Genomic DNA, 62,412 nt, shown 5'->3' on the forward strand with positions numbered 1-62,412 from the left:
CACACACACGCACCACCGCGTCTCTTCACACACACACGCACCTCCGCGTCTCTTCACACACACACACACCTCCGTCTCTTCACACACACACACACCACCGCGTCTCTTCACACACACTCACACACACCACCGCGTCTCTTCACACACACACACACACCACCGCGTCTCTTCACACACGCACACACACACACACCACCGCGTCTCTTCACACACACACACACCACCGCGTCTCTTCACACACACTCACACACACCACCGCGTCTCTTCACACACACACACACACACCGCGTCTCTTCACACACGCACCTCTGTGTCTCTTCACACACACACACACCACCGCGTCTCTTCACACACACACACACACACACACACACCTCCGTGTCTCTTCACACACACACCTCCGTGTCTCTTCACACACACACCTCCGTGTCTCTTCACACACACACGCACCTCCGTGTCTCTTCACACACACACACGCACCTCCGTGTCTCTTCACACACACACACACACACGCACCTCCGCGTCTCTTCACACACACACACGCACCTCCGCGTCTCTTCACACACACACCACCGCGTCTCTTCACACACACACCACCGCGTCTCTTCACACACACACACACCACCGCGTCTCTTCACACACACACACACCACCGCGTCTCTTCACACACACACACACCACCGCGTCTCTTCACACACACACACACCACCGCGTCTCTTCACACACACACACACCACCGTCTCTTCACACACACACACACCACCGCGTCTCTTCACACACACACACACCACCGCGTCTCTTCACACACACACACACACCACCGCGTCTTCACACACACACACACCTCTGCATCTCTTCACACACACACACCTCCGTGTCTCTTCACACACACGCACCTCCGTGTCTCTTCACACACACACACGCACCTCCGTGTCTCTTCACACACACACACACACGCACCTCCGCGTCTCTTCACACACACACACACACGCACCTCCGCGTCTCTTCACACACACACCACCGCGTCTCTTCACACACACACACACCGCGACTCTTCACACACACACACACCTCCGCGTCTCTTCACACACACACACACCACCGCGTCTATTCACACACACACACACCACCGCGTCTCTTCACACACACACACACCACCGCGTCTCTTAATACACACACACACACACCTCCGCGTCTCTTCACACACACACACACCTCCGCGTCTCTTCACACACACACACACCACCGCGTCTCTTCACACACACACACACACCACCGCGTCTCTTCACACACACACACACCTCTGCATCTCTTCACACACACACACACCACCGCGTCTCTTCACACACACACACACACACACACACCTCCGCGTCTCTTCACACACACTCACACACACCACCGCGTCTCTTCACACACACTCACACACACCTCCGCGTCTCTTCACACACACTCACACACCACCGCGTCTCTTCACACACACTCACACACACCACCGCGTCTCTTCACACACACACGCACCACCGCGTCTCTTCACACACGCACCTCCGCGTCTCTTCACACACACACACACCACCGCGTCTCTTCGCACACGCACCACCGCGTCTCTTCGCACACGCACTCCGCGTCTCTTCGCACACGCACCACCGCGTCTCTTCACACACACACACACACCACCGCGTCTCTTCACACACACACACACCACCGCGTCTCTTCACACACACACACACCACCGCGTCTCTTCACACACACACACACCACCGCGTCTCTTCACACACACACACACACCACCGCGTCTCTTCACACACACACACACACACACCACCGCGTCTCTTCACACACACACACACGCACCACCGTGTCTCTTCACACACACACGCACCTCCGCGTCTCTTCACACGCACCTCCGCGTCTCTTCACACACACACACCACCGCGTCTCTGTAAATCTCCTGTAGAGTGTTAATGTACAGTTGAAGTCGGAAGTTTACATACACTTCATTAAAACTTGTTTTTCAACAACTCCACAAATTTCTTGTTAACAAACTATAGTTTTGGCAAGTCGGTGAGGACATCTACTTTGAACATGACAAGTCATTTTCCAACAATTGTTTAGACAGATTGTTTCACTGTATCACAGTGGGTCAGAAGTTGACATACACTAAGTTGACTGTGCCTTTAAACAGCTTTGAAAATTCCAGAAAATGATGTCATGGCTTAAGAAGCTTCTGATATGCTAATTGACATAATTTGAGTCAATTGGAGATGTACCTTTGGATGTATTACAAGTCCTACCTTCAAACTCAGTGCCTCTTTGCTTGACATTATGAGAAAATCTAAATAAATCAGCCAAGACCTCAGAACAAAATTGTAGACCTCCACAAGTCTGGTTCATCCCTGGGAGCAATTTCCAAACGCCTGAAGGTACAACGTTCATCTGTACAAACAAGAGTATGCAAGTATAAACACCATGGGACCACCAGCCATCATACCGCTCAGGAAGGAGATGCGTTCTGTCTCCTAGAGATAAATGTATTTTGGTGCGAAAAGTGCAAATCAATCCCAGAACAGCAGCAAAGGACCTTGTGAAGATGCTGGCCGCTCAGCGAGAAAGAAGCCACTGCTCCAAAACCGCCATAAAAAAGCCAGACTGCGGTTTGCAACTGCACATGGGGACAAAGATTGTACTTTTCAAATCAAATGTATTTATATAGCCCTTCTTACATCAGCTGATATCTCAGTGTTGTACAGAAACCCAGCCTAAAACCCCAAACCGCAAGAAATGCAAGTGTAGAAGCACGGTGGCTAGGGAAAAACTCCCCAGTAAGGCCAAAACCTAGGAAGAAACCTAGAGAGGAACCAGGCTATGAGGGGTGGCCAGTCCTCTTCTGGCTGTGCCGGGTGGAGATTATAACAGAACATGGCCAAGATGTTCAAATGTTCATAAATGACCAGCAGGGTCAAATAATAATAATCACAGTAGTTGTCGAGGGTGCAGCAAGTCAGCACCTTAGGAGTAAATGTCAGTTGGCTTTTCATAGCCGATCATTAAGAGTATCTCTACCGCTCCTGCTGTCTCTAGAGAGTTGAAAACAGCAGGTCTGGGACAGGTAGCACGTCCGGTGAACAGGTCAGGGTTCCATAGCTGCAGGCAGAACAGTTGAAACTGGAGCAGCAGCACGGCCAGGTGGGCTGGGGACAGCAAGGAGTCATCATGCCAGGTAGTCCTGAGGCATGGTCCTAGGGCTCAGGTCCTCCGAGAGAGAAAGAGAGAATTGGAGAGAGCATACTTAAATTCACACAGGACACCGGATAAGACCGGAGAAGTACTCCAGATATAACAAACTGACCCTAGCCCCCCGACACATGAACTACTGCAGCATAAATACTAGAGGCTGAGACAGGAGGGGTCAGGAGACACTGTGGCCCCATTCGATGATACCCCAATACAGGGCCAAATAGGCGGGATATAACCCCACACACTTTGCCAAAGCACAACCCCCACACCACTAGAGGGATATCTTCAACCACCAACTTACCATCCTGAGACAAGGCCGAGAATAGCCCACTAAGATCTCCGCCACGGAACAACCCAAAGGGGGGTGCCAACCAAGACAGGAAGATCACGTCAGTGACTCAATCCACTCAAGTGACGCACCCTTCCTAGGGACGGCATGGAAGAGCACCAGTAAGCCAGGGACTCAGCCCCTGTAATAGGGTTAGAGGCAGAGAATCCCAGTGAAGAGAGGGGAACCGGCCAGGAAGAGACAGCAAGAGCGGTTCGTTGCTCCAGAGCCTTTCTGTTCACCTTCACACTCCTAGGCCAGACTACACTCAATCATATGACCTACTAAAGAGATGAGTCTTCAGTAAAGACTTTTCCTCTGGTCTCATGAAACAAAAATAAAACCGTTTGGCCATAATGATCATCGTTATGTTTAAAGGAAAAGGGGGAGGCTTGCAAGCAGAACACCACCATCCCAACCGTGAAGCACAGGGGTGGCAGCATCATGTTGTGGGGGTTCTTTGCTGCAGGTGGGTCTGGTGCACTTCACCAAATGGATGGCATCATGAGGAAAGAAAATTATGTGGATATATTGAAGCAACATCTCAAGACATCAATCAGGAAGTTAAAGCTTGGTCGCAAATGGGTCTTCCAAATGGACAATGACCCCAAGCATACTTCCAAAGTTGTGGCAAAATGGCTTCAGGACAACAAAGTCAAGGTATTGGAGTGGCCATCACAAAGCCCTGACTTCAATCCGATAGAAAATTTGTGGGCAGAACTGAAAAAGCGTGTGTGAGCAAGGAGGCCTACGAACCTGACTCAGTTACACCAGCTCTGTCAGGAGGAATGGGCCAAAATTCACCCAACTTATTGTGGGAAGCTTGTGGAAGGATACCCTAAACGTTTGACCCAAGTAAAACAATTTTAAGGCAATGCTACCAAATACTAATTGAGTGTATGTAAACTTCTGACCCACTGGGAATGTGATGAGAGAAATACAAGCTGAAATAAATCATTCTCTCTACTATTATTCTGACATTTCACATTCTTTAAATAATGTGGTGAACCTAACTGACCTAAAACAGGACATTTTTACTAGGATTTAAACTGAGTTTAAATGTATTTGGCTAAGGTGTATGTAAACTTCCGACTTCAACTGTATGTCAATGTGTCATTCTCCACCACTTGAGCCACATCTGACAAATCTGTTTCCTTTGCTTGGTGATCATGTTAAAGTCCAGTGATCTCTCCTCCACAGAGACTCAGACAGCCTGCTTCATGTGGTTGAGCACAGCAGGAGGAGGACGGACAGTGAGGCTACCGCCGGCAGTGTAGGCAGCTGCTCTACTATACCACCGGTCAGTACACACACTCTCTTACATGATTAAACACGCATACACTGACACGGTCACTCACACTCAATCCTTCCACTAATGTATGTATTGTTGTTGTAGGAGGTGGTTCGTGCAAAGGTGCGGAGACAGCTTAGTAAGCAGCAGAAAGCAGCTCTGAGGAGACGACTGATAAAGGGAGAATCTAACCTGGTCACTGCAGAGAGGAGAGAGAATCAGAGTAACATCAAATCTAGTCTGGAGACTGATGGCTTCTGGGGCTGAGAGGGACGTACGTAATGGAGTGCGAGTCAAATGTGTGTGAGTACCTGGTCACGACAGAACATGATGAGAACATGAACCACATTGGCAATGAGAGGAAAGGGGCCCTGTTGGAAGAAGGCCTCTCTCCCAGTGACGAGCCCCCAGCGTTGGGTCATGTTTTGTATCTACTGCAGTGTGAATACTTTCAATAAAGATAACTTTAATATGATGACAATGAGTCCAGGTGTGTTCACAGTGTACAGAACATTAGGAACACCTAACTAACAATGAGTTGCACCCCTTTTTGCCCTCAGAACAGCCTCAATTTGTTGGGGCATGAAAGCGTTCCATATTGATGCTGGCCCATGTTGACTCCAATGCTTCCCACAGTTGTCAAGTTGGCTGGATGTCCTTTGGGTGGTGGACCGTTCTTGATACACAGTGGAAACTGTTGAGCATGAAAACCCAGCAGCGTTGCAGTTCTTGACACACTCAAACCTTGCGCCCGGCACCTACTACTATACCCCATTCAACGGCACTTAAATATTTTCACCCTCTGAATGGCACACATGCGCAGTCCATGTCTCAGTTGTCTCAAAGCTTAAAAATCCTTCTTTAATCTGTCTCCTCCCCTTCATCTGCACTGATTTGAAGTAGATTTAACAAGTGACATCAATAAGGGATCATAGCTTTCACCTGTATTCACCTGGTCAGTCTGTTGAATCGGTGGCCATATTGCTTAAATCCTCCAGATTGCTGGTCCTGTTATTAGTATTAGCCTATACACTGACTATACCAAACATTAGGAACACCTTCCTAATATTGAGACGATGGCCATATTGCTTAAATCCTCCAGATTGCTGGTCCTGTTATTAGTATTAGCCTATACACTGACTATACCAAACATTAGGAACACCTTCCTAATATTGAGACGGTGGCCATATTGCTTCTATCCTCCAAACAAATATTGATTTGTAGACACAAATGGCTGGTAAAAGTAATGGATTGCCTAGAGACTGCTTTTCCAAGTGCTCAAGGTGCTTTACCTTGTGAAGAGTGTACTTGTGTCATTCACTGCAGAAGTCTTCAGAATGGTGTGTGTCAGTGGTTGTCTTTTTGCAGTTCTCTCTGGCTGTGGAATGCAGTTGTGTGTGTGTGTGTGTGGGGGGGGGGGCTGATTACTTGTGCTAAACTCTACTCGAATGCTCACACATTCACCCCATAGACCGTAGGGCCAGACACACACACTCATGTGAACAGAACATACACACTTGGAAGACACATACATCCACCCTCTCAAGATCCAATGAGCTCTACAAGGCCAGGCAACACAAATACACACAAATGCACACACAACCTGAAAATGGTCTTGGGGACTGAGAATCCACTCTATGATAGTGACTTCATGAATCTGTAAGAGACTGATGTAGTGGCTGAGCAATCTGAATACAGTGTCTGAATGGCGCTCTGGCCCTGGATGTACAAGAGACTGAAGCATGGCTCCATCCTGCCTGCCCACTCACACACACACTCTGAGGATGCGGGTCAGTTGGTGTTTGGCTGGGGGGTTATGGATTTAGATGGGGTTTATTAATATTGGTTGGTCTAATGGCACATTTTACTATAAGAAGCCAGAGCACATTTGATGGACACAAAGACCCAGTCAGAGATGTGAGACTGTTCTGTCCATTAGGATCCCTGCTGCCAACGGCCCTGGTACGTTCAGGGTGTGACCCAGACCATGTGTGGCTGTGAGAAGTAGAGGGGCTATACAGTGACTCCCTATAGAGCCTTATATTCTCTGTCTGACCACTGGGATTAGGCAGCTGCCGAGGAGAGGGGAGGGGGCTGCATACCAACATCAGGCCTCAGTGTGTGCGTGTGAGGGGGGCTAATTAGCAGGGCTCGTGACAAAGGTGGAGCACTTCAGAGGAGAACCTCTGGGAAGGGCTTCACATGAGAGGGAGAGGGGAGGAGGAGGAGAGAAAAGCGCTGTTCTTGGGAAGTGCAGTCTTTGTTCTATTTCATTTCAAAATTCTTGAGTGGAGTTGTGTCTCGAGGAGTTTCCCACTGCTTGCTGCTTTGTCCATGGAGCGTGGTTTGAACTAGCTTTAGCGTGTGTGAGTGTGTGTTTTAGCTGGACTAAGTGTGTGTGTTTTAGCTGGACTAAGTGTGTGTGTTTTAGCCAGACTAAGTGTGTGTGTGAGAGAGAGTCAGTCCTGTGTGTGAACTGGACTGAGTGTGCCGGAAGACTGAGGTTGAATAGGATGAGCTATGTTTGGGATTCTCCATACGATATCATGATATCACACCTTCTGTCCCCAAGTGACTTCGGTACCAGCCTCAAGGACTGTGAGTAACTATTCATACACACAGAGACACACACATCATTCTCAGACGTCTGGGCTTGAGCATGTAACTGATGTCACCTGTAGTTGAGTCAGTGTGATGGTCACACTCAGACCATGCTTTCCGTGTTGCATAAGGCTGTTTAATACAGGAATTTCTATACATTTTATATAGGCATCATTGCATTTCGTCACTCAAGCAGACATAGGGCCAGAGAAATCTCAATTGAATTGCTTTTTATCACTGGAATAATGTAAGTTTGGGAAAGCATAGTTGAAAAGGCTGATTGAGTAGATGCTTGTTAACCCAGACAGAACGGTCATCTCTGCATTGATTAAGAGCGAGAGATCTACAGTCCATTCCAACAGTATCCACTTCATACCCTTATTAAGTCAGATAGAGGTTCTGTATAGTAGCATTGTGGTGCTGAGTCTAGCTGACTTCCTATTGTATTGTTCTGGGCTCTCGATTCGTTATTGAAACTCTAAATCACCCTGACCTCATCACCTGAACCCAGTTGTGTAAAGTACTTAGGTAGTACTTTAAGTATTTTTTACTTAAGTAGTTTTTGGGGTATCTGTACTTTACTATTTCTATTTTTGACAAAATCTCTGTGCATCCATACTGCCTCTGATCTGGCGGACTTATTAAACACAAATGCTTCATTTTTAAATGATTTGCGTGATGTAGTGTGCCCCAAGCTATCCGTAAAAAGAAATTGTGCTGTCTGGTTTGCATAATACACTGTAAGCACTTTGAAATTATTTATACTTTTACTTTTGATACTTCAGTATATATTTTGCAATTACAATTGCTTTTGATACTTAAGTATATTTATAACCAAATATTTTAGACTTTTACTCAAGTAATATTTTACTGGGTGACTTTCACTTTTACTTTAACCACAGACTGACTCCTTATCCCTCTTCACACCTCATTGTGTTTTTACCACAGCCACTGGACATCTCTGAAACGCTCTGTCATCCTGACAGGTGGCTTGTTCTAAAGCCCGGAACAATCTTTTAGATTTCTTTTGATGTGACAATCATCAGGTCTATATGTGGACTTTGATTATTTCCACATACTTACTCATGCTCTAAATGGTCATTACCCATACGTGTATACAACATTAGCACATATGCCAGAAACATGGCAGAAACAGCTGAAGGGGTCCGACAACCAATCAGAGAACTCGGTGAAGGGCTCTGTCAGCCAATGAAAGGACTCGGTGAAGGGCTCTGTCGGCCAATCAGAGGGCTTGATGCTGTATGAGTCTGCCCCCTCCCCAGGACCCTCTTACATCTGCTACGTCACTCTGCCTGGAGGAAGCTGCTTTGGAAACTATTTGGTAACTGCCATCATAACCATCATGATCACAGTTACCTAACCCACCTCAACCATTACCATTCATCTAACATGATCTAGTTCCACTGTGGTGGAAAGCTAGGGTTGTTGAGGGAAGGGGTGAGGGGGGTGTTGGTGGCAGGGGGTGGTAGAGGTTAGGGTTTGGGCAGGGGTAGGAGTGGAACGAATTGCAAAAATCACTGAAGCTGGAGTCTTATATCTCCCCCTCTAACTTTTAAGCATCAGCCGTCAGAGTAGCTTACCGATCACTGTACCTGTACACAGCCAATCTGTAAATAGCACACCCAACTACCTCATCCCCATATTATTACTTACCCTCTTGCTTTTTTGCACCCCAGGTATCTCTACTTGCACATCACTCCAGTGTTAATGCTAAATTGTAATTATTTGGCCTTTTTATTGCCTATCTCCCTACTCTTCTACATTCTCACACACTACATAGATTGTTCTATTGTGTTATTGACTGTATGTTTGTTTATGTGTAACTCTGTTGTTTTTGTCGCACTGCTTTGTTTTATCTTGGCCAGGTCGCAGTTGTAAATGAGAACTTGTTCTCAACTGGCCAACTGGTTGAATAAAGGTGAAATAAAAATGGAAACAGGATGCACCTGAGGTCAATTTTGAGTAAAGGGTCTGAATACTTATGTAAATGTATTTCTGGTTTTTATTTTTAATAAATTAGCAAACATTTCTACACACCTGTTTTCACTTTGGCATTATGAGGTATTGTATGTAGATTGATTAGGACAAAATGTAATTTACAACATTTTAGAATAAGGCTGTAATGTGACAAAATGTGGAAAAAGTAAATCTGAATATTTTCCAAATGCACTGTATAATAATGATAGGAATAGATTGTATTCATGAAGTTTCTCACACCCAATGTGTTAAAAAACAACAGAGAATAAGAGCACAATATCACACATTCACACAGTGTGTAAGGACAGGAGCCTTAATGACGTACTAACACGTATTACGGAGCTGGGTCACCGGGAGAGGTTTGAGAAGTGGCTGTTTGAGGTGAACTGATGGAATCACTCTCCTCACCAAGCCTACCCACCACTCTGACCCCACCTTCATCACTACTATAGCTCTCCTCACGGCACTAGCTCACATGGCCATGTCCACCCACCACTCTGACCCCACCTTCATCACTACTATAGCTCTCCTCACGGCACTAGCTCACATGGCCATGTCCACCCACCACTCTGACCCCACCTTCATCACTACTATAGCTCTCCTCACGGCACTAGCTCACATGGCCATGTCTACCCACCACTCTGAGCCCACCTTCATCACTACTATAGCTCTCCTCACGGCACTAGCTCACATGGCCATGTCTACCCACCACTCTGACCCCACCTTCATCACTACTATAGCTCTCCTCGCCAAGCCTACCCACCACTCTGACCCCACCTTCATCACTACTATAGCTCTCCTCACGGCACTAGCTCACATGGCCATGTCTACCCACCACTCTGAGCCCACCTTCATCACTACTATAGCTCTCCTCACGGCACTAGCTCACATGGCCATGTCTACCCACCACTCTGACCCCACCTTCATCACTACTATAGCTCTCCTCGCCAAGCCTACCCACCACTCTGACCCCACCTTCATCACTACTATAGCTCTCCTCACGGCACTAGCTCACATGGCCATGTCTACCCACCACTCTGAGCCCACCTTCATCACTACTATAGCTCACGGCACTAGCTCACATGGCCACTAGCTCACATGGCCATGTTCACATGGCCATGTACCCACCACTCTGAGCCCACCTTCATCACTACTATAGCTCTCCTCACGGCACTAGTTCACATGGCCATGTCTACCCACCACTCTGAGCCCACCTTCATCACTACTATAGCTCTCCTCACGGCACTAGTTCACATGGCCATGTCCACCCACCACTCTGACCCCACCTTCATCACTACTATAGCTCTCCTCACGGCACTAGCTCACATGGCCATGTCTACCCACCACTCTGAGCCCACCTTCATCACTACTATAGCTCTCCTCACGGCACTAGCTCACATGGCCATGTCCACCCACCACTCTGACCCCATCTTCATCACTACTATAGCTCTCCTCACGGCACTAGCTCACATGGCCATGTCCACCCACCACTGAGCCCACCTTCATCACTACTATAGCTCTCCTCACGGCACTAGCTCACATGGCCATGTCCACCCACCACTCTGACCCCACCTTCATCACTACTTAGCTCTCCTCACGGCACTAGCTCACATGGCCATGTCCACCCACCATGGCCATGTCTACCCACCACTCTGAGCCCACCTTCATCACTACTATAGATGGCCTAGTTCCATGGCCTTCACCATGACCCCACCTTCATACTATAGCTCTCCTCACGGCACTAGCTCACATGGCCATGTCACCCACCACTCTGACCCCACCTTCATCACTACTATAGCTCTCCTCACGGCACTACTCACATGGCCATATACCCACCACTCTGACCCCATCTTCATCACTACTATAGCTCTCCTCACGGCACTAGCTCACATGGCCATGTCCACCCACCACTCTGAGCCCACCTTCATCACTACTATACCTTCAGCTCACATGGCCATGTCCACCCACCACTCTGAGCCCACCTTCATCACTACTATAGCTCTCCTCACGGCACTAGCTCACATGGCCATGTCTACCCACCACTCTGACCCCACCTTCATCACTACTATAGCTCTCCTCACGGCACTAGCTCACATGGCCATGTCTACCCACCACTCTGAGCCCACCTTCATCACTACTATAGCTCTCCTCATGGCACTAGTTCACATGGCCATGTCCACCCACCACTCTGACCCCACCTTCATCACCTTCTACTACTAGCTCTCCTCACGGCACTAGCTCACATGGCCATGTCTACCCACCACTCTGAGCCCACCTTCATCACTACTATAGCTCTCCTCACGGCACCTCACATGGCCATGTCTGACCCCACCTTCATCACTACTATAGCTCTCCTCACGGCACTAGCTCACATGGCCATGTCACCCACCACTCTGACCCCACCTTCATCACTACTATAGCTCTCCTCATGTCTCACATGGCCATGTCACCCACCACTCTGAGCCCACCTTCATCACTACTATAGCTCTCCTCATGGCACTAGTTCACATGGCCATGTCCACCCACCACTCTGACCCCACCTTCATCACTACTATAGCTCTCCTCACGGCACTAGCTCACATGGCCATGTCTACCCACCACTCTGAGCCCATCTTCATCACTACTATAGCTCTCCTCACGGCACTAGCTCACATGGCCATGTCTACCCACCACTCTGAGCCCAACTTCATCACTACTATAGCTCTCCTCACGGCCTAGTTCACATGGCCATGTCCACCCACCACTCTGACCCCACCTTCATCACTACAGCTCTCCTCACGGGCCATGGCCATGTCCACCCACCACTCTGACCCCACCTTCATCACTACTATAGCTCTCCTCACGGCACTAGCTCACATGGCCATGTCCACCCACCACTCTGACCCCACCTTCATCACTACTATAGCTCTCCTCACGGCACTAGCTCACATGGCCATGTCTACCCACCACTCTGAGCCCACCTTCATCACTACTATAGCTCTCCTCACGGCACTAGCTCACATGGCCATGTCTACCCACCACTCTGACCCCACCTTCATCACTACATGCCTACCCACCACTCTGCTACATAGCTCTCCTCACGGCACTAGCTCACATGGCCATGTCTGACCCCACCTTCCACCACCTTGACCCCATCATCACTACTATAGCTCTCCTCACGGCACTAGCTCACATGGCCTACCCACCACTCTGAGCCCACCTTCATCACTACTAGCTCTCCTCACGGCACAGCTCACATGGCCATGTCCACCCACCACTCTGACCCCACCTTCATCACTACTATAGCTCTCCTCACGGCACTAGCTCATGGCCATGTCTACCCACCACTCTGACCCCACCTTCATCACATGTGGCCATGCCTACCCACCACTCTGACCCCACCTTCATCACTACTATAGCTCTCCTCACGGCACTAGCTCACATGGCCATGTCTACCCACCACTCTGAGCCCACTTCTTCATCACTACTCTGAGCCCACCTTCATCACTACTATAGCTCTCCTCACGGCACTAGTTCACATGGCCATGTCTACCCACCACTCTGACCCCACCTTCATCACTACTATAGCTCTCCTCACGGCACTAGCTCACATGGCCATGTCCACCCACCACTCTGACCCCACCTTCATCACTACTATAGCTCTCCTCACGGCACTAGCTCACATGGCCATGTCTACCCACCACTCTGAGCCCACCTTCATCACTACTATAGCTCTCCTCACGGCACTAGTTCACATGGCCATGTCCACCCACCACTCTGAGCCCACCTTCATCACTACTATAGCTCTCCTCACGGCACTAGCTCACATGGCCATGTCCACCCACCACTCTGAGCCCACCTTCATCACTACTATAGCTCTCCTCACGGCACTAGCTCACATGGCCATGTCCACCCACCACTCTGACCCCACCTTCATCACTACTATAGCTCTCCTCACGGCACTAGCTCACATGGCCATGTCTACCCACCACTCTGAGCCCACCTTCATCACTACTATAGCTCTCCTCACGGCACTAGCTCACATGGCCATGTCACCCACCACTCTGGCCCACCTTCATCACTACTATAGCTCTCCTCATGGCACTAGTTCACATGGCCATGTCCACCCACCACTCTGACCCCACCTTCATCACTACTATAGCTCTCCTCACGGCACTAGCTCACATGGCCATGTCTACCCACCACTCTGAGCCCACCTTCATCACTACGGCACTAGCTCACATGGCCATGTATAGCTCTGACCCCCTCATCACTACTATAGCTCTCCTCACTAGCTCACATGGCCATGTCTACCCACCACTCTGAGCCCACCTTCATCACTACTATAGCTCTCCTCACGGCACTAGCTCACATGGCCATGTCACCCACCACTCTGACCCCACCTTCATCACTACTATAGCTCTCCTCATGGCACTAGCCATGTCCACCCACCACTCTGGCTTCATCATAGCTCTCCTCACCCAGCTCACATGGCCATGTCTACCCACCACTCTGCTCTCCTCAGCCCATCTTCATCACTACTATAGCTCTCCTCACGGCACTAGCTCACATGGCCATGTCTACCCACCACTCTGAGCCCACCTTCATCACTACTATAGCTCTCCTCACTCACGGCACTAGTTCACATGGCCATGTCCACCCACCACTCTGACCTTCATCCCAGCTCTTCATCACTACTACCCACCATAGCTATAGCTCTCCTCACGGCACTAGTTCACATGGCCATGTCCACCCACCACTCTGACCCCACCTTCATCACTACATGCACTAGCCATGTCCACCCACCACTCTGAGCCCACCTTCATCACTACTATAGCTCTCCTCACGGCACTAGCTCACATGGCCATGTCCACCCACCACTCTGACCCCACCTTCATCACTACTATAGCTCTCCTCACGGCACTAGCTCACATGGCCATGTCTACCCACCACTCTGAGCCCACCTTCATCACTACTATAGCTCTACTCACGGCACTAGTTCACATGGCCATGTCCACCCACCACACTGACCCCAACTTCATCACTACTATAGCTCTCCTCACGGCACTAGCTCACATGGCCATGTCTACCCACCACTCTGAGACCACCTTCATCACTACTATAGCTCTCCTCACGGCACTAGCTCACATGGCCATGTCTACCCACCACTCTGACCCCACCTTCATCACTACTATAGCTCTCCTCGCCAAGCCTACCCACCACTCTGACCCCACCTTCATCACTACTATAGCTCTCCTCGTCTACCAGGTAACACAGCCTCACATTTACATTTTCACAGGGAATGAATACAGTGCACAGCAAAGCCACTGGCTGTGGGCCACCCTATATTTATTTCTCGCTCGCTCTCTCTTTCTCTCTCTTCTCCCCATCTGTCTGTCATCCTCTCTCTCTCTGTGTCTGTCTCTCTCTCTCTGTCTCTCTCTGTGTCTCTCTCTCCCTCTCTCACTACCTCTCTCTCTCTCTCTGTATCTCTCTCTCTCTCTGTATCTCTCTCACTCACTCTGTCTCTCTCTCTCTCTCTGTATCTCTCTCCCCCCCCCCAGGTGTCCTATGTCAGTGTGTCTACAAGGGAAACCTACTCTACGGTGGGCCGGGAGCTGCTGGCCACCATAGCATAGCAACCGCTCATCCTTACATCATCTCAGTCCTGCTGGACAGACTCAGAGAGACCATAGAGTCAGTGGGCATGGTAAGTGTGAGCGTGACCTCTGTCAGCGGCTGAGGTTGCTTTGGAAAGTGGGCAGATGAAGCCTTCAAGTGTAACAGAGATGGTTCAGTTAAGTAAACCTCCGTGATGATTAACCTGGTCTGAGACCTTTGTAAGGAGCTGCCCCTGTGCCTTTGGCATCCTAGCCCAGAAGAAGTGTGTGATCGGGAGCTGGCTGCAGCAACACCTCCTCTCTGCTGTGGAGATCCGCCTGGCCTGTGTTATACTGGAGGGACTGGGACTATGCACAGGTACCACACACACCTAACCCTACATTGAATTTGACTGTGTTGAGTGTGTATTTTAGTGTGTTGACTGTATACAGTGTGTAATGTTGAGTGTGTGTGTGTCTGGGACTGGGACTCTGGCCCTGCCCTCCTCTCTCCACAATGAATTTGCTTTGCTTTTGACCAAAGCCTATCAGAAATACCTCAGACAAAACATACAATGAATCAAACAGGTAAAGCACACACACTAGTCCGGTGGTATTCAAAGTCGAGGTCGTGGGGGAACTGCAGTGGGGTCGCCAAAAAAATGCAATTTAAAAAATATATATTTTTTAGGAACAACAAATTAAGAGTACAGGTTATTGTATGGGACAATATACAAACATTTTTGAGAAAGGTAATTTGAAAAATGCAATTGTATTTAGTAAATGTATTTATTGGTTTATTTTAATTTTGATAGATGAAAAGGCAATGAATTGAAGTTTATTTGTTGATGTAAAAATCCAAATGTAATGATTTTAAGGTTGTTATTAGATTTGGGGTGGGGTCGTGAGAAAATCTTGTGAAACAAATGTGGTCCCCAGAAATTGTGGATGATAATCAGTCCCCACTGAAAAAGTTTTGAATGCCACTGCACTAGTCTCATCTCAGAGTAACACACACTCACATCTTCCTCTGTCTCTCAGGTGTCCTACCTGGCTCGTGTTCCCCCGTCTGGGTCTGTCTCCTGTGGCTTCCTTCAGCCAGTCGGCCTGGCAACTGTTGCTAAGGCTGAAGCTCCATGGCAACACACAGTACCCTCAAGCAGCCTGGTCCACCCCCGGATCCGCCCCTAACCTCTCCGCTGAGATCACTCACGCCCCCAACATGCACCCTGTTCTCGGGGCTGTGAAGGCGGGCATTCCCATTGGCTGTTACCTGTCGATCGCCATGACGACTGTAGGTCACAGGTATGACCATCTGCTCACACACGCACCAGACACCATACATCAGGGATCATCAACTAGATTCAGCCGTGGACCGTTTCCTTTTCCGTGAGCGGCTGGTCGGAGGGAATGAACATCATTTCAAATCATTTGTAGACTGCAATTGGACCGCAAGAATCCCAAACAGATATAATATTTGACAAAAACAAGATCATTTTAAACCTTTATTACATTTGTACACAATCACGTGTCTCTCTATTATGCATGGGAATACTTAGGAACAGATTTCCAAAAGGTAAATAACTCGTCCTTTTACAGTCTTTAATGTCCAACAATGAACATTTTTAAATATACTTTTTTTTTTGCTCAGAAGACTTGGAGGGACAAATAAAACCCCCGCGGGCCGCCAGTTGGAGAACCCTGCCATTCATACACACATCACCACACACACCTGTGTGTATAAAGTCTCACTCTGTACTATTGGTGTGTGTGCGCATGCATGGGTGCGTGGTGTGTGCGCGTGTGTGTGTAATCTCTCTCTCTCTCATCTCAGTCTGAAGGTGTTCTACACAGAGGGAGTGGATCTGCTGAAGAGTCTCATTCAGTCTCGTCATCTGAGAGCTGCTGTCCATCAACTGGACAACATCCTCCCTCCTACCTACCCTGTCAGCTTCTACCTGCTGAAGATCACATGGTAAGATATCATGCACACTCTTTCCTCCATCTACTTGACAACATCCTCCCTCCAAGAGGAATACCTATGTGAGAATGCTGTTCATCAACTACAGCTCAGCATTCAACACCATAGTACCCTCCAAGCTCGTCATCAAGCTCGAGACCCTGGGTCTCGACCCCGCCCTGTGCAACTGGGTACTGGACTTCCTGACGGGCCGCCCCCAGGTGGTGAGGGTAGGTAACAACATCTCCTCCCCGCTGATCCTGAACACTGGGGCCCCACAAGGGTGCGTTCTGAGCCCTCTCCTGTACTCCCTGTTCACCCACGACTGCGTGGCCACGCACGCCTCCAACTCAATCATCAAGTTTGCGGACGACACAACAGTGGTAGGCTTGATTACCAACAACGACGAGACGGCCTACAGGGAGGAGGTGAGGGCCCTCGGAGTGTGGTGTCAGGAAAATAACCTCACACTCAACGTCAACAAAACTAAGGAGATGATTGTGGACTTCAGGAAACAGCAGAGGGAACACCCCCCTATCCACATCGATGGAACAGTAGTGGAGAGAGTAGCAAGTTTTAAGTTCCTCGGCATACACATCACAGACAAACTGAATTGGTCCACTCACACAGACAGCATCGTGAAGAAGGCGCAGCAGCGCCTCTTCAACCTCAGGAGGCTGAAGAAATTCGGCTTGTCACCAAAAGCACTCACAAACTTCTACAGATGCACAATCGAGAGCATCCTGGCGGGCTGTATCACCGCCTGGTACGGCAACTGCTCCGCCCTCAACCGTAAGTCTCTCCAGAGGGTAGTGAGGTCTGCAGAACGCATCACCGGGGGCAAACTACCTGCCCTCCAGGACACCTACACCACCCGATGTTACAGGAAGGCCATAAAGATCATCAAGGACATAAACCACCCGAGCCACTGCCTGTTCACCCCGCTATCATCCAGAAGGCGAGGTCAGTACAGGTGCATCAAAGCTGGGACCGAGAGACTGAAAAACAGCTTCTATCTCAAGGCCATCAGACTGTTAAACAGCCACCACTAACATTGAGTGGCTGCTGCCAACACACTGACACTGACTCAACTCCAGCCACTTTAATAATGGGAATTGATGGGAAATTATGTAAATATATCACTAGCCACTTTAAACAATGCTACCTTATATAATGTTACTTACCCTACATTATTCTTCTCATATGCATACGTATATACTGTACTCTATATCATCGACTGCATCCTTATGTAATACATGTATCACTAGCCACTTTAACTATGCCACTTTGTTTACATACTCATCTCATATGTATATACTGTACTCGATACCATCTACTGTATCTTGCCTATGCTGCTCTGTACCATCACTCATTCATATATCCTTATTTACATATTCTTTATCCCCTTACACTGTGTATAAGACAGTAGTTTAGGAATTGTTAGTTAGATTACTTGTTGGTTATTACTGCATTGTCGGAACTAGAAGCACAAGCATTTCGCTACACTCGCATTAACATCTGCTAACCATGTGTATGTGACAAATAAAATTTGATTTTGATTTGATTTGATTTTCATGTCCTCTCAGCTTCTATAGTTAACTTTCACCACCTTTTTAAATCCTTCCTATCATAAACTATAAAATCCAACTAAAATCTCACAAAACTGGAGGCCTGTGGCATTGCTCTGTTTGAACTTCAACATGTTTTACTCTCTCCCTCCCCGGTTCTAGAGTTCTGGGTGGGGGTTCTAACACCAGTAGAACCTGTGGTACTGAGACAGAACCGTTCTGTTCCTAATGGACCAGCTCGGCCATGCTGCCTTCACACAGCTCCAGGAGGAGTGTGTACAGAGACTACTTTACCAGCAGCACAAGGTAAACACACAGAGAGAGAGAGCGAGAGACAGGAGAGTCCCACATATTTCAGATGTACACACACACATACAGTTGAAGTCGGAAGTTTACATTCACTTAGGTTGGAGTCATTAAAACTTGTTTATCAACCACTCCACAAATTTCTTGTTAACAAACTATAGTTTTGGCAAGTCGGTTTGTGCATGACAGAAGTAATTTTTCCAACAATTGTAAACAGACAGATTGTTTCACTGTATCACAATTCCAGTGGGTCAGAAGTTTACATACACTAAGTTGACTGTGCCTTTAAACAGCTTGGAAAATTCCAGAAAATGATATCATGACTTTAGAAGCTTCTGATAGGCTAATTGACATCATTTGAGTCAATTGGAGGTGTACTTGTGGATGTATTTCAAGACCTACCTTCAAACTCAGTGCCTCTTTGCATGACATTATGAGAAAGTCAAAAGAAATCAGCAAAAAAATTGTAGATCTCCACAAGTCTGGTTCATCCTTGGGAGCAATTTCCAAATGCCTGAAGGTGCCATGTTCATAAAAAAGCCAGACTATGGTTTGCAACTGCACATGGGGACAAATATCGTACTTTTTGGAGAAATGTCCTCTGGTCTGATGAAACAAAAATACAACTGTTGGCCATAATGACCATCGTTATGTTTGGAGGTAAAAGGGGGAGGCTTGCAAGCCGAAGAACACCATCCCAACCGTGAAGCACGGGGGTGGCAGCATCATGTTGTGGGAGTGCTTTGCTCTAGGAGGGACTGGTGCACTTCACCAAATTGATGGCATCATGAGGAAAGAAAATAATGTGGATATATTCAAGCAAAATCTCAAGACATCAGTCAGGAAGGTAAAGCTTGGTCTCAAATGGGTCTTCCAAATGGACAATGACCCCAAGCATACTTCCAAAGTTGTGGCAAAATGGCTTAAGGACAACAAAGTCGGGGTATTGGAGTGGCCATCACAAAGCCCTGACCTCATTCCTATAGAAATTTGTGGGCAGAACTGAAAAAGCATGTGTGAGCAAGGAGGCCTACAAACCTGACTCAGTTACACCATCTCTGTCAGGAGGAATGGGCCAAAATTCACCCAACTTATTGTGGGAAGCTTGTGGAAGGATACCTGAAATGTTTGACCCAAGTAAAACAATTTAAAGGCAATGCTACCAAATACTAATTGAGTGTATATGAACTTCTGACCTACTGGGAATGTGATGCAGGAAATAAAAGCTGAAATAAATAAATTTCACATTCTTCAAATAAAGTGGTGATCCTTTGATTTGATTTGATCCTAACTGGCCAAAAACAGGGAATTTTTATGTGGATTAAATGTCAGAAATTGTGAAAACTGAGTTTAAATGTATTTGGCTAACGTGTATGTAAACTTCCAACTTCAACTGTACACTCCAACCCCAACCTCTCACCTGACTAGCAGAACATGCTGTTCTGTAGATCTTAAAATTAAACTTTGAGAGATAAGCCTTCATCTGAGACACATGGTGCTTCCCACAAAGTTTGTGTGAAGGCAACATGGTGTTTGACTCTTTGTGTTTGTTGTGTGTGCATTTGTCTCCCTGCATGTGTCCGTGTGTGTGAGACAGAAGGCCCAGCAGCGGTTGAAGCTCGCAGTGGCTCCGCCTCTGTAGCGGCTGCAGGTGTACCGGTAGGCCCTGCCAGGGAGCTGCACACATCACCACCATGGTAGGACTTCTATAGGAGTCAATTCTGTTTTAAATCTCATTTTCATTATGGGTAGATTCTGCTTGATGAAACCGAGTAAGTCTTTAACAATGATGTGTTTGTGTGGCTTGTCTGACAGAGGAGTGTGCTACACTTTAGATGTCAGCGGTCTCCATGGATACGGGATGGATAGAACTTAAAGTGTAGAAGAGAACGGGGTGTACTGTACTAAGCCCATCAGATGGAGGAGAGATATTACACAGACAAACACATGATGTGTCTCGCTAGACACCAGCAGGTCTGTATATGAGTCAGTTAGGTTTACACCTTCACTATGTGACAACTTCTGTTACCCCTTCGGATGGGAGACATGTGCACACACTCACCGCTCTCAAACCCTCACCACCCTCACATACACACAGGGCCAGACAGAAAGCACCCAGACGGCACCTGTCTAGCAGCTCCTCCTGTTGTCATGGAAACAAACATTGAGTCAGCGCTCCTTGTCTAGAGCAGTGGTGGGCACCTCCAGTCCTCCAGGGCCTGATTGGTGTCACACTTTTTCTCCATCCCAGCAAACACAGCTGATTAATCAAATTGCATTCTAAATTGAAGATCATGATTCAGTGATTATTGGACTGTGTTAGCTGGGGCAAAACTGTGACACCAATCAGGCCCTCGAGGACTGGAATTGCCCACCCCTGCTCTCGAGCCTTCCTGTATACACACACATAAATATGACCTAATGTCCCCTTGTTTGATTTAAAAGTTTATTCAATTAAATAAATTTAAATGACCCTATTGCACTCACACTCACTTACCGTGGCAAGAAAAAGTATGTGAACCCTTTCTTAATTACCTGGATTTCTCCATAAATTGGTCAACAAATTTGATATAATCTTCATCTAAGTCACAACAATAGACAGACAGTGTGCTTAAACTAATAACATAAAAATAATTGTATTTTTTTTTCTATGTTGAATACAACTTTAAACATTCACAGTATAGGTTGGAAAAAGTATGTGAGCCCCTAGGCCAGGGCTGCCCCACCCTCTTCCTGGAGATCTACTGTCCTGTAGGTTTTCAGTCCAACCCTAATTCATCGTATCTGATTCTGCTAGTTAAGGTCTTGTTTGGCAGCAAATAAGTAGAATCTCAACTTTCTCCAGGAAGAGGGTTGGGCAGCTCTGCCCTAGGCTAATGACTTCTCCAAAAGCTAATTGGAGTCAGCTAACCTAGAGTTCAATCAATAAGACAAGATTGGAGATGTTAGTTAGAGCTGCCTTGCCCTATAAAAAACACTCACAAAATGTGAGTTTACTGTTCACAGGAAGCATTGCCTGATGTGAACCATGCCTCAAACAAAAGAGATCTCAGAAGACCTAAAGTTGTTGACTTGCATAAAGCTGGAAAGGGTTACAAAAGTATCTCTAAAAACCTTGATGTTCATCAGTCCACGGTAAGATAAATAGTTTATAAATGGACTGTTGCTACTCCCTAGGAGTGGCCGTCCTGCAAAGATGACTGCAAGAGCACAGTGCAGAATGCTCAATGAGGTTAAGAAGATTAAGAAGAAACCTAGAGTGTCAGCTAAAGACTTACAGAAATATCTGGAACATGTTAACATCTCTGTTGACGAGTCTACGATACGTAAAACACTAAACAAGAATGATGTTCATGGGAGGACACCGGAAGAAGCCACTGCTGTCAAAAAAAACATTGCTGCATGTCTGAAGTTTGCAAAAGTGCACCTGGATGGAAATATTCTGTGGACAGATGAAACTAAAGTTGAGTTGTTTGGAAGGAACACACAACATTGTGTGCAGAAAAAACAGCACAGCACACCAATATCAAAACCTCATCCCAACTGTAATGTATGGTGGAGGGAGCATCATGGTTTGGGGCTGCCTCAGGGCCTGGACAGCATGCTATCATCTACGGAAGAATGAATTTCCAACTTTATCAAGACATTTTGCAGGAGAATATTAGGCTATCTGTCCGACAATTGAAGCTTAACAGAAGTTGAGTGATGCAACAGGACAACAACCCAAAATACAGAAGTAAATCAACAACAGAATGGCTTCAACAGAAGAAAATAAGACTTCTGGAGTGGCCCAGTCATAGTCCTGACCTCAAACCGATTTGAGATGCTGTGGCATGACCTCGAGAGCAGTTCACACCAGACATCCCAAGAATACTGCTGAACTGAAACAGTTTTGTAAAGAGGAATCGTCCAAAATTCCTCCTGACCATTGTGCAGGTCTGATCCACAACTACAGAAAACGTTTGGTTTAGGTTATTGCTGCCAAAGTAGGGTCAACCAGTTATTAAAACCTCTTCGGGCCAGGGGGCAGTATTTTCACATTCGGATGAAAGCGTGCCCAGAGTAAACTGCCTGCTACTCAAGCCCAGAAGCTAGGACATGCATATTATTAGTAGATTTGGATAGAAAACACTATGTTTCTAAAACTGTTTGAATGATGTCTGTGAGTATAACAGAACTTATTTGGCAGGCGAAACCCCGAGGACAAACCCTCCAGGAAAAAAAACCCATTGAGGTCACTTTTCAATGGGAATCTAGAATTCTAAGGCAGTTGCTTACCGTTCTTATCGCTTCCACTAGATGTCAACAGTCTTTAGAAATTGGTTGATGTTTTTCCTTTGTGTAATGAAAAAGTAGGGCTGTCCAGAACGAGGGTCGATTGAAATGTACTGTTTGTTAGAGGTGCGTGACCTGAACACGCTCCACTTTGTTTTCCTCCGGTATTGATCACAGTTTATCCCGTCCTAAATTTGATTTTTTACGTTAAATACCTGAAGTTGTATTAGGAAAGTTGTTTGGACAAAGATTACAGGTAACTTATGAGATATTGTGTAGTCCTGTTTAATTTGGTGTATTGCATGTGTGATTTCATGAAGGTTTAATATTTCTAGTAATTTGAATTTTGCGCTCTGCCATTTCACCGGATGTTGTCGTGGGGTTCCGCTAGCAGAACGTCTACAGGTTTAAATCCAAGGGTTCACAATACTTTCCCCATGGCGTGTTCAATAAAGACATGAAAATGTTTAATTAGTTTAAGCAGACTGTTTGTCTATTGTTGTGACCTAGGTAAAGATCAAATTTAATGACCAATTTATGCAGAAATCCAGGTATTTCCAAAGGGTTCAAATACTTTTTCTTGCCACTGTATGTCTATAGCAAAACACACATGTACCTAACCACAGACTTGTCCGATTTACAGGGTCTCTGTTGCCACAGAAAAATCCAGCTGGCCACAGGGGAATATCTCAGGAAATGTCAACAGGAGATGTACTATGGTATATGACCAGACACCTGTGTACATGCTCTGTTCTTTACTACTGAGTTACTTGTTTATTTCACACCTCCTCACCACCCAAGAGAAAGGGATGACTCAAGCTATAGCTGGACTCATCCTGGGCCCACTTTCTCGTTCTTGCTCTTTTTTTTTCTCTATGATTCTCCCTCAGCCTCTCTCCCCCTTCCCTCTGTCTACTTTGACTGACATGCCCACCTGCATTGCTCACTCTACATCTATCCTACATACATCTCTACATACATCCATCTATACATCTATCACTCACTGATCACTCACCACTCACTGATCATCCCTAAAGCCAACACCTCATTCGGCCGCCTTTCGTTCCAGTACTCTGCTGCCTGTGACTGGAACGAATTGCAAAAATCGCTGAAGTTGGAGACCTTTTCTCTCCCTCACCAACTTCAAACATCAGCTATCTGAGCAGCCAACCGATCGCTGCAGCTGTACATAATCTATTGGTAAATAGCCCACCCATTTTCACCTACCTCATCCCCACAGTTTTTATTTGTTTACTTTTCTGCTCTTTTGCACACCAATATCTCTACCTGTACATGATCATTTATCATTCCAGTGTTAATCTGCAATATTGTAATTATTTGCCTACCTCCTCATGCCTTTTGCACACATTGTATATAGACTCCCCTTTTTTTCTACTGTGTTATTGACTTGTTAATTGTTTACTCCATGTGTAACTCTGTGTTGTCTGTTCACACTGCTATGCTTTATCTTGGCCAGGTTGCAGTTGTAAATGAGAACTTGTTCTCAACTAGCCTACCTGGTTAAATAAAGATAAAATAAAATATCCCACCCATCTCCACCTCTTCTCCCCTACCTCTTAATGGTTCTGCTCTCTCCTCTCGGAAGTACATTTACTGATTACATTACAGGATTCTGAGCAGTGATTTTCCTTGGAAATGCATAATGTTGACATGAACTATAATTAACCCTTAAATGTGCTATAAGTGCTATACAGGCGGGTAACGTAGCCTAGTGGTTAGAGCGTTGGACTAGTAACCGGAAGGTTGCGAGTTCAAACCCCCCAGCAGACAAGGTACAAATCTGTCGTTCGGTCCCTGAGTGCCAGTGATCACATGTAGACGCGCTGTTCCCAGGCCGTCATTGAAAATAAGAATTTGTTCTTAACTGACTTGCCTGGTTAAATAAAGGTAAAAAAAAAAGTGCTTAATGGTCAAAATATTAAAGAAAGATTCTGACAGCAGAACTCTCTACTGATGACATCCTCTTCAAAGAGAGAAGAGAGAGTTAATATAGAGCAGGAGGTTGGGAAGGAGACAGGCGCTGCATCTCAAGTCTCCTCTCCTCCTCGTTTGTGTGGGTGAAGAAGGTTCTAGTCCCTGAGTGCCAGTGATCACATGTAGACGCGCTGTTTACAACACAGGCATAGCCTACTCACGCACAACATGCACACACTGTCCCAGCCTCCAGCACCATCCACGGGCTTTGGATACATCTGCCTGGGAGAACACACAGACATACCCACAGACAGAGGGAGTGTTTTTTTTCTACAGTGGATTCCCAGCTCTCTGACAGAAGCAGAGCTGGAATGTAGACTGGTCCAAAACTCCAGGCTGTTAACTTCATCCCTGGGAGCTCAAGTAAACCAATGAGTGGATTGATTTAATGGATTGAATAAATTGATAACTGAAATCAATCGACAACCTCAGTGCAACAAATTATTGGGGGTACGACCGATTGATGGGCGAGTCCACCGTGGCTGACAGTCTGCATTGAACAGTCCACTGGTAAAATACTCAGCTGTCGCGCAAAGGAGCGGCGAAGAACAGTCAGTGAAGTCCAGAGACAGTCACTCGGACAAGGTAAGACGGTACTGGACCCACCTACGGACTAACTTACTGAAAGTAGGCATAGTTATAGACTCTCTGACTATTTCAGTTTATAGACAGGCATTTGATTTTTTTTCACTGCAGGACTGGCGGCTGTAGTCTATGTACGCAGTATTTCTGTGAATTTTTACATTTGAAGTGGAAATAAAGTGACGAGGGTCTATTTAATTGAACATCACACACCGCATAACTACGGTATGTGATTTGGAATCATTGATTGATTGGCAGTAAAACGTTTATATTTTTCCCCCGTTAACGTCAGAGCGTTCTTCTGTTTGGTCACCGGCTATTTCAGGTTAAAAGTAACTTTTTGGTCTTAATTTAAGGTTCGGTTTGGGCATAAGGTTAGCAGTGTGGTTAAGGTTAGGCCATTTTAGAAATAGGCGGGGTTTGGCCATAATTAAGACTTTGTGGCTTTTGCAGGCTAACTAGTGACGACCGCTATTTCAGACCCGTCAGCGGTTGAACTCTGACGGCACATGATAAAGACTGTAGAGGGATACCAGGGCAGGAGAGGGATATGTTCGTCTGATCTGCTGAAAATTATCACTGGTAGGAAACGTTTAATTTCGTCCCTCATCCAGTGTTTTTTTTTTTATCCGCAGCGCCGGCTACTGCCAGTTTCCACGGCTGTCATAGGCTAATTAAAGCCTATTAAAGGCTGTGTTGCGCCTCTGCATTTGCCAATCGATAGGTTCGATTCACACACACACACACAGAGCGAGAGAGAGTTGTTATTGTCTCTGGTGGAACTGCAACTGCTCGTGAAATTCGTCTCTGAAGCCGTTTCTGTGTCTCGTTCTACGGTAGAGATTCACAGCGGTGTGGGCAGGTTATTTTGGCTACATGAAAAACCGAAACAGTAAAGCACCTAAATAACAACCATACATAGGCCTTATAGTCTACCATATGTTGTAGTTTATTCAACGAAGCTCGCAAGGAATGTAGGTAAGAGACGTTCTACTACACTGACAGACGCATGGTCAGTGTCATTCAACAGCTCTGCAGTTTCACGAGGCTATAGCATGTAACCCCACTCACTCTGCGTGCATGTGTGTGTATACCTGGTGTGCTTGAGTGTGTAGTGCCAGATGGAAGGAAATGCCACACATGCACAAACTGAGCTTTTACTACACTGCCATGGCAACACAACCACACCACATTACTATAGCCACATGGCAAGTTCCACAAATATATCTAATCTGCAATGGGGAAAATACTTATTCATTAGGATACTCCCCTATTTACTCACATAGGTGTGGGTGTCTCACCAGAGAGCCAGGTATGAGAGGTTGTTGCCATGGGGAAGGACTACTATAAAACCCTGGGCATCCCTAACCCAGTAACCTTTCTCACACTCTTCTTCTACCTCCAGAGAGCCAGGTGTGAGAAGTCGTTGCCATGGGGAAGGACTACTATAAGATGCTTGGTATTCCTAAGGGTTCTAATGAGGAGGAGATCAAGAAGGCATATCGCCGCATGGCACTGAAGTTCCACCCAGACAAGAACACAGATGCTAATGCAGAGGATAAGTTTAAAGAGATCGCTGAGGCCTATGAAGTTCTGAGTGACCCCAAGAAGAGGGTCATCTACGACCAGCTAGGAGAGGAGGGTAAGAGAGAGAGGCTCACTATTCTGAGTGTGGTCGGTGTGATTTCTAAGTATCACGAAGTCTTCTATCTTTCTCTGTGTGTGTGTCATTGTGTGAGAGCGAGAACACTGAGCAGACTCTTTTCCTTATTTATCTGTCCTCCCTACCTCACCCTTCTGCCTCTACTGTCTAACTGTTCTCTCCTGTCTGACCGGCTCTTTCTACATTGTGTTTCCATCTCTCAGATAGGCCTGAATCCATGAGGTGGCAGAGATAAGAATGACAATGAGGTGTTGTGTGTGTTAAGCTGCGGGTAGTCTTATCAGTTTCTGTAGCAGCAAATATTTTGCTAGACCACTGCCCCCCCCCCCCCACCCCCCAATCCTATGGGAACTGTTGTAAAATTTAAAAAACTCTAAAATTCTACAGAGGAGGAATTAAGCTACATCTCCATCTGGGTGGGTGTGTGGTGAGTGTGTACTCACAGCCCTGTCTCTCTCCCTCTGTCAGGTCTGAAGACGGGGGGCAGTAGTGGTCAGTCTGGGGTTCCTGGTGGGTCATACCACTACACCTTCCATGGGGACCCCCACGCCACCTTCGCATCCTTCTTTGGTGGCTCCAACCCCTTCGACATGTTCTTCGGACCGCACCACAACCACCATAACCGCTCCAACGGCTTCCACTCCAAGGTCCACAACCACCACAATGATCATGACATGGAAACCGACTTGGATGAGGATGACCCCTTCGCCTCTTTCACACACTTCGGCTTCCCCGGGGGGGTCAACGGCTTCCCTGGCCATGGCGGGGGCAGGAGGAGGGGAGTGAAGTCAGAACGTCTGGCGGGTTCCAGGAGGCAGCAGGACCCCCCGGTGATCCATGAGCTGAAGGTGTCTCTGGAGGAGATCTTCCATGGTTGCACCAAGCGGATGAAGATCACCAGGAGGAGGCTGAACCCCGATGGCAGGAGCAGCCGGACGGAGGATAAGATCCTGAACATCGTGATAAAAAGGGGATGGAAGGAGGGCACCAAGATCACCTTCCCTAAGGAGGGGGACGAGACACCAGAGAACATTCCAGCAGACATCGCCTTTGTGCTCAAAGACAAAGGACATGCCCACTTTAGGAGGGACAGCTCCAATATCATCTACACCTGCAATATCAGTCTGAAGGAGGTAGGATCTGTCTGTTGCTCTGTCTGCCTGTCACTGTCTTTCTTTCTTGATTTCTCACACAGCCTATTTCCACAAATACCTTTACAGAAAACTGTCTGCCTGTGGCATTGCTTTGTCCAGGCTACAAAACACTTCTTTTTTTCTCTCTGCCTCTTTCACTCTCCCTCTATCCACAAATACCTGACAGAACACTCACGCAGAACTGGAGGCCTGTGGTATTACCCTGTAAAGACAATAGTATTTTTTATTTTAAACAACACTCACTCTCTTTCTATCTCCCTCTAGGTTTTCACAAGGCAACTGTGTGTGTGTGTGTGTGTGTGTGTGTGTGTGTTAGTATTATTTTAGTAAGTGAGGATGTTCTAATAAAGTGCATCAGAAGTCACATCTCTCTCTCTTTCCTACTCACTCTCTCTGACTCAGAGCCTCAGGCACCTCTAACAGCAGTACGCTGGTGTTCATGTTTCTAACACTAGTTTTTGGGCAGTGCCGGGAGATGTCTGTGTGCAGTTACACATCGGTACTGCACCTAAAAGGAACTGTTCCTCTGAATACACTACCTAGCTCATCACATCCCTCCAGTCTCTGTGGATTGAGTTGAGCCCTGGCTGGGCAGACTGAGTGCTGTGCAGAATGTATCTCTAGCACTGCAGTGTGAGTGAGCATGGAGGAATGTGTTATCCCTGTGTGACAGGCCCACTCACACTCTACCCTGTCCTGCCTCATATGTCTTCCTTTATGATAGCTTTTTTTAATGAGCACAACAGTCATTATAGTGCTAACTAAGTCATCTGCTGTTTAAACAGACAATAAAGCATTTATACACTTAGACAGCTCTTTCTCTTTTATACATGCACACACACCTACACAGAGAGAGAGCAGGATTGTGTAGTTAAGGTGGTACTCTGACAGACAGTTTATTTAATTAAAGCTCTCCATGTGTGCTCAGCTGTGACCAGCCTGTGAAATGAAACACTCTTTTATAGTTCCAATATAGCTGCCATTCATCTGCTGCCTATATTAATGGGCTGGCTAATAACAGATCCTCGAATGGCGCTTGTTGTGTACATATTAGTTTATACAAGGTGCTCAGATGGGCATGTTAACCAGTAGTCCTTACTTTCTGTCAAACAGTTAGTGTCACAAACTGCCATAAATATGTTTTAGTTATGAGAGTTAATGCATGCAGTAAAGAGGCAGTTGGTGGAATGTGCAGTGTTAAATTACATAGTTGCTTTTTTCCGGAAATGCACAGATTTAGTATGTTAACTTCGATCCAGGGAAGGAAATAGACCGGAGTGAGAGGGGGGGAAGCGGAGTTGTTGGAGGGAGAGCGTATTAGTGAACTGGGTCATCTGAATTAGTATACAAAGCAAATACAGCTTCCATTTCTACTGCCAGGGAGCTTTGCTTCCATCCAGCAGCTAAGGGAGGTATGATTATAGAATTCTGGCACTGGGCCTCTATTAATTGGCTTCCTGGGTTTATACACACTGTTAGCTGTGCTGGTTGGTTTTAAACTCTGTTAGCTGGCTGAATTTTGGCCTTATGATAGCTTGGTTAGACCCTATGCTAGCTACGCTGGCTAGTTTCAGTCCCGATGTTCTACGTAGGCTTTTGGTCTAAAAATAACAGGCTCAAAGTTATCTATAGAAGACAGGAATGTCAATGGGGGAGGTGTTGCTGTATTCAGACCTCTTGACTTTTTCTACATTATGTTACATTACAGCCTTATTATAGAAATGATTCAACTTTCTTTTTCTTTTTTTCCTCATCAACACTCATACCTGTGTTAATGAGAGAATCACTGACATGATGTCAGCTGGTCCTTTTGTGGCAGGGCTGAAATGCAGTGGAAATGTTTTTGGGGCATTCAGTTAATTTGCATGGCAAAGAGGGACTTTGCAATTAATTTAAATTCATCTGATTACTCTTCATAACATTCTGGAGTATATGCAAATTGCCATCATGAAAACTGAGGCAGCAGACTTTGAAAATTAATATTTGTGTCATTCCCAACTTTTGGCCACAACTGTATAGGCTAGGCCTACTATATATATTTCTAAACTTTCCTAATATTAAGCATGTTACTTCTCTTTATAATAGGGCTCCTGAGTGGCACATTGGTGTAAGGCACTGCATGTCAGTGCTAGAGGCGTCACTACAGACACCCTGGTTCGCACAATAGGCCCAGCGTCATCCGGGTTTGTCCCCACAGGAAGCCGTCATTGTAAATAAGAATTTGTTCTTAAAACTTCTTGTGACTAGGGGGCAGTATTTTCATTTTTGGAAAAATAACGTTCCCAGAGTAAACAGGCTATTTTGTCAGGACAAGATGCTAGAATATGCATATAATTGACAGCTTATGATAGAAAACACTCTAAAGTTTCCAAAACTGTAAAAATATTGTCTGTGAGTATAACAGAACTGATATTGCAGGCAAAAGCCTGAGAGAAATCCAATCCAGAAGTGACTCATGTTTTGAAAGCTCTGCGTTCCGATGCGTCCCCATTGAGCAGTGAATGGGCTATCAACAAGATTCTTTTTTCTACGTATTCCCCAAGGTGTCTACAGCATTTTGACGTAGTTTCATTTGAAAAACACCTTGAGGATTGACTATAAACAACGTTTGCCATGTTTCTGTCGATTATTATGGAGCTAATTTGGAATATTTTTTGCGTTTTTGTGACCGCAATTTCCGGTTGACTTTCTTCAGGTTTGGCTGAGAAAAACAGAGCTATTTCGCCTACAAAAATAATATTTTTGGAAAAAAGGAACATTTGCTATCTAACTGGGAGTCTCGTGAGTGAAAACATCCAAAGCTCATCAAAGGTAAACGATTTAATTTGATTGCTTTTCTGATTTTCGTGACCAAGTTGCCTACTACTAGCTGGACATAATGCTATGCTAGGCTATCGATAAACTTACACAGATGCTTGTCTTGCTTTGGCTGTAAAGCATATTTTCAAAATCTGAGACGACAGGGTGATTAACAAAAGGATAAGCTGTGTTTCAATATATTTCACTTGTGATTTCATGAATAGGAATATTTTCTAGTAATATTTATGTCTGTTGCGTTATGCTAATTAGTGTCAGATGATGACAACAATCCCGGACACGGGATGGGTAGTTACAACAGTTAACTGACTTGCCTCGTTAAATATTTTTTAAATCAGGACTATAGCTCACCAGGCTGGCATGAAAATGAACCATGGGAAAAATGTCCTCCATTTGCTATTTAAGTGCATAGATTACATGTATTTCTTCCCCCTGTTGAGACAGGTGCATGATAATGGTCCATTCTAATTCAAATTTCACACTTATTATTTAGTATATGTAAAGACGATATTAAATCAAGACTATTCTGATGGGTGACAATATTAGCCTATCATTTGTGATTGATGCCCAGCTTGTGTGCAGTAAGGCAAGAAACAACAAATGCCTTTTTGAAATCATAATTGCACACCTCATGTAGCCTAGTCCATAGGCCTATATGTTTTGTTAATGGTTGTCACAACTAAAGTGGCCAAATAACTTCTTAAAATTAAGCACATTAATCAGCTTTACAAAGGGTGTAGAGTAACTGCCATACATACACAGCACGTGACTTTCAAGTTTGGGGAAGATAATTTTCACTATAAAAATGCACCTTTATAATAAAAGCATTACATGCATAATCGCATTTACGGTCACATTTGAGAATGGTGTTTTCCCGCTAATGGAGCATTAGTGCTTATAGCCTACTTCCGTGTGCGTATTGCTGAGCTTATAATGTGAAGAAATAGCCTAATAGTTATTTTAAGCTAAAAGTTCTGATCTGTGCTTATGAGGCTCCGCTATGCAATCTGGTTTCCGAGCTGGTCATGGGTGCACCTCAGCCATGCTCGCTCAAGGTCCTAAATTATATCATAACCGCCATCAATAAGAGACTATACTGTGCAGCTGTATTCATCGATCTGGCCAGGGCTTTCGACTGTCAATCACCACATTCTTATCGGCAGACTCAACAGCCTTGGTTTCTCAAATGACTGCCTCGCCAGGTTCACCAACTACTTCTCAGACAGTGTCAAATCGGAGGGCCTGTTTTCTGGACCTCTGGCAGTCTCTATGGGGGTGCCACAGGGTTCAATTCTCGAGCCGACTCTCTTCTCTGTATACATCAATGATGTGGCTCTTGCTGCTGGTGATTCTCTGATTCACCTCTACGCAGACGACACGATTCTGTATACTTCTGGCACTTCTTTGGACACTGTGTTAACTAACCTCCAGACGAGCTTCAATGCCATACAACTCTCCTTCCATGGCCTCCAACTGCTCTTAAATGCAAGTAAAACTAAATGCCTGCTCTTCAACCGATTGGTGCCCACACTTATCCTGACTTCGGCAATGTCATTTACAAAATTGCCTCCAACACTCTACTCAGCAAATTTGATGTAGTCTATCACAGTGCCACCCATTTTGTCACCAAAGCCCCATATACTACCCCCCACTGCGACCTGTATGCTTTCGTTGGCTGGCCCTCGCTTCATATTCGTCGCCAAACCTACTGGCTCCAGGTCATCTATAAGTCTTTGCTAAGTAAAGCCCCGCCTTATCTCAGCTCACTGGTCACCATAGCAGCACGTGCTCCAGAAGGTTTTTTTCACTGGTCACCCCCAAAGCCAATTCCTCCTTTGGCCGCCTTTCCTTCCAGTTGTCTGCTGCCAAAAACTGGAACGAACTGCAAAAATCACTGAAGCTGGAGACTCATATCTCCCTCATTATCTTTAAGCACCAGCTGTCAGAGCAACTCACAGATCACTGCACCTGTACATTTCCCATCTGTAAATACCCCATCCAACTACATCATCCCCATACTGTTATTCATTTTGCTCCTTTGCACCCCAGTATCTCTTCTTGAACATATATCACTCCAGTGTTTAATTGCTATATTGTAATTCTTTTTGCCACTATGGCCTATTTATTGCCTTACCTCCTTTATCCTACCTCATTTGCACACACTGTATATAGACTTTTTCTATTGTATTATTGACTGTGTTTGTTGATTCCATGTGTAACGCTTTGTTGTTTGTGTTGCACTGTTTTGCTTTATCTTGGCCAGGTGGCAGTTGTAAATGAGAACTTGTTCTCAACTAGCCTACCTGGTTAAATAAAGGTGAAATAAAATGAAAATATCAGGTTTCTTTAGACCTGTCTAAAATAAATAATGGATTTATTGTGATGGTGTAGGCTATATTATATGGATTTGAGACTTTTTCAAAAGTAGCTGTTCCAAAGATCTGCATTTGGCTTGTATGCTTTGCGTGGAAGCCAGCAGATGCTAAATGTGTTCGTTACCAAGCGTCTCTTCACGGGCCCCAAGTCCAGAACAGACTCTGGGAAATGCACAGTATTACATAGATAGAGCCATGACTACATGAACTCTCTTCCACATCAAGTACCATAATTCAAGTGAGCTGAGCAGTAAAATCCGTTTTTTTTAAACTGATGAAACATCACAATGTTGACTGTGAAGAGACACACATGCACTCCACCAGGCCCTCAGTGTCTGCTCTGTCTTCACACAGGACCATGTGCTGATAATAACTAGGGCTGGCAAGTTACGAGGAGGCTCTCTTAGGAGGAAAATTACTTCATTAACCATGATCCTTTGGCCACTTTCACAATTATCCCTAGTGATTTTATTTGGTGCCATTCAGCCCCATTCAGCAATATGGCGCCCTTCAAAATTAAATACTTCCGTCTTTTTGCGCCATCGGGAGTTTTCCATAGCGCTGATGTCATCCATGTATTCCTATCACAATCTACTGTTTTTTCCATTTATGTTTTGTGGTTTTACTTTAGCACGTATAACTCGTTAGCATGTAGGGAGCACCGATTGGTGTTAACTCGTTAGTCCGTATGTGTTACACATGTGCTGGTTGCCATCTCGTCAGTGGGAAGGTGTTTCACTGGTGCTGGCCCAGTGCTCCAGTTGTCTTGATAGATGCAGAGGGTTAACACCATAAATTGGCGCTCCCTATTTTGATTTCTAGTCAAACCGTCCTTTCCCTGATTTTGTTTTGCTTCCAGGCTTTAAGTTTGGTGTGTTTCTTTTGTTTGCCTTTTAGTGGGCGCTCAAGGTGCTTGTCTTTTAGGTCCCAGTTGTTGTTGCTATGCAACTTTCAGTGGACACCCCCATGAGTGTCTTTTAGAACCTCTTCTAAAACCCCACCTGCTAAGCTGCTAGCCATCAAGCTAACGAAGTTAGTCCCAGATGAGTTCTGCAATGGAGCCCTCCCTCTGTGTTGAAGTAAATGTGGTTACAGCGCTGTGGGAGCTGTATCTACTGCGCTTTGTTTTGGGACAAACTGGATCACCCAGAGTTCCAATGTAGCAATTGCTTGCTTGCCGAGGATTATAGGCTTGAAATGGCTTCCTTGACCATGAAGGTTGCCAGCCTACGTAAGAAACTGGGGAAAACGCTTGTTGGATGCATCTTCGCCTTGTCGTTTATCGTTTCCGACTGGCCGGGTGTTCGCCAGCGGAGCCATTTCTTGCCTCTTCTCCCCCATCTGATAGCGGAGTCGAAGGAGGACAGCAAGAGGTGGCAATCAACGATGGATGGTCGCATGACACGTGCAGTGGAAGCCAAAGGCAGCAGTCTCCCGCAAAGCAGGCTGTACTCCCAAAGAGAGGACCGGAGTGGATACAAACAACAAATAGTTTCGCCGCCCTGGACATCAACAACTTTCCATCCCTGATCTGAATCGAGCGGGGCTTCTCCATCTGTCGGAGGCCTGCACTGGGAGCTACGGCCTCAAGTTATCCTGCCTCTCGCCCATCCTTAAAGTGTTCTCTGACTCCTGTGACGTGTGAGAGTGGGCGGATTTCCTTGTCCTTCTCACCAGCCATGATTTTGAGCAGATCCATGGTAAGAAGTGACAGTTTCTGGTGCAAAAGCAATGTCCTATCCCGGAGCTTGAGTAAATTACATTACTAAACTGCTTCTAAATGTACTACATGGAAATATCCATGCTATCATGGTTCATGTACATTTTAATGACACTATGAAGGGCAACTCTGAACAGTTAAAACTGGATTTTAAAGAGCTGATTGACTCTGCTAGACACTAATATAAGACCCATCGTATATGGCTCTCTGAATCGTGGCATTGGATGCTTTAGCAGGATGCTTTCTCTTCACAACTGGCTATGCGATTATTGCAGCTCAATGGGTGTAACTGTTGTTGACAAATGTAATACCTTTTGGAAACAAAACATGTTATATAAGGAGGATGGGATCCACCCAAATCATTTGGGTTCCGGGATCCTTCCACAGCATTAAGGCTGCGTTGAGACAATTACTTATCAGAAGGCCTAGCTCAGTTAAACCCTACCATTGTGTCGTTGAGTTGTCATAATGCTTCAGAAAATGTACATTGCCTATCAAAGCCCCTGGTATAAGGTAAGTAACTTAATTCATGTCCCTCCAACTGCAGCTATTGTATGCAGTTATGTGCCAACATTTACATTTAAGTCATTTAGCAGACGCTCTTATCCAGAGCGACTTACAAATTGGTGAATTCACCTTCTGACATCCAGTGGAACAGCCACTTTACAATAGTGCATCTAAATCATTTAAGGGGGGTGAGAAGGATTACCTATCCTATCCTAGGTATTCCTTGAAGAGGTGGGGTTTCAGGTGTCTCCGGAAGGTGGTGATTGACTCCGCTGTCCTGGCGTCGTGAGGGAGTTTGTTCCACCATTGGGGGGCCAGAGCAGCGAACAGTTTTGACTGGGCTGAGCGGGAACTGTACTTCCTCAGTGCCAACAGTATGAACCAGATTATTTTTTTAAAGTCAAAGTATTTGGTTTTAAATAGATTTAAGTATCAAAAGTAAAAGTATGAATCATTTAAAATTCCTTATATTAAGCAAACCAGATGGCACTATTTTCTTGTTTTAAGTGTATGGATAGCCAGGGGCACGCCAACACTGACATCATTTACAAACAAAAGCTTTTGTCTTTAGTGAGTATGCCAGATCAGCGGAATTAGGGATGACCAGGCATGTTCTCTTGATAAGTAAGAAAATGGTCAAATTCACAGTCTTGCTAAGCGTTTTAAAATGTAACGAATACTTTTGGGTGTCAGAGAAAATGTTTTGAGTAAAAAGTACATTTTCTTTTGGAATGTAGCGAAGTAAAAGTTGTCAAAAATATGAATAGTAAAATAAATTACAGATACCCCAAAAAATACTTAAGTAGTACTCTCAAGTATTTTTACTTAAGTACTTTACACCACTGCTTCTCCATATGACTGTTCTGTATCTTTGTTACAGGAGCCAGTGGCCTGGCCCTGTAACTGCAGGGTTCAAGCCCTGCTCTCTCTCCGGCTGTTCTCTCTAAATCAGGACAGTTTGACATTCGGTGTCAGTGTGGAGAACAGGAAGGAAACACACACGACTCCCCATCCACACTTAGCAGGCTATCGCTAACTCTAGCTGCAGAGCTTTAAGAGGAACTTGACTTCTGATATTACAGAGAGATATGCTCTATGCATTGGCTTAGACAACATATGCATGTGATAACGCTTCGTGATGCCTTATTTTGGGGGGTTGAGGTTGTGGGGGATGGTAAACACCGCATGGGGCAGCTGTGAAATGGGACTGACACCTGATTGGCCAACTTGTAAGTACTAAACTGGATCACGCAATGAAATAGTATCATGTTATTGAATTGGGACTGAAATTGTAGGCCTACTGCACTTAATCAGAGTTCGCACTTAGGAGTGGACTACATAATTTTGGTGCTCCCTTGTCTGAGCTGAGGCTTCTATAATTAAACTGGCCTTGGGTTAGCTGTCTGTGTGCCTCCAGCATCATGGCAACCTGTCTAGGTTGGAGTTAGTATGGTGTGCTACCTGCTCTGGGTAGCAGTTGCTGATCTAAGATCAGTTTAATGTTACTCTTACTCAATTTTAAGCCTGACAATTAGGGTGCAAAACGTACCTTATATCAGTGGCTATGGGACACTTCATCCTACTACTTTGGGTGCTCAGGTTTCATTCCTCGAACCCATTCTATTTCTCACTGCTCTCCCTGCATTCAATAGGCACTGTGATAAGGAGAAGAGACTGTGTCCCAGCCCCTCTGACAAACCGTCCAACTATTTATGACCTCAGCTGATTCCTGTCTTCATTAGCTCTCAAAATGAGACCACTCTCTAAAATTAACCTCCTGTGCACTCTATAACCTACCAACCCTATACAGGAACCACACACCTGGAAAGACTGGGAAACTTGTTATAGTGTCAGAGGGAGTGATCCATTGTAGCTGATGTCATTCTGTGTCACTCTGAGTGCCCCAGTGCCAAATCATGCTATCTAATGTTTTCCAGCTGAACCTGTGTTCTAGACTGCTGAACTAGAACATATACTAGTGTTCTACGTCCATAGCTCCTGAAACACGTTATCACCTATCCTTAATCACTGAATTAACTAACAACCGATTACTTTGTTTTTCATATCATCAGGTGTGAATAGAACATATGTACAACACCTTGATTTCCCAGAGGAACGGATTGAAGAACACTGTTGTAACGAACCAGTCATATAGTGAACATGTTTGAGTCGTATGATACAATAGTAAACCCTCTCATATCCCCCTCCCCCAGGCGCTGTGTGGCTGTACGGTGAACATTCCCACCCTAGATAACCGCGTCATCCCGCTACCCTGCCATGATGTCATAAAGCCAGGGATGGTAAAGAGGCTGAGGGGGGAGGGCCTGCCCCTCCCTAAGAGCCCCACCCAGCGTGGCGACATCATAGTGGAGTTCACGGTTCGCTTCCCAGACAGGATCCCTCCCCAGTCCAGAGAGATCATCAGACAACACCTGCCCCAGTCTTAGGACAACACCTCGCCCACGGACAATTATATTTTGAAGGGAAAGTTATATTTATTTTCTGGGAATGACTGAAGTGCCAAGAGGAACTGCAGTGTAAGGTTGTTTTTATAAAAAAAAATATTTCTGCCCAAGCACATACACGGGAATGGATCAGCGCAGCTTTGGCTTTTACCAGAACTTTTCTCCCCCCTACAGATTTATCAAGGGTTTTATACATCCCCCTGCCTTTCCTCCTCTTCTTATGGATGGGATGACAGGAACACTTTATTTGAAAGAGAGAAGATTGTCTAGGATTTTCCAGAGGAAAGTTGAAAGTGGATTATTTTATCTACACCCAACCAGCAGCTTTAGTCTGTGTTCCCCTATTTTACCCCAATAATCTGTGTCAAATGTTTAATAAAGCATCATGTGTGAACTGTGTAGGTTATCTGCTGGACAAGTCCACTGCTATGACAGCAGCTACTACCCCCACCTCTTCCCAGTGCCTAACCATTAACATAGTTTGACAAGCATATCTTCAGATTTGGATTTGCTTGTTGGTTTTAACATGGTGTGCAGTTTGTTGTATCTATGTCTGGTCCAGACCATCTGACTGGCTGAGACCCCCAGCAGCCCAGCTGTGTGTAATCCACTATGGGTCATCATATTGGTACCTCAGGCCGTTCATCTATAGGTGCTTTGCTCCCTGTGGTGTCTGTCTGAGGGAATGACTGAGTCTTTAATAACTGCCTTTTAGCTCTCCACGACTCACCGAGGGACTGCTAAGTGCCTTAACCTGAAGACACACACACGGCTCCCCCATTCCTACAGAAACCCTATGGACCTGTCAAGTACCAGGATTCATACTCAATGTGAATAACTATTGTAATGGCTGCTGGTGTCCACAGGATGAACATAGAGAATATTATCATTTCTATGAACCTTTATAATAGGTTCTGTAAATGACTGTTCTGCTGTGGATGTCTGTGGGTCGTATACTGGGAGTGGCACTGTATGCAGTGCTTAATAAGGTCATGGGGTGAAATACATTCTGGTTTTGGGTGCCAGTAGGGTTTATATTTAGGAGCAGAAATGCTGCAATATTATAAAGGTGAAATGATGTGCTGCTACTCAGTACCAGTGTGTTTCAGCGCCTATCATGATACATCTATTCAGAACTATCAAATGGAGACCCCGTCCATTTTTTGCCAGCTGTGATATGTGGACATTGAAGGAATCTGTCAGGACAGGTTGATACTGTAGTGGTTGTTCCCTGCCTGTAGGTAATGCCAAAAGATACAGAATGGCAAACATCTGAGGAATTCCATCTTGATCTAATAATGATGCCTGTCAATCAGAGAAGCTGCAGGGTCTCTGGGCTAAAGTAGGAAGTGAGCATTGGCATGGTGCTGTGAATGTGGTTTTTCAACAACTTTTGACAAAGTTTCATGTAAATTGAATGCTATGATGACAACCAATAAACCAAATACTGAGCAGTGTATGGCCCTGTGTGTTTATGTGAAGTTATTTGTATTTGTAGCCTAACCCCACTTCTGCTTTCACCTCTCCATCCCTCCTGGCTCTGGTTACGTCAAAGACTGAAGGGAGGGATGACCAAATGCTTTCTTTATTTGTCCAATGATCTCACAGATGAGATATGCATATACGCGGCAGTGTAGCCTAGTGGTTAGAGCATTGGACTAGTAACCGAAAGGTTGCAAGTTCAAATCCCCGAGCTGACAAGGTACAAAATCTGTCGTTCTGCCACTGAACTGGCAGTTAACCCACTGTTCCTAGGCCGTCATTGAAAATAAGAGTTTGTCCTTAACTGACTTGCCTAGTAAAATAAAGGTTGAAAAAATACATCGGAACACCGGATCAGTAGCAAATACATTTTCACGCGAATATTGAATTCTGGATAATTTAGTATGGTTTGTATATACAGTTGAAGTCGAAAGTTTACATAATCAGGTTGGAGTCATTAACTCGTTTTTCAACCACTCAAACTATAGTTTTGGCATGTCGGTGAGGACATCTACTTTGTGCATGACAGGTTATTTTTCCAACAATTGTTTACAGATTATTTCACTTAATTCACTGTATCACAATTCCAGTGGGTCAGAAGTTTACATACACTAAGCCTTTAAACATCTTTGACAATTCCAGAAGATGTAATGGCTTTAGAAGCTTCTGATAGGCTAATTGAAATCATTTGAGTCAATTGGAGGTGTACATGTGGATGTATTTCAAGGCCTACCTTCAAACTCAGTGCCTCTTTGCTTGACATCATGGAAAAATCCAAATAAATCAGCCAAGACCTCCCAAAAGATTGTAGACCTCCACAAGTCTGCTTCATCCTTGGGAGCAATTTCCGAATGCCTGAAGGTACCACGTTTATCTGTATAAAGACCATGGGACCACGCAGCCGTCATACCGCTCAGGAAGTAGACGCGTTCTGTCTCCTAGAGATGAACGTACTTTGGCGCGAAAAGTGCAAATCAATCCCAAAACAGCAAAGGACCTTGTGAAGATGCTGGAGGAAACGGGTACAAAAGTATTTAGATCCACAGTAAAAACGAGTCCTATATCGCTCAGCAAGGAAGAAGCCACTGCTCCAAAACCGCCATAAAAAAAGCCAGACTACGGTTTGCAACTGCACAGGGTGACAAATATCGTACTTTTTGGAGAAATGTCCTCTGGTCTGATGAAACAAAAATAGAACTGTTTGGCCATAATGACCATCGTTATGTTTGGAGGAAAAGGGGGGAGGCTTGCAAGCAGAACACCATCCCAACAGTGAAGCACGGGGAGGGGCAGCATCATGATCCGGGTCAACAGCATCAATGTAACAGTATAATTTTAGACCGTCCCCTCGCCCATACCCAGGCGCGAACCAGGGACCCTCTGCACACATCAACAACTGTTACCCATCGCTCCACAAAAGCCGCAGCCCTTGCAGAGCAAGGGGAACTACTACTTTAAGGTCTCAGAGCAAGTGACGTCACCGATTGAAACGCTATTTAGCGCGAACACCGCTAACTAGCTAGCCATTTCACATCCGTTACATGGGCAGAACTGAAAAAGCGTGTGTCAAGCAAGGAGGCCTACAAACCTGACTCAGTTACACCAGCTCTGTCAGGAGGAATGGGACAAAATTCACCCAACTTATTGTGGGAAGCTTGTGGAAGGCTACCCGAAACGTTTGACCCAAGTTAAACAATTTAAAGGCAATGCTACCAAATACTAATTGAGTGTATGTAAACTTCTGACCCACTGGGAATGTGATGAAAGAAATAAAAGCTGAAATAAATAATTTTCTCTACTATTATTCTGACATTTCACATTCATAAAATGAAGTGGTGATCCTAACTGACCTAAGACAGGGAATTTTTACGAGGATTAAATGTCAGGAATTGTCAAGAACTGAGTTGAAATGTATTTGGCTAAGTTGTATGTAAACGTCCGACTTCAACTGTACGTTGAATCTCCTGAAGGGAACAGGAACTGCAGTACAGATGATTGTTCTGTAATCAAATTTAGAGACGAGGTTTAGTAATTCCAGTCAGGAGTTGTGTAGAAATGAAACAAGTAGATCTGTGTATTGTATTTATTATGGATCCCCATTAGTTGTTGCCAAAGCACCTACTCTGGGGTCCAGCAAAATTAAGGCAATTTATACCATTTTAAAACATTACAATACATTCACAGATTTCACAACACACTGTGTGCCCTCAGGCCCCTACTCCACCACTACCACATCTCTACATTACTAAATCCATGTCTGTGTATAGTGTGTATGTTATCATATGCGTGTGTCTGTGCCATTGTTTGTGTTGCTTCACAGTCCTCACTGTTCCAAAAGGTGTTTTTTAAATCTAATTTTACTGCTTGCGTCAGTTACTTGATGTGGAATAGACTTCCATGTAGTACTGTTGTGTGCCTCCCATAGTCTGTTCAGGACTTGGGGACTGTGAAGACACCTCTTGTGGCATGTCTTGTGGGGTATGCATGGGTGTCGGAGCTGTGTGCCAGTAGTTTAGACAGACACCTCGGCGCATTCAACATGTCAATACCTCTCATAAATAATGTCGAGATGTGGGATCGGTAGATCTGTGTCTAGATGTGGGGCCGGTAGATCTGTCTCTAGATGTGAGGTCGGTAGATCTGTCTCTAGATGTGGGGTCAGTAGACCTGTCTCTAGATGTGGGGTCAGTAGACCTGTCTCTAGATGTGGGGTCAGTAGACCTGTCTCTAGATGTGGGGTCAGTAGACCTGTCTCTAGATGTGGGGTCAGTAGACCTGTCTTTAGATGTGGGGTCAGTAGACCTGTCGCTCGATGTGGGGTCAGTAGATCTGCCTCTAGATGTGGGGTCAGTAGATCTGTCTCTATATGTGGGGTCAGTAGATCTATGTCTAGATGTGGGGTCAGTAGATCTGTGTCTAGATGTGGGGTCAGTACGGCTCATTGAAGGGGAAATGGGGGTGCTCGGCGTCCCTCCACACTCTCTTTCCGTCCCTCTGTGAAGAGAACACACAGTTACATTCTGTACCACCGGAAAACCCCATGTCTCAACTGAAACTCAGCTAAATTTGGCTGCATCTCAGTAGTCTCATATGGCATCCTCATCTACTCTCCTTCACCTGTCTAGTTGTGACCAGGGGATGAGGCCGTATAAGACTATTGACATGCACCCTGAGGTCTTATCTGAGACAATCGGACCTTACCTCCACAGCTGGGACGATGTACCTCTCGTTTCTGCTGAATGACTCCATCTGCTTCATGTCTTCATCCGACAGAGAGAAGTCAAACACCTGTCAATCAGACACAAACACCCAATCTAGAAAACAATCACAGTAGCTGTACAGAATTGTAACCTGTAGCTTCCTAGACTCAGCCGGCCCTGGATCTCGCAAAAAGTCGCATTTTGGGGAAGAGGTTAGAAGTTTCCAAACTGGTCAAAAATCATGCAGGTCAATTGGTATTCATTCCACTAGATGGCACTGTCCTCACCTGTATGTTCTGCTGGATCCTGGAGGGGGTGACACTTTTGGGGATGCAGACTACTCCTCTCTGTACCTGCCACCTGGAGACACAGACAGACACACACCTGAGAATTGCTCATTACACTGTGGCTAGTTACACAGAGATGTTTGTGTGTTACAGTGTACTGTGTTACCTGAGTATGACCTGAGCAGGGGTCATGCTGTGGCGGAGGGCGATAGCCCCCAGTCCAGGGTCCTGCAGCAGGCAGGGTTCATCAGGCGAGGCCCAGGGCCTGTCACCGCTACCCAGGGGGCTGTAGGCCGTCACACATACACCTACCGACCTGGAACATACGCAAACTATTACACACACACACCTACAACCGTGGAATACACACACACAGTTACACAAACCTACAGACATACACAGGGGCACACACACCACTACACACTAACTTACACACACACAAACGTACCTGCAGTGACTCAGCAACTCAGCCTGGGACAGGTATGGGTGACACTCCACCTACAAAGACAAACCAACACACACATAGTCAGAGAATATTACACAGACATACTGTACACACACAGTCCCATACCTGGTTGACTACAGGCTTGTGTTTGGCGATGCTGATGATATCGTCTGTCTGTCTGGCGTTGAAGTTGGACAGACCAATGGCTCGGACCAGCCCCTTATCAACCAGGCTCTCCATGGCAACCCAGGTTTCCTGGTAGTGTATGTCATCGTAACACACACTCCCATCGGCCCGCTTAGGCATCAGCTCTGTCCCACGCCTGGAGAACACACAGGCAGCTCAGAGGACCATAACATGTCTGGGACGGGGTTTCTAGTACAAGTGTGTTCGTTGAGATGTGCAGTCATATTGAGGTGCGAGTAGGGGTGTGTGTGTGTTGCTCACTGGAAGGCCATGGGCCAATGCATGAGGTAGAGGTCCAGGTAGTTCAGTCCCAGGTGTATTAGACTCTTCCTACAGGCTGTCTCTACATCGTCAGGGTGATGCTGGGTGTTCCACAGCTTAGAGGTCAGAAATACAGCCTCACGACGCAGGGCCTGGGGGCCAAAACAGGGGATCAACACACACACATATATGCACAGCTTTCCAGAAGGGTTTTCCTAATGCTCTGATCAAAAAGTGTATGTGGCTTACCTTTCCTGGTCCCAGCCTCAGAGCCAGTGCCTCCCCGACCTCCTGCTCATTACTGTATGCAGCAGCACAATCAATGTGTCTGTAGCCACAGTCTAGAGCCGTCAGCACTGCCTGCTTCACCTACAGTGACACAGATAGTCAACACACACGTTAAGGTTTAGGTTATCTGTGTGGATGTTCGTTTTTTGAATGCGAATTAATAGCATTTGGACCTGTCCAGGGGCACTCTTCCAGGTGCCCAGCCCCACCAGGGGAATCTTATGCCCTGACGACAGGGTCACGCAAGAACTCATGGTTCAGTCCAGAGGTCCTGAAAGGCAGGCAAACTGGCAGACAGACAGGCACACAGAAGCACACATCATAAATGTTATACGAGGTAGCAACATGGTGTCCAGCTCTAGAGGCTAAACCATCGCTATAGATCTCTGAGTATGACCTGGTGTCAGTTGCAAATCGCCATGACTAAGTCTTAATGCTGTGTTACTGATTATCACTCATGTTTGAATTCATTAACTCAGCACAGGGGACTCAGATGTGTGACATACAGTGCCTTGCGAAAGTATTCGGCCCCCTTGAACTTTGCGACCTTTTGCCACATTTCAGGCTTCAAACATAAAGATATAAAACTGTATTTTTTTGTGAAGAATCAACAGCAAGTGGGACACATTTATTGGATATTTCAAACTTTTTTAACAAATCAAAAACTGAAAAATTGGGCGTGCAAAATTATTCAGCCCCCTTAAGTTAATACTTTGTAGCGCCACCTTTTGCTGCGATTACAGCTGTAAGTCACTTGGGGTATGTCTATCAGTTTTGCACTTCGAGAGACTGACATTTTTTCCCATTCCTCCTTGCAAAACAGCTCGAGCTCAGTGAGGTTGGATGGAGAGCATTTGTGAACAGCAGTTTTCAGTTCTTTCCACAGATTCTCGATTGGATTCAGGTCTGGACTTTGACTTGGCCATTCTAACACCTGGATATGTTTATTTTTGAACCATTCCATTGTAGATTCTGCTTTATGTTTTGGATCATTGTCTTGTTGGAAGACAAATCTCGGTCCCAGTCTCAGGTCTTTTGCAGACTCCATCAGGTTTTCTTCCAGAATGGTCCTGTATTTGGCTCCATCCATCTTCCCATCAATTTTAACCATCTTCCCTGTCCATGCTGAAGAAAAGCAGGCCCAAACCATGATGCTGCCACCACCATGTTTGACAGTGGGGATGGTGTGTTCAGGGTGATGCGCTGTGTTGCTTTTACGCCAAACATAACATTTTGCATTGTTGCCAAAAAGGTCCATTTTCGTTTCATCTGACCATAGAACCTTCTTCCACATGTTTGGTGTGTCTCCCAGGTGGCTTGTGGCAAACTTTAAACAACACTTTTTATGGATATCTTTAAGAAATGGCTTTCTTCTTGCCACTCTTCCATAAAGGCCAGATTTGTGCAATATACGACTGATTGTTGTCCTATGGACAGAGTCTCCCACCTCAGCTGTAGATCTCTGCAGTTCATCCAGAGTTCCATTTCAATATTATCGCTTGCACAGTGCTCCTTGGGATGTTTAAAGCTTGGGAAATCTTTTTGTATCCAAATCTGGCTTTAAACTTCTTCACAACAGTATCTCGGACCTGCCTGGTGTGTTTCTTGTTCTTCATGATGCTCTCTGCGCTTTTAACGGACCTCTGAGACTATCACAGTGCAGGTGCATTTATACGGAGACTTGATTACACACAGGTGGATTGTATTTATCATCATTAGTCATTTAGGTCAACATTGGATCATTCAGAGATCCTCACTGAACTTCTGGAGAGAGTTTGCTGCACTGAAAGTAAAGGGGCTGAATAATTTTGCACGCCCAATTTTTCAGTTTTTGATTTGTTAAAAAAGTTTGAAATATCCATTAAATGTCGTTCCACTTCATGATTGTGTCCCACTTGTTGTTGATTCTTCACAAAAAAATAGTTTTATATCTTTATGTTTGAAGCCTGAAATGTGGCAAAAGGTCGCAAAGTTCAAGGGGGCCGAATACTTTCGCAAGGCACTGTATATGACAGTCACAGGCTGGCTTTATGGGAACACATTACTGATTAACATCATAATCCTCTATGTCACGTGATACAGTATTGTATTAAAGTATAGTACAATGCCTAAAATAGGTTGAGTGGTCTGAGCTCATGCTGATCAAATCAGAATCCCCCCCATATGCTACTTCTTTCAGCTTCAGCTTTACAGTTTAAATGTAGTTTGTTCCAGTAGATTAGTACAGTCTGTAACCGTGTCCACCATTGCCTGAACCACAATGTGAGCAAATAGTGATGTAAGATAGAACTGAGATGAGATACACAATAGTACATCTGAGTCACACTAACACCCTGGTGCCGTTCCCCCTGTGGAAATGGAGAAGGTTCTCTAACGTGAGAAGTTATGTCCGTGTGTATCATGCTAGAGTAAGAATATGTGAGGAGTGATAGTTCTTACCGATCAGACGTCTGTGTGTCAGAATGTGTGTGATGCTCAGTAGTCAGGCTGGTTTTAAACAGACAGAGGTCAAAGTCTGGATCTGTTTATCTGTAACCCAAACAGTTGGGAAACTTCTAAAACGAACTATAGTGATCTACAGAGGACCAACAGGCAATGAACAGCCCACATATAAATAACCCATTTTCAGTCTCAGAATAACACACTCATGGTCTCATGAATTAGAACAATGACACTCAACATCATGTGTCAAAACAAGAAAATAGCCAACCTTAAAGGTCCAGTGCAGTCAAAAACATGATTTTTCTATGTTTTATATACATTTCCACTCTGAAGTTGAAATAATACTGTGAAATTGAGCCTTTTCATAATTTTCCCTTTTAGTGAGAGCCGTTTGAAAAGACGGCTTTTTGTGGGATGGAGCTTTGACCTTCAATGGTGACATCACCATGCAGTAAATTAGTCATTAGTAGGAACTCTGAAACAACCGACTTGCTAACTGGTTGTAGTTATTATACACGTCGTGTTCAACCAATTAGCAAGTGGGACATTTTCAAGTTTCAACTAGCGCGTGAACACGGCAATAATGGACCAATAAGAAGGTTCCAAACCTCTGCCAATAACAGTTCATTTTCAGTTTTCCCTCCCCACTCAAACCCCTCCCAGATAGACATTTAAAGGTCAAATTTTCTGAGGACTGTTTTTATATGCAACCTGGGATGGGTTTGGTCTAGTAAGTGTGACAGTGTGGTCAGATACAGGATTGTAGACATTGAGATAATGGTAACCATTTTGAATACAAATATTAATGACAGGTCTCACATTCATGACAGCTCATGCATGCAACTCCTTTCCATTGTAATTTACAGGTATTTAATGCTATATGAGACCATTGAAGGCCTGGATGAGGGCTCACGTTAGCTCCCAGAGCAAATACATAGGCTTTTTAGCTCAGTGGGCTAACACGGTCCTAAAGCATGCAGATGGTCTGGGTTCGATACCTGGTCCCACATAGTAAGTCAAACCTCTGACATCTCATCTAAAATAATGAGAAACTGGTTTGACAACTTTGTTATGGTTGAACCTAGTGTGGAACTGTACAATAACATCAAACTAGTCAATTTGTGAGATTTTATTTTCAAACTTGTCATACATTACATGCTACTATTCATAAAAAAGTCATTACCAATATTTTTCTTATAGCTGGTAACATAGGTTTGTGATAATAAACTCAGAGGCCACTCAACCCCTTCCCCCACTGTCAACCAATCACCTTTAACTTTTCACCTCTATCCACTGCCCCGCTTTCCCGTAGCAGGCAGTAAAAGAAATGCCCGAGCGGGGTCTGTAGAAACCGGAAGCTTCCAGTTTGAGGACGGATCAAACCAGGTAGCTACACGCTTTTGCCACCAGAGAGGAATCAAACAACAACAACAACAAAACATGAAAGAAAGATGAGTCCTAAAAAATGGTCAATCAGGTTTGAATGTTTGTACAGGTGTGATCACATAAGAGCTGGCCACTATGTGGCACCATCCGTCAGTCTGTCTGTCCATCTATCCATACAGGTCGTCATCGTTATCCTCGTTAAACACTGGCCCCCCGCCTGTTCCCCCGGTACCCTGGCTTGGACCACTGCCCCCTGCAGCACTGGATGGGAACCTGTGAGACAAAGACAATAGTCACTATTCTAAACCAGATAGTTAGGGTCCTGGATGCTGATTGGCTGAAACAGCTTTAAAGCTTTATGGAAATATGGCCAATATACCACAGCTAAGGGCTGTATACAGGAACTCTGCTTCGTACCTAAGAACAGCCCTTAGCCGTGGCATATTTTAGCAATAAGGCCAAAGGGTGTGGTAGATGGCCAATACACCACGGCTAAGGGCTGGTCTGACATAACATTGCTGTCAGCCAATCAGCACTCAGGGCTTGAACCACCCAGTTTATAATTAAGCAATAAAGGCACGAGGGGGTGTGGTATATGGCCAACATACCACGGCTAAGGGCTGTTCTTATGCACGACGCATCTCAGAGTGCCTGGACACAGCCCTTAGCCGTGGTATATTGGCCGTATATCACAAACCCCGAGGTGCCTTATATTGCTATTATAAACTGGTTACCAACGTAATTAGAGCAATAAAAACAAATGTTTTGTTGTACCCGTGGTATACGGTCTGATATTTTGGCAATATACCACACCCCCTCTGGCCTTATTGCTTAAATATACCACAACCCCTCGGGCATTATTGCTTAATTATAGCACATTAAACACTGTCACACACACCCCGGAGGTCACACACAAACGTACCTGAAGCTGCCAAAGCCTCGGCTCTGCTGCAGTGTCTGGGCAAACATCTCGTATTTGCGGATGTCATTGTCGCTGACGGAGCGACGGGCGAATCGCATGGCCTCCTCAAAGTGATCCTTCCTGATCTCTGGCACAGGGTCATCTTCCTCCACCTCCTGGAGATGAGAATAGAGGGAGGGTGGAAGGGGGATAATTGCAAAAGAAAAGTAGACGGAGAGAAAGAGAGATGGCGTGAACGAGGTGTGTGTGTGAAATGACCATAGCAGAAGGGTTGGTCTGCCTCTCCCTTTCTCGGCGAATCTCATTCTCGATGCACTCTCTGATGGCCAGCTTACAGGCCCGCTGGCAGATTTCTGTAAGGTCAGCACCCGAGAACCCATTGGTCATCTTAGCCAAGAAGTCCAGATCAACATCCTATAGGATAGAGGGAGTAGACAGGGTGTAACCAATCAACGTCAGGGTAATGACAGATCTATAGCACCTGAAACATCTTACATATTGGTGCGAGTCACTAAATCTTGTTACATAATACAACTACCATCGGGCTCTTGCTACATAAGCACGATGACAGGTGTATAAAGATGTAGTGTTTATGAGCGGTGTGTGTTTTACCTTGCTAATGGGGCTCTTTCGGAGGTTAGCCTTGAGAATGTTGATCCTGCTCTTCTCGTCAGGCAGAGGGATGTAAATAAGCTGGTCCAGACGGCCGGGTCGAAGGATGGCAGGGTCAATGATGTCAGGGCGATTGGTGGCGCCAATGATGAAGACGTTCTTTTTGCTGGACATGCCGTCCATCTCAGTCAGGATCTGGTTGATGACACGATCGGCCGCTCCGCCACCGTCTCCCACATTACCCCCACGGGCTTTCGCTATGGAGTCAAGCTCGTCAAAGAACAACACACACGGGGCTGCCTGGCGAGCCTGTACACACAGAAAAACACAGTAGATTACACCATATACTATTGAAAATGGTGTAGTGGTGTACCACAGGGTTCAATGCCAAGATCTCTGTTTTTCTCCATGTTGATTTATAACCTACCATAGCACACAAATAGAAATGTTAACTTTGGTGAGTCACTTCTATGTCATACCTTGTCAAAGATCTCCCTGACATTAGCCTCAGACTCTCCGAACCACATGGTGAGAAGCTCAGGTCCTTTGATGGAGATGAAGTTGGCCTGGCACTCATTGGCAATGGCCTTGGCCAGCAGGGTCTTACCGCAACCCGGGGGCCCGTAGAACAACACTCCCTTAGACGGGGTCATACCGAACTTCAGGAACTTATCAGGGTGCTCCACTGGGTACTATCGGGGAAAGAAAGCTAGAGATAAGGTATGACAATGTGTGTAAGGTTAAACTTTGTGCACCGGTTTGATTGCAGGCCTGCATAGGACGAAGGCAGAGCAGCTAGCGAGGTACTGCTCTGTGTCAGTGGTCACGGGCAGCCTTGCTGTATGGAGAAGGTTCTTTTTTCCATCCACAAGTCTCCATATATCCATGACTTATGAAATGTTTGAATCCTTCGACTAATGTGATTTGTGGATTCAAATAAATAATTTTAAATGTGTTTGTCTGTGCGCACATCGTACCTGCACCAGTTCCTGCAACTCCCTCTTGACATCTTCCAGTCCTCCAATGTCCCCCCAGGTGATGTTAGGAACCTCTACCACCGTCTCCCTCAGAGCTGATGGGTTACTCTGGCTCAGAGCCCACTGAAATGCAAACACACGTTTAATATCATATACAGTTGAAGTCGGAAATTTACATACACTTAGGTCGGAGTCATTAAACTAATTTTTCAACCACTCCACAAATGTCTTGTTAACAAACTAGTTTTGGTTAGGACCCCCCCGACTTAGAAAACAAACTAAGTCGGTTAGGACATCTACTTTGTGCATGACAAGTAATTTTCCCAACAATTGTTTACAGACAGGTTATTTCACATATAATTCACTGTATCACAATACCAGTGGTTCAGAAGATTAAATACACTAAGTTGACTGTGCCTTTAAAAAGCTTGGAAAATTCAATCTTGGCTTTAGAAGCTTCTGATAGGCTAATTGACATCATGAGTCAATTGGAAGTGTACCTGTGGATGTATTTCAAGGCCTACTTTCAAACTCACTGCCTCTTGCTTGGCATCAAGGGAAGATCAAAAGAAATCAGCCAAGACCTACTTGGGGGCAATTTCCAAACGCCTGAAGGTACCACGTTCATCTGTATAAACAATAGTACAAACACCATGGGACCGCGCAGCCGTCATACCGCTCAGGAAGGAGACGCGTTCTGTCTCCTAGAGATTAATGTACTTTGGTGCGGAAAGTGCAAATCAATCCCAGAACAACAGCAAAGGACCTTGTGAAGATGCTGGAGGAAACAGGTACAAAAGTATCTATATCCACACAGTAAAACGAGTCCTATATCGACATAACCTGAAAGGCCGCTCAGCAAGGAAGAAGCCACTGCTCCAAAACCGCCATAAAAAAGCCAAAGTCAAGGTATTGGAGTGGCCATCACAAAGCCCTGACCTCAATCCTACAGAAAGTTTGTGGGCAGAACTGAAAAAGCGTGTGTGAGCAAGGAGGCCTACAAACCTGACTCAGTTACCCCAGCTCTGTCAGGAGGAATGGGCCAAAATTCACCCAACTTATTGTGGGAAGCTTGTGGAAGGCTACCCGAAACATTTGACCCAAGTTAAACAATTTAAAGGCAATGCTACCAAATACTAATTGAGTGTATGTAAACTTCTGACCCACTGGGAATGTGATGAATGAAATAAAAGCTGAAATAAATCACTCTACTATTATTCTGACATTTCACATTCATAAAATGAAGTGGTGATCCTAACTGACCTAAAACAGGGAATTTTTACTAGAATTAAATGTCAGGAATTGTGAAAAACTGAGTTGAAATGTATTTGGCTAAGGTGTATGTAAACTTCTGACTTCAACTGTATACATAACCAGGAGTAGTATAGTTATTATGTACTGGGTTGTGGTAGACTGTGTAGTCTACCATAGGTAGAGACAGTCAACACTTAGTAGTGTGTTTGGTAGTGTGTTTCCTACCCTGAAGTCGTCCATGGTAACGGCCAGGGAGTTCATGACCTCCGCATCGATGGTCTCGTCCTCCAAGTCGATTAGGTCCATCTTCTTCCTGATGGCCTGGAGAGCAGCCTCAGAGCACAGGGCAGCCAGGTCAGCACCCACGTGGCCGTGGGTCTCATTAGCCACCTACACGGAGATACAGGGGGAGTTAACACGCAGGCCAGCCTCGGAACACAATGCTACCAGTTCAATGGGTGTGGGAAATGCATGTCAGCCACCTAACAAGACACACACCCAGGATGTGTTCCAAATGGCACCCTATTCCTTCAATCAGGAATTGACAACTTTTTTTGTCACTTGTCCATTGGACAAGTAGGACAGATTTTTTTATTTTGTGCAAAAGCTCAAGTCACTTGTCCCCAAATAAAATGGTCCAACACCATTTTTACATCACTGTATGAAGCAAAGAACCACTTTTTAAAATAAAAAGCATTACTATTTTTTTACCATATATAATCTGACAAAAATTTAGGCTACGCTGCCTATTCAAGAAGATCGGTCAAGATTGACATTGGACAATTATTTCCCGATGTCCTCCTTCAAAATCGGCCACAAGGGACAACAGTGAGCACTATTACCGTCAATTAGACTTGGGTTTTACTAGGGTGTTGTGGATTGGGCTGGTGGATGGGAGTAATCTATTAATATTGTTCCAATGTTGGCCTCCCTTATCTAATTCTGATCACAATATCAAACAATTATTCTGGTGTGATTATTATTTTTTTTTACTTGTCCATTCGGACAACTTAAATCTATATTATTCTTATCTGACAATTATTTTCCTTGTCCCAGCGCAGAACTTTCTTATTATTTTGGTATTTTACCCCCTTTTTCGTGATATCCAACTGCGATCCAATTTGGGTCTCATTGCTGCACACTCCCTAACGGGCTGAGGAGAGACGAAGGTTGAGTCATATGTCCTCCAAAACATGACCCACCAAACCACGCTTCTTAACACCTGCCCGCTTAACCCAGAAGCCAGCAGCACCAATGTATCGGAGTAAACACTGTTCAACTGACGACTCGCCAAACAGCTTGCAAGCGCCCGGCCCACCACCAGTGTGATGAGCCAAGTAAAGCCCCCACCGGCCCAACCTTCCCCTTAACCACACTGGGCCAACTGTGCGTCACCCTATGGGACTCCGGTCATGGCCGGTTGTAACACAACCTGGGATCCAACCCGGGTCTGTCATGATGCAACAAGCACTACGATGCAGTACCTTAGAACGCTGCGGGAGGCCTCAGTGCAGCACTTTTGACCAGGGCGGTAGGGAATAGGATTCCATTTGGGACGCAGGCCAAGAGTCAGCACACACCTGTTCAAGGTCAACATCATCATTCAGTTTCATGTTCTTGGTGTGGATCTGCAGTATTTCCAGTCTGCCTGTAGCATCAGGGATTCCAATGTCCACCTCCCTGTCAAAACGCCCTGTAGGCACAAGCACGTTGGAGCATTAAAGCAACCAATATATCTGCACAATAAAAACACCCTGTAAAAATATGTATACGTACCAAATCTCCTAAGTGCAGCGTCTATGCTGTTGGGTCTGTTGGTGGCTGCCATGACAATGACATGAGCCCTCTGCTTCAGCCCGTCCATCAGGGTCAGCAGCTGAGACACGATACGCCTCTCCACTTCTCCATGGGTCTACAAACACACACGCATGTCAACAACAGCAGGATATACCTCTCCATCTAATCATGGGTCTACAGAAAATGTCAGATCAGTTCATAGCTGCTGCACTTTTTATTGAAGTGATACAATGTCATAGTTGGGTGACCCTTTAGAAGGATTTTTCCATTTCCTTTGTATTCCATTTTTATTCTCTTGGTCTGCACATCAACCGATGGACACCATTAATACCCATTCTCTCTCCCCCACACCTTCTCTCTCTTTGGAGCGATAGCGTCCAGCTCATCAATGAAGATGATGGCAGGAGAGTTCTTCTCAGCCTCCTCGAAGGCCTTCCTCAAGTTGCTCTCACTCTCTCCAGCCAGCTTACTCATGATCTCAGGACCTACGGACAGGAACACAGACAGAAGGGCCATACAGAGCAACATCAAAACAGCAAGAGTACAATGACTTATCATGAACACTGAACCTCTGCCAGGGAAAGGGTAAGGTTTAGAATCTCACCGTTGATGAGGAAGAAGAAGGCTCCAGTCTCATTAGCGACAGCTCTGGCAATCAGGGTCTTTCCTGTACCGGGGGGTCCGTACAGCAGGATACCACGGGGGGGCTGGAGGGGAGTACAGGTGCATGTCAGTCATTAGAACATTTCCAATAGTGAAAAATGCTTAAGCCAATTGAAATGGTTGACTTTCAAGTCTGGAAAACATGTTTTTAAACTCTTTACTGTTCAAGAAAGTGCGTAGACTAACACAAGGCCTTGAAGATAGTGAACGGTGTGTGTTACCTTGACTCCTATAGCCTTGAATAGTGCAGGGTGTCTGAGTGGCAGCTCCACCATCTCCTTGATCTGAGCCAGCTGCTTCCTCACTCCTCCGATATCGTCATAGCCCACCTCATTCAGGGACTCCTCCTCATCCTCCACACACAGAAATAAATCTGAGGCTTGAGAGTTCGTTTGCTTACTAGGGCTAGGTCTTTGTAGGGACTTCAGGATACATATGTCCCGATTCATTACATATTCCTACCCGACCCTCTTGCTGTGGACTTGGAGAAAAGCAACGCTAATTGGCTAAAAGTACAATGCCTAGATTTACATAGGCTAAATTAAGAGTGCTCTGCCCACAAGCAATTGGTTGAGGTTGTGACCCACCTCTCTCCTGATAGGTTCTCCCTCGCAGTGGATGACGGTATCGGGGGCAACGATGCAATAGGGGTTGGGGTCAGTCTCCACCACCTTGAACTCCACCGCACGCATACCTCCCCGAACCAGGAAGATATCACCTACACACAATGACATATTACAGAATAAAATATAGAACAAACAATTGTTCACCGGTGCTGTTTTGAAACAAAACGATTGGTAACAGGTGTGTGTTAGGGATGGACACAGTTAATCGACTATCCAGACATCCGAACAGACATTCGTATTTGAACACATTTTGGGATAATTTTTTGGGCATATTTTAACAATGAAAAAGCTGTTTAAATGAAATGGTCCATGTTCCACACAAGGATATACAATGACATGTGAAATGCTTAATTTAATAAAACAACAAACTTTAGAATGTAGTGTTTATGTACGGCGCATTGAGCTACTGCTGCTTCAGATGTCCCATGGCTTTGACAGTTCATTGTTAACAGAACTGTACTGTAAATGCAGCCTAGTTCTAGGGACACACAAAGTGAATGTTTTATTTTCAAGCAAATTCTCTCATAGCTTATGGGTTGCGTTTTACATTTGACGATCATAGCTCATTTAGCCCTCTGGTCAGCCCTGACAGAGGTATGCCATTTTCCCCACTTCAGATAGCAGTTAGCCTACAGGCGCACACCAGAGGGTCCACAAGACCTGACACAGATTCATGCAAAACACTAACCAGAACAGATTTTTTTTTTTTTTATATATATAAAATCTGTTCTATTATGGCGAACATTAGACTTCACGTTCACTGTTAGCCTAGGCTACTGTTAGCTAAAAACTACCGGAATAGCACCCTGAAAACAACTGTACACTATCTGCTGCGGCATCATTCTGATTAGAGGTCGACCGATTATGATTTTAACGCCGAAAAAAGCTGATACCGAAAAAAATCGTCCAACATATATTTTGTAATATATATTACAATTTGTCTATTTAGTCTCTAATAAACAATGAAACATGCTCAATTTGGTTTAAATAATGCAAAAACACAGTGTTGGAGAAGAAAGTAAAAGTGCAATATGTGCCATGTAAAAAAGCTAACGTTTAAGTTCCTTGCTCAGAACATATGCAAGCTGGTGGTTCAATATTCCCAGTAAAGAAGTTTAGATTGTAGTTATAATAGGAATTATGATGCGTCAACTATTTCTCTCTATGCAATTTGTATTTAATATACAGTGCCTTGCGAAAGTATTTAGCCCCTTTACTTTCAGTGCAGCAAACTCTCTCCAGAAGTTCAGTGAGGATCTCTGAATGATCCAATGTTGACCTAAATGACTAATGATGATAAATACAATCCACCTGTGTGTAATCAAGTCTCCGTATAAATGCACCTGCACTGTGATAGTCTCAGAGGTCCGTTAAAAGCGCAGAGAGCATCATGAAGAACAAGAAACACACCAGGCAGGTCCGAGATACTGTTGTGAAGAAGTTTAAAGCCAGATTTGGATACAAAAAGATTTCCCAAGCTTTAAACATCCCAAGGAGCACTGTGCAAGCGATAATATTGAAATGGAACTCTGGATGAACTGCAGAGATCTACAGCTGAGGTGGGAGACTCTGTCCATAGGACAACAATCAGTCGTATATTGCACAAATCTGGCCTTTATGGAAGAGTGGCAAGAAGAAAGCCATTTCTTAAAGATATCCATAAAAAGTGTTGTTTAAAGTTTGCCACAAGCCACCTGGGAGACACACCAAACATGTGGAAGAAGGTGCTCTGGTCAGATGAAACCAAAATTGAACTTTTTGGCAACAATGCAAAACGTTATGTTTGGCGTAAAAGCAACACAGCTCATCACACTGACCACACCATCCCCACTGTCAAACATGGTGGTGGCAGCATCATGGTTTGGGCCTGCTTTTCAGCAGGGAAGATGGTTAAAATTGATGGGAAGATGGATGAGCCAAATACAGGACCATTCTGGAAGAAAACCTGATGGAGTCTGCAAAAGACCTGAGACTGGGACCGAGATTTGTTTTCCAACAAGACAATGATCCAAAACATAAAGCAAAATCTACAATGGAATGGTTCAAAAATAAACATATCCAGGTGTTAGAATGGCCAAGTCAAAGTCCAGACCTGAATCCAAATCGAGAGTCTGTGGAAAGAACTGAAAACTGCTGTTCACAAATGCTCTCCATCCAACCTCACTGAGCTCGAGCTGTTTTGCAAGGAGGAATGGGAAAAAATTTCAGTCTCTCGAAGTGCAAAACTGATAGAGACATACCCCAAGCGACTTACAGCTGTAATCGCAGCAAAAGGTGGCGCTACAAAGTATTAACTTAAGGGGGCTGAATAATTTTGCATGCCCAATTCTTCAGTTTTTGATTTGTTAAAAAAAGTTTGAAATATCCAATAAATGTCGTTCCACTTCATGATTGTGTCCCACTTGTTGTTGATTCTTCACAAAAAAATACAGTTTTATATCTTTATGTTTGAAGCCTGAAATGTGGCAAAAGGTCGCAAAGTTCAAGGGGGCCGAATACTTTCGCAAGGCACCGTACCTTTTACTATTGGGTGTTCTACGGCATCTTTAGTATTGCCAGCCTAATCTCAGGAGTTGATAGGTTTGAAGTCATAAACAGCACTGTGAAGCAAGCATTGCTAAAAACTTGAAATCGGCCCTAATTAAATCGGTCGACCGCTAAATCCGATTGGTCAATAGAGATTATTATATATATTTTTGACTATACGAATATCCAGAAAAATATATTTTGCGTGAATAGTGAAATCATCTCAAATGCTCATCCCTAGTGTGTGTACTGACCCTTGCGGATGGGCCTGTAGGCCTCTAGGAAGTAGGGTTTGAGGTAGACCTCAAATAGATTGCCAGTGATTCCCTCCACTGTATCATCAATAGGCAGAACGTGGATCCTCTTCCCATACTTCACATCAGGACACGGCTGGATACTGCAACAGGAAGAATAGAGAAACATCACTTATCTAAATTTGCTTTGGGCATATGTACAAAAACAAACTTGTTTGTTCCCGTGTGTGTGCATCTGTATGTGTACCTGATGACATCCCCCAGACGGACGCGGAGGTTGTTGCGGACCACACGGTTCATGCGGATCTTCTCATCAGAGCAGGTGTCGTCAGACAAAACAATACACACTGACTCCCTGCGCTTCTTCCCCTTCATCAGCACTGTGTCTCCACGAAACAGCTGCAGCTCATCCATCTTTGCCTAAAAACAGTATGAACACCATGAGTTTCACTAGATGTTCTAAATACTTTTAGTACAGCAGGATCAGATCGTTTACAGATCTTTGCCACAGCAGCAGCTGAGAATCAAAATAACACATGCTTGCTTAGAGCCAGAATAATTACATTCTGGGACTGTGAACAGAGGATGAGGTTACAAATCCACCCAATCACCTGTTCCTACCTGAGAGAGAGAGACCACACTGTTGTCTTCATTGATGGATTCATCAACAATCAATCTGTTAGGTCTGGTCTTCTGCTTCAGAATCGCAGTGGAAAGATCATCATTTTTGGATCTGGGTGAAACAAACAAAAGCGATAAGTTAAAACTGACTGTCTGATATTTCACAGTTACTACATACACATTAATTCTTGAGCTCCCAAGTGGCGCAGAGGTCTAAGACTCTGCACCAGGGTGTCACTATAGACACCCTGGTTCGAATCCAGGCTGTATCACAAACGTCCGTGACTGGGAGTCCCACAGGGCAGTGCACAATTGGCCCAGCGTCGTCCTGGTTTGGCCGGTGTAGGCCGTCATTGTTAAGAATTTGTTCTTAATTGACTTGCCTAGTTAAATAACGGTTAAATAAAATACAAAAATCCTTGTCCTATTGGGAATATTGATTAACAACGTCATTAGCTAGATAACTAGATAGATCAGTATAGCTGGCTATAAAATGCCGTCTTTGCAAAGCTAGCAATTTAACATCGCGCAATCGCTTGACTTGGTCAACTCATATTGTACACTTTGTTTCATGATCAGCTAAATAGCTACGCTGACTTTAGCTAAATCCGAAATACTGTTCATTCATCGCCAGTTAATGTTTGCTAACTAGCTACTAGTAGCCAAGCTGCAGGTGACACAGCAAAAGGACACACCTTTTGAGATCCCAAGTCGTCAGGTTACGGCTATTTATTAGCTACACCAGCTAAAACCGAGGAGTAGACGTTTGGTAACGTTATTGCATATGCTAGATTGCTAGCTAATATGCCATATTCCTAAATGACCTAAACCGTCATTACACTTTGAATGATACGTTTATTAGCTAGCTAACTAAACGGGTAACGTTAGCTAAACTAACGTTAACATGCTAGCCTAAGCCAGTAAGTAAGTGACATGACCGGCATTTTCATCCAGCTTTGACAGTTAGCTAGCTACCTAACCACTTACGTTAGTTAACGTCAGGTAGCTAGTGAGTTGGCTAACTAACGTTAACACATTTACATGGTAATGTATTTAAAAAATGTGTCCTGCCTCTCATCATCATGGGTCCTTGGATGAGTTTGTCAAGCCAGAGTCACAGGCTAGCTAGTTAGAAACATATGTTAACATTGGTTAGTAAACTGTGCCGGTAGGCCCAGCTAGCTACGTTTTGTCAGGTTAAGTTGCCTAACGTTAGCTAGCTTGATACAAACGTCTGTCAGTCACGTACGGTAGTTTTGGACATTCCATTGACTGGTCCCAATTACAGTGTGCAACGTTACGGGCTAACGTTAGCTAATACTTGGTTACCTAACTAGCTAGCTAAATTCACTCGTAGTAAGAGTCTTCCATAAACCGTAATGTTAGTATGGCATGACATCCAATATGCTAACTAGCTAGCTGAGGTAAAATACCAGAAGAGTCTAGTAGCTCAGCTAGCTAATTCGCTTGTAAAAAATACACCTTTCTATCTATTTATACTTACTCTCCTCCCGAGGCCATGGTGTTACTCCTGAAATAGCAAATGTGTATAAATACAAAGTAGCTACTGTAGCTATTTGTTAAGCTTTGTCCGCAAAGTAACTTCACAACGTTCTCTGGAGCTCTTCTTCTTTACATTTGTATTGGCGGATCGCATCCGTGTGGTGCATACACCACCACCTACAGTAGTGGAGTGTGAGACCATTCAAGGCCTTTTCTTCGTCGATGCGGTTGGCATCCAATAAATGTTGCATTACCACCACCAACTAGACTGGGTTATAACACCCTTATGCTTGAAAAAAGGAAAATAAATTAACATTTAACCTATCCCTACACTCATTAAAAAAACACCACCCTACTCCACTATTTAAACCTATCTAGTCCTACCTCATGTCAACAGCCTGAAAGGACGGGACACCACCAATCAACACTCTCTTCTGACCTCAAATCTCGTACACCCAAATACTTCTCTGCAGCTGCAACCATAACTTCAGTACAGTTGATAACCATTACTATGAACGCTAAAAAGCCAATCTTACTGAAGCATATATCACTCCTTGGCCTATTCCTCTGTACTGATACAGATCTACTACTCACATGAATCATCTCAGGATCCATCCCCCTTAACACATCTTCCTCAACTTTCTTCACTGCCTCAACCTATGACAACCTCTCCTCTACTCTAACCCTGGTAACCTCAACCTGCCTCTCTCGCACCGCATTCAAGGCCTTCCTATTCATGTATTCCTCTTATCTGGTTCTGTGTATGAGTTCATTACACATCATAGAAAAATTGCCCTACCAACTAAACCTACACCCATTAAAAAACATCCCCACTATTCCACTACTTGGCCCTATCTGATCCTACACCAAGCCGGCAGCCTGGTAGTGAGGGACACTATTGCTCAACACACCTTGTAACTCCTCTGCAGAACAGTTGATAACAATGGCTATGAACGCTAAAGAAGCCAACCTTACTGAAGTACAGTTATTCCTATCACTCTCTATTGGCTTCGGACAACTCACAGGGATCCTCTTAGGCTCCCAGGCCCTGGACCCATCTTCCTTTACGACTCTCTTCACTTCCTCATCGTACGAAACTGTATGTACTACTCTGATCTTGGCAAACTCAACCTGCCTTTCTCTCAACGGACACCTCTGGTCTCCAAGCACCATGTTTTTTTCTCACCTTTATTCAACCAGTTGGCCAGTTGAGAACAACTTCTCATTTACAATTGCGACCTGGCCAAGATAAAGCAAACCAGTGCGACAAAAACAACAACACAGAGTTACCCATGGGATAAACAAACATACAGTCAATAACACAATAGAAAAGGTCTATGTACAGTGTGTGCAAATGTAGTAAGATTAGGGAGGTAAGGCATTAAATAGGCCATAGAGGTGAAATAATTACAATTTAGCATTAACACTGGAGTGATGTGCACATGATAGATGTCCATATGATGATGTGCAAGTAGAGATACTGGGGTGCAAAAAAACAATATGGGGATGAGGTAGTTGGGTGTGCTATTTACAGATGGGCTGTGTACAGGTACAGTGATCGGTAAGCTGCTCTGACAGCTGATGCTTAAAGTTAGGGAGGTAGATATAAGTCTCCAGCTTCAGTGATTTTTGCAATTCGTTCCAGTCATTGGCAGCAGAGAACAGGAAGGAAAGGCGGCCAAATGAGGTGTTGGCTTTGGGGATGACCAGTGAAATATACCTGCTGGGGAGCATGCTACTGGTTGGTGTTGCTATGGTGACCAGTGAGCTGAGATAAGGCGGAGCTTTACCGAGCAAAGATTTATAGTTGACCTGGAGCCAGTGGGTTTGGCGACGAACATGTAGAGAGGGCAAGCCAACGAGAGCATACAGGGTCGCAGTGGTGGGTAGTATATGGGGCTTTGGTGACAAAACGGATGGTGATAGACTACATCCAATTTGCTGAGTAGAGTGTTGGAGGCTATTTTGTAAATTACATCGCCAAAGTCAAGGATCGGTAGGAAAGTCAATTTTACGAGGTATGTTTGGCAGCATGAGTGAAGGCTTTGTTGCGAAATAGGAGGCTGATTCTAGATTTAACTTTGGATTGGAGATGCTTAATGTGAGTCTGGAATGAGAGTTTACAGTCTAACCAGACACCTAGGAATTTGTAGTTGTCCACATATTCTAGAACAGAACCGTCCAGAGTAGTGATGCTAGTTGGGCGGGTGCGGGTGTAACAGTATAGACTTTACGTCCGTCCCCTCGCCCTGACCTAGG

General features: G+C 45.1%; 4 protein-coding genes across 4 annotated transcripts in view; 2 read left to right on the forward strand and 2 right to left on the reverse strand.

Annotated features, from left to right (window-relative positions):
• The window catches only part of riok2 (RIO kinase 2 (yeast)), a 22,632-nt gene extending 17,301 nt beyond the window's left edge, over positions 1-5,331 (forward strand). Inside the window, exons 9-10 of the mRNA XM_064937086.1 lie at positions 4,766-4,865; positions 4,962-5,331. Of these exons, the coding sequence (XP_064793158.1) occupies positions 4,766-4,865; positions 4,962-5,123 (262 nt within the window). The 3' untranslated portion in view covers positions 5,124-5,331. The remainder of the gene's footprint in view (positions 1-4,765; positions 4,866-4,961) is intronic.
• A 15,200-nt stretch (positions 5,332-20,531) lies between these two features.
• On the forward strand, positions 20,532-39,866 carry LOC135513999 (dnaJ homolog subfamily B member 5-like). The gene is made up of 5 exons (XM_064937087.1): positions 20,532-20,565; positions 20,684-20,842; positions 27,126-27,362; positions 27,852-28,516; positions 38,170-39,866. Exons 3-5 carry the CDS (start codon positions 27,152-27,154, stop codon positions 38,401-38,403), a joined length of 1,110 nt encoding a protein of 369 aa, XP_064793159.1. The 5' UTR covers positions 20,532-20,565; positions 20,684-20,842; positions 27,126-27,151; the 3' UTR covers positions 38,404-39,866.
• A 2,106-nt stretch (positions 39,867-41,972) lies between these two features.
• Positions 41,973-47,080, reverse strand: LOC135514001 (aldo-keto reductase family 1 member A1-A-like). The gene is made up of 10 exons (XM_064937090.1): positions 47,010-47,080; positions 44,744-44,857; positions 44,532-44,651; positions 44,283-44,434; positions 43,962-44,157; positions 43,839-43,888; positions 43,557-43,706; positions 43,391-43,463; positions 43,105-43,191; positions 41,973-42,897 (listed from the first exon to the last, which is right to left on the reverse strand). Exons 2-10 carry the CDS (start codon positions 44,822-44,824, stop codon positions 42,832-42,834), a joined length of 975 nt encoding a protein of 324 aa, XP_064793162.1. The 5' UTR covers positions 44,825-44,857; positions 47,010-47,080; the 3' UTR covers positions 41,973-42,831.
• Positions 47,081-48,126: 1,046 nt separating this feature from the next.
• Positions 48,127-60,300, reverse strand: LOC135514000 (transitional endoplasmic reticulum ATPase). The gene is made up of 17 exons (XM_064937089.1): positions 60,155-60,300; positions 58,651-58,762; positions 58,277-58,449; positions 58,030-58,172; positions 55,211-55,341; positions 54,845-54,976; positions 54,565-54,667; positions 54,312-54,445; positions 53,940-54,075; positions 53,744-53,856; positions 52,389-52,553; positions 50,910-51,032; positions 50,412-50,624; positions 49,933-50,241; positions 49,579-49,734; positions 49,321-49,475; positions 48,127-48,671 (listed from the first exon to the last, which is right to left on the reverse strand). The coding sequence occupies exons 1-17, from the start codon at positions 60,169-60,171 to the stop codon at positions 48,566-48,568; spliced, it is 2,421 nt and encodes an 806-aa protein (XP_064793161.1). The 5' UTR covers positions 60,172-60,300; the 3' UTR covers positions 48,127-48,565.
• Between the last annotated feature and the right edge of the window lie 2,112 nt (positions 60,301-62,412).

This window comes from Oncorhynchus masou, chromosome 25, assembly GCF_036934945.1.
Source record: "Oncorhynchus masou masou isolate Uvic2021 chromosome 25, UVic_Omas_1.1, whole genome shotgun sequence".
In the NCBI taxonomy this organism is placed as follows: Eukaryota; Metazoa; Chordata; class Actinopteri; order Salmoniformes; family Salmonidae; genus Oncorhynchus; species Oncorhynchus masou.

Coding starts and splice junctions, on each gene's coding strand:
- LOC135514001 (XM_064937090.1), bottom strand. CDS start 44,824: ATGAGTTCTTGCGTGACCCTGTCGTCAGGGCATAAGATTCCCCTGGTG. Junction 43,707..43,838: donor GAGTTGCTGAGTCACTGCAG/GTACGTTTGTGT, acceptor CGTATGTTCCAG/GTCGGTAGGTGTATGTGTGA. Junction 43,464..43,556: donor CCTGCTCAGGTCATACTCAG/GTAACACAGTAC, acceptor CTGTGTCTCCAG/GTGGCAGGTACAGAGAGGAG.
- LOC135513999 (XM_064937087.1), top strand. CDS start 27,152: ATGGGGAAGGACTACTATAAGATGCTTGGTATTCCTAAGGGTTCTAAT. Junction 27,363..27,851: donor CGACCAGCTAGGAGAGGAGG/GTAAGAGAGAGA, acceptor TCCCTCTGTCAG/GTCTGAAGACGGGGGGCAGT. Junction 28,517..38,169: donor GCAATATCAGTCTGAAGGAG/GTAGGATCTGTC, acceptor CCCCTCCCCCAG/GCGCTGTGTGGCTGTACGGT.
- LOC135514000 (XM_064937089.1), bottom strand. Junction 50,242..50,411: donor TCAGGGAGATCTTTGACAAG/GTATGACATAGA, acceptor CTGTGTGTACAG/GCTCGCCAGGCAGCCCCGTG. Junction 49,735..49,932: donor GAAAGAGCCCCATTAGCAAG/GTAAAACACACA, acceptor TCTATCCTATAG/GATGTTGATCTGGACTTCTT.